General features: G+C 31.2%; 8 protein-coding genes, 1 long non-coding RNA gene, 1 other non-coding gene and 1 pseudogene across 15 annotated transcripts; 10 read left to right on the top strand and 1 right to left on the bottom strand.

The window, feature by feature from the left end:
* Window positions 1–3,832: 3,832 nt before the first annotated feature.
* Window positions 3,833–8,443, top strand: LOC114408722 (polyadenylate-binding protein 8-like). 3 transcript variants are annotated; one of them, XM_028371872.1, is made up of 9 exons: window positions 3,833–4,337; window positions 4,786–4,904; window positions 5,004–5,660; window positions 5,776–5,853; window positions 5,942–6,031; window positions 7,129–7,263; window positions 7,457–7,606; window positions 7,717–7,884; window positions 7,991–8,423. In XM_028371872.1, exons 1-9 carry the CDS (start codon window positions 4,106–4,108, stop codon window positions 8,231–8,233), a joined length of 1,872 nt encoding a protein of 623 aa, XP_028227673.1. In that variant the 5' UTR covers window positions 3,833–4,105; the 3' UTR covers window positions 8,234–8,423. The 3 variants fall into 3 exon arrangements, with proteins under 3 accessions (XP_028227673.1, XP_028227672.1, XP_028227671.1); XM_028371871.1 differs by having other exon boundaries at window positions 7,454–7,606; XM_028371870.1 differs by having other exon boundaries at window positions 4,106–4,337; window positions 7,436–7,606; window positions 7,991–8,443.
* Window positions 8,444–9,819: 1,376 nt separating this feature from the next.
* On the top strand, window positions 9,820–9,891 carry TRNAE-UUC. Its single transcript has one exon. It is a non-coding gene; the product is annotated as a tRNA-Glu (tRNA).
* Window positions 9,892–13,340: 3,449 nt separating this feature from the next.
* LOC114408721 (sulfite exporter TauE/SafE family protein 3-like) lies at window positions 13,341–17,907 on the bottom strand. Its single transcript, XM_028371869.1, has 12 exons — window positions 17,534–17,907; window positions 17,259–17,418; window positions 16,486–16,686; window positions 16,054–16,118; window positions 15,918–15,957; window positions 15,043–15,104; window positions 14,866–14,952; window positions 14,665–14,715; window positions 14,284–14,508; window positions 14,088–14,181; window positions 13,829–13,969; window positions 13,341–13,728 (listed from the first exon to the last, which is right to left on the bottom strand). The coding sequence occupies exons 1-12, from the start codon at window positions 17,753–17,755 to the stop codon at window positions 13,652–13,654; spliced, it is 1,425 nt and encodes a 474-aa protein (XP_028227670.1). The 5' UTR covers window positions 17,756–17,907; the 3' UTR covers window positions 13,341–13,651.
* Window positions 17,908–20,113: 2,206 nt separating this feature from the next.
* Window positions 20,114–22,299, top strand: LOC114408720 (annotated as a pseudogene).
* A 5,850-nt stretch (window positions 22,300–28,149) lies between these two features.
* On the top strand, window positions 28,150–29,861 carry LOC114408719 (uncharacterized acetyltransferase At3g50280-like). Its single transcript, XM_028371868.1, has one exon. It carries the CDS (start codon window positions 28,242–28,244, stop codon window positions 29,622–29,624), a length of 1,383 nt encoding a protein of 460 aa, XP_028227669.1. The 5' UTR covers window positions 28,150–28,241; the 3' UTR covers window positions 29,625–29,861.
* Window positions 29,862–33,286: 3,425 nt separating this feature from the next.
* On the top strand, window positions 33,287–35,128 carry LOC114408717 (uncharacterized acetyltransferase At3g50280-like). The gene has a single exon (XM_028371865.1). It carries the CDS (start codon window positions 33,404–33,406, stop codon window positions 34,862–34,864), a length of 1,461 nt encoding a protein of 486 aa, XP_028227666.1. The 5' UTR covers window positions 33,287–33,403; the 3' UTR covers window positions 34,865–35,128.
* Window positions 35,129–35,272: 144 nt separating this feature from the next.
* On the top strand, window positions 35,273–36,891 carry LOC114408718 (uncharacterized acetyltransferase At3g50280-like). Its single transcript, XM_028371867.1, has one exon. The coding sequence runs from the start codon at window positions 35,407–35,409 to the stop codon at window positions 36,814–36,816; it is 1,410 nt and encodes a 469-aa protein (XP_028227668.1). The 5' UTR covers window positions 35,273–35,406; the 3' UTR covers window positions 36,817–36,891.
* A 1,771-nt stretch (window positions 36,892–38,662) lies between these two features.
* On the top strand, window positions 38,663–40,845 carry LOC114408716. The gene is made up of 3 exons (XR_003665928.1): window positions 38,663–38,778; window positions 39,127–39,220; window positions 39,412–40,845. It is a non-coding gene; the product is annotated as an uncharacterized LOC114408716 (long non-coding RNA).
* Window positions 40,846–41,885: 1,040 nt separating this feature from the next.
* Window positions 41,886–43,908, top strand: LOC114408715 (uncharacterized acetyltransferase At3g50280-like). Its single transcript, XM_028371864.1, has one exon. It carries the CDS (start codon window positions 41,966–41,968, stop codon window positions 43,364–43,366), a length of 1,401 nt encoding a protein of 466 aa, XP_028227665.1. The 5' UTR covers window positions 41,886–41,965; the 3' UTR covers window positions 43,367–43,908.
* A 5,867-nt stretch (window positions 43,909–49,775) lies between these two features.
* LOC114408713 (uncharacterized acetyltransferase At3g50280-like) lies at window positions 49,776–51,419 on the top strand. The gene has a single exon (XM_028371863.1). It carries the CDS (start codon window positions 49,825–49,827, stop codon window positions 51,256–51,258), a length of 1,434 nt encoding a protein of 477 aa, XP_028227664.1. The 5' UTR covers window positions 49,776–49,824; the 3' UTR covers window positions 51,259–51,419.
* A 9,780-nt stretch (window positions 51,420–61,199) lies between these two features.
* On the top strand, window positions 61,200–70,041 carry LOC114408712 (probable E3 ubiquitin-protein ligase RHG1A). Of its 4 annotated transcripts, XM_028371860.1 has the most exons (9): window positions 61,200–61,315; window positions 61,680–61,817; window positions 62,157–62,303; window positions 62,573–64,365; window positions 66,241–66,291; window positions 68,132–68,212; window positions 69,027–69,128; window positions 69,264–69,404; window positions 69,488–70,041. In XM_028371860.1, the coding sequence occupies exons 4-9, from the start codon at window positions 62,668–62,670 to the stop codon at window positions 69,617–69,619; spliced, it is 2,205 nt and encodes a 734-aa protein (XP_028227661.1). In that variant the 5' UTR covers window positions 61,200–61,315; window positions 61,680–61,817; window positions 62,157–62,303; window positions 62,573–62,667; the 3' UTR covers window positions 69,620–70,041. The 4 variants fall into 4 exon arrangements, with proteins under 4 accessions (XP_028227661.1, XP_028227660.1, XP_028227662.1 ...); XM_028371859.1 differs by lacking the exon at window positions 61,200–61,315 and having other exon boundaries at window positions 61,528–61,817; XM_028371861.1 differs by lacking the exon at window positions 61,200–61,315 and having other exon boundaries at window positions 61,528–61,817; window positions 62,157–62,390.
* Window positions 70,042–71,598: the final 1,557 nt, after the last annotated feature.

Here is a 71,598-nt window from a genome sequence, read left to right as displayed (position 1 = left end):
ATTCGCGTCAACACACCCATGAACACAAATCAAACTCACTTCGAACCCAAATGAAATCAAACCACAAATAACGCAATCGAATAACCCAACCCCAAACAGAATGAAAAAGTCAAAGAGTTAAATAAAATTACCTTTCTATTCGAACTACCACTTACTTTGAGTTTCGACCGCCAACACCTTGAAGTACTCCAATAATGAACGATGTGCCCTCTCCTAGTGTCTCTCACAGTGTCTTTCTATGAATAATTACTGAAATTTCGAATGGGGTAACAAACCACTGAACAAATAGTAGGTTCATAGACAAAACCACATCATTGAAGACTATAAGCCACTAAAAATGACACCAACCTTGTCTTTTGTGACACCCTTTACCCCAACATGCATATAAATGAGAAAAACGTATAAAACACAAAATCTAATTAAGTCAATTTTATTCAATAAAATCGTAAGTAAATCAACATGGATAAAAAGTCCACATTCGCTTCACTGTTACCAAATAAAACTTTTCAGAAACATTTTCGGCTCAAAATAAGATCGTTCAAGTTTACGAAAGAACTCAAGTTTAGCAGCAGAATAAAATAAAATAAAATACATGTTTAGAACATCATGCAATTAAAATAGAAACTTATGCCTCAATGTCATATCTTATCAGAGTATTGTGCCCAACATCCTTTAGCACGAGGTTCGTTAAAATAATCTACCTAGCTATTTATTCTCACAAACACAAGATTAATTTGTTCCCACAAAGACAAGATTCGAGATCATCACAAGATCCAAATACAAACAACACATGGGAGTAAGTAGTTATGCTTGGATATAATCTTATAAAATTTGTAACAAACATAAAAATGTAATATTCCTATGTTAATATATAGGATGTATTAATTACAATGATAAAACTTTTTAACGACTCATTAAACCATAAATTATAAATGGTGAAAAATACCAATTTGAAATAGACACCAAATAATTAAATATCAGAAACAAATATCATAATTACAATGCTGAAGACCTTATCTTTCAAAGCTCAACGATCCATTAAAAAACAAAGTTAATTTTTCTTTTTATATAATATAAAAATATAAAATATCACGGATTAAATACATTTTTGGTTATTCCTAAAAAAATACAATTTTTATTTTACTATTTAAATAAGAGAAATTTTATTTTCCTAATTTACAAAATCGACAATTTTAGTTCAATATTCAATTTTGTCTATTATTATTTTTTTGGCTTAATTACACTTTTTAATTATCCTCAATTTTTTTTAATTTTTGATGAATTTTACTCATAGTATATTAATTTGAAGTATTTTATGCTCAATTTTTAAGAAACTTGTGTTATCCTTGGATATTTATCCATTAATAAGCATGGAAATTAGGAGTAAAATTTATAAAAAAATAAAAGTTAAGAATAAAATTGGTCAAAAAATAAAAATATTAAGCACAAAATTTGTCAAAAAATAAAAAAGTTGGGGTACAAAGATGTAATTAAGCCTTATTTCTTATATTTTAAATAATTAAATTATTTATTGATAATATTTTAAATGAATACTTTAGATTTAAAATTTAATTGGACCAAAATGAAAAATAAAATATAGACAAAATCGAAAATTGAATCAAAATTTCTAAAATATGAAAACTAAATATTTCTATTTTAAAATAAATGGACTAAAATTATGGATTAAACAAAATAAGGAGATGAAAATTATATTTAAGTCAAATATTATTTTAATTATTTTAAAATTTTATAATATGAAATGAAATGGAAAACTCTATTTTATTGTTTGCATATTGTATTTAATTTAAGAAAATTACATCCAGAAACCTAATAAATTCCTTTATTATATTCATGAATTTTATTTTTTAAATAAGATATGACATGTAAAAAATAAAATATATCGTATGCATATTTTTTTTTTTGCATTTATAATAACCAGTAAATGACCGAACTAATTTAAATACTCATATAGTGAGTTAATTAAAATTTAAGTTAAGTTTTTTTTGTCGTCTAAAAATTAAATAAATTTGTTTTTAGTCCTTTTGAATTTTTTTCCTTAATTTTAGTCCCTCAAATATTTAAAATAGCCGAATGTAATCCTTCATCATCCCGACTCCTTGTTTCATAAGGAGCAGATGCTCATCTCCATCTTGTTCAAAGCATCTTTCTTTTGAATTTTCACAAATATTCTGAACATCATTGACTACCCTCTTTCTATTGGGTTTTCTTTTCTTCTTATTCACTACAGATTTTATTTCAAGATCAAACCCTTTGTTACCCTCAACTTATGCACATTAATTCAGTGGTATCAAAATCCGTTGTGATATAATTTCAGAACAATTGTCCTTCATGCAACCATTCGAGACAAAAGTAGATTATACAGGATCAGAAATGAACAAAAGTAAAATACAATTTTGTTTTCTTTTTTCTTCTTAACATTCAACTTTAATTTTATGGTATCTGAAAATCAAAATGAAAAGGGAAACCCAAGTAAATGACGCACCATAGTGTCGGGAAAAAAACTATCAAATTTTTATTAAAATTATGATTTTTATTTAAAATTTATATAAATAAAAAATTACTTCATTATATCAAAATTAATTATTATAAAATTTATTATCTAAATTTATATGTGTATTAAATATATATTAAAATTTTTAGTGTTATATATAATAATATTAATTATTTTATAATATAATTGACTTATTAACTTAATTGGTTAGAGTGTTTAATTAATAACATAACACTAAAGTTAGAAATTCGAGTCTTTCATATATCAATAATTTTAAATTAATTGGTAATAAAAATTTCCTTTAAATTTTAAAGTTCAAATAAAAGATATATGTGTTACTATATATTTGATTTAGTTCACCAATCTTTTGTGATTTGGTTTCCTTCGATTTGATAATCCTAACTTTTAACATATTATTATAATTTAAAATTTATCAACTAAACTTTATGTTATATTGTTTTAAAAATAAATTTATTTATTTTATTAAATTTTGTTTAACACATTTGGGTTGAAAATTATAAAATAATATTATCAATTTTTTTAAATATAATAGTAATTTGTGCATTATTTAATATTTAACACTATTAATATATCATTTTTTAAAATATGAAAATAAAATATGTATCTTGATTATAAAATAAAAAAATTAATAAATGATTTAATACTAATTACTAATAACCACGAAAAAAATAATATAATTACACCATGTGTTTTGTTGGATTTGATTTGTTTTTTATAACAAGTTTGAAAATCGAATCAAATCTTAAAAATATGTGATTTTTAAAAATTTTGGTTTTGGCCGTGAGTTTAAGCAGTTTTTGGTTTTTTTAATCATTTAATGGTTTAAAAACCATTTGGTTTGATCTTGAATAACCATAAAAATGTAATTAAGTTAGCATCAAGATTGGAATTTGGTATTTTTAATATTTGAAGGGCTAAAAAAAAGGTTTTTTTTTTCAAATGACTAAAAATAAATTTGATCAAAAATACATATTTAATCCTAAAACTTATTTTCATAACTAATAATTTTTTTTCTATACACAAAAATATTATAAAAAAGTAAAAATATTTTTTAAAGTGCGCATTAAAACTCAATCTCTATTAATTATCCTAGCAATTAATATAATTTATCAAATAAAAAATAATAAAAATGAAATGTTCCTGGTTTCAGATTTTTTTTACCAAAAAAAAAACTAGATTTCGTGTCTTTATTATATAATAATATTAATAATAAATATACAAAGATGGGATAAATAATAAATATTCTTTTCTAAAATAAAAAAATCTGCCAATTTAAGTTCAGGATTCTACTATATAGGTCATACCCTTCAGGAGAGTCCAGTGCGGTGCTACTATCCTTCTTTTTCGTTACTGCACCGATCGCCTCTCTCTCCGGCGTAATTTACCCTAAAAGAAAAGGAAAAAAAAATTATTACGAACCCAAAAAGTTTTCAGTTTCTACAATATCTTTCTCCGAACAGAAATTCCTTATTAAATACTTAGTTAGGGTTTAACACTTCTGATACTTAATCTACGTCAAGTTGTGCTTCAACCTATTACCGCATTCAATTTACCAGAAAAAAAAAAAAAGAAATGGCTCAAGTTCTTGAGAACCCCACCATTGACGCGGCGGCTTCCGGCGCGAACCCCTCGCTGACGACCATCTCGTTGTACGTCGGGGATCTTCACCACGACGTCAACGATCCGCAGCTGTATGATCTCTTCAACCAGGTTGCCCAAGTCGTTTCCGTTCGAATTTGCAGGGACGTGGCCACCCAACAATCCCTTGGTTACGGCTACGTCAATTTCAGCAACGCTCACGATGGTCTATTTCTTCTTCTGAATCGCATTTGTTCTTGCATTCATAGGATTAATCGCATTTGTGTTTGCATTGTGATAGGATTAATTGCATTTGTTCTTGCATTGGTAGGGTTAATCGCGTTTGTTCTTCCATTGATAGGGTTAATCGCTTTTATTCTTGCATTGTTAGGATTAATTGCATCTGTTCTTGCATTGATAGGGTTAAATGGCTTTTATGCTTGCATTGATATGATTATTACTCGCATCTATTCTTGCATTGATAGGATTAGTAGCTTTTGTTCTTGAATTGATAGGATTAATATCGCGTTTGTTCTTGCATTGATGGGATTAATCGCTTTTGTTCCTGCATTGATAGGATTAAGCACTTTTGTTCCTGCATTGATAGGATTAATCACTTATGTTCTTGCTTAGTACTATTTTAACCTTGATTACAAACTGTAACTATCATGCAGCCGCAAAAGCAATTGATGTGCTGAATTTCACTCCACTGAACGGCAAAATCATTAGGATAATGTACTCTATTCGGGACCCTAGTGCTCGGAAGAGTGGTGCAGCTAATGTTTTCATAAAGGTGACTTTTGCTGATTCTCAAACCCTTTTTCTCTATGATGAATATTAATTTTTTTTCTGGTTGCTTATTAATCTTGTTATTTCTTGATTGATGGTGCAGAATTTGGACAAGGCGATTGATCACAAGGCTTTGTACGATACATTTTCGGCTTTTGGGAATATTCTATCTTGCAAGGTTGCGACAGATGCTTCTGGCCAGTCTAAAGGCCATGGTTTTGTGCAGTTTGAGAGTGAAGAATCTGCACAAAATGCAATTGACAAGTTAAACGGCATGCTGATCAATGATAAGCAGGTCTTTGTGGGTCCTTTCCTGCGGAAGCAGGATAGAGAGAGTGCTCTCAGTGGCACAAAGTTTAATAACGTTTTCGTGAAAAACCTGTTGGATTCAATGACTGAGGCTGACTTGGAGAGAATTTTTGGAGAATATGGAGCTATTACTAGCGCTGTAGTGATGAGAGATGTAGATGGTAAATCAAAAGGTTTTGGTTTTGTCAATTTTGCAAATGTAGACGATGCTGCTAAAGCTGTGGAGGCTCTTAATGGAAAGAATTTTGATGGTAAGGAGTGGTATGTTGGAAAAGCCCAGAAAAAGTCTGAAAGGGAGCTTGAACTGAAAGGGCAACATGAACAGATTACAAAGGAGACTGTTGATAAATATCATGGTACAAACTTGTATATCAAGAACTTGGATGATAGTGTTGGTGATGAAGAACTCATGGAACTGTTCTCTGAGTTTGGTACGATAACCTCATGCAAGGTGTGTGAGTATGGTTCTTCGTTTTGTTCATATCTGCAATTGTCAAATCTACATCTTCGTAAAATGTGTTTCTTTTTATCTTCGTAAAATGTGTTTCCTTTTGCCTAACATGCAGGTTATGCGAGATCCAAATGGAATTAGTAGAGGATCTGGATTTGTTTCATTTTCAATTGCTGAGGGAGCAACTCGGGCTGTAAGTATGAAAAAAATGTTAGGGACTATCCTTAAATAACTGATGAGGAACTTTATTGCTCATATACAAAATCTGTTGATACTTGTAGCTTGGTGAGATGAATGGTAAAATGGTTGCTGGCAAACCTCTCTATGTTGCCCTTGCACAGAGAAAAGAAGATAGAAGAGCAAGGTTACAGGTAATATACAGTGCAACAACAGATCACCAGTTAACTATATGCTTTATAATTACATTATGGTCATCTTTAGGAATAAAAATTCCTGCATTAAGTCCATTGCTACTTGTAGTTATTTTGTGTATTTTCATGCCTGACTCTGCTTTTAGTTAAAATTTTACATAAACTTCTTTTTTGTAGCAATCTTTTCAGTAGCAGAAATCATCCATTGTTTTTAGACTAGCAAAAGATGCTTTTGTCGCATAAGATTTCATTCCTATGGATCACAAATATGAATTGCACTATGTCAATAGTACAAACATGATATATAGAATACATAAGACAATTTCAAAATGATAGAGGAATTGGCTAGGATTTGCTTCCAGAAATGTGGAACGGTTACTGTTTATACATAGATGCATCAATATTTGCAACTACAGGAAGAATTTGGACAAGTAGGTTGAGTTCATAAATTCCAATAATACTTGTGGTGCATACATTGAATTGGAAGCTATGGTATTGTTTCATTGAGAAAAATCACACCAAATGGAAAGATTAGAGGTGAAGTGAAACACAGAGGAGGTCAAGCTGTCTTGTCCTATTAGATGATATGTTGGAAGGAAAAAAAGTTAAAAACAAGTTTCTCTCAGAATCAGGAGAAAGATATAGTTTTTTTTTTTATTTGAAGCAAAGAGAATGATATAGTTTTCTGGTCTAATGATTTCAGATTTTGTAGGTTGTGAATTGTTGAAATTATCGGGATTTACATAGGGGAGGAAAAGAAATATAAAAAAAAGACCGAGTGATATTCTCTTATATTGGTGTTGAAGTGAAGACAAAGCACTACAGTTTTGTACTAATAGACTGTTAATCCTAATTAAATAAGGAAATAAACGAATTATTTTAAGATATGGAAACCACTCCTGAGACATTACCTCAGATACATTGTAAACATTCTATGATACAATCTTGATATTTTGAGATATTTTCTATTTGTACTGATATGAATGGTTAACATAACTGAGAAGGGTCTTAACTTATTCTTGTATTTATACATGCAGCTGTTAATTTTCTGACCTAGCATAATTGCTTTATTTTTTTGGGCATATTATTTCATGCAGGCACAATTTTCACAATCGAGGCCTGCTGCAATAACCCCTAATGTTTCACCTCGAATGCCTCTATACCCTCTAGGGGCTCCTGCGATAGGACAACAATTTTTGTATGGGCAAGCAGCTCCAGCCACGATACCTCAAGTAATTAAAGATTCAGTTGGTTTTAAGTTTTTACTCATGCATAATGTGGCCTACAGCCTACCTACCTTTTAAGTTTTAATGTTTCAGTTGGTTGTGTTGTATTCTGTATTTCTGTTCCTCCTGCATTACTTCTGTGTTGCAATATTCGATGAACATTTGATCTTCATAACAGGCTGCATTTGGTTACCAGCAGCATTTTGTTCCTGGAATGAGGCCAGGTGGTGCTCCAAACTTCTATGTTCCACTGGTTCAGCAGGGTCAACAGGGACAGCGCCCAGGAGGACACCGAGGATCAGGTCCTATGCAACAGCTCCAGCAGCCATTGCCATTGATGCACCAACAGGTCTTATTCTGCACACCTTTGGCGATTTCTGTTCTGTTTTCCTTTTTTAACCCCTTGTATTTGATATTCTCTATGCCTGATGTTGGTATACTTATTGTTGCGGTTTTCAGATGCTTCCAAGGGGACATGTCTATCGATATCCTTCTGGCTCCAATATGCAAAATATTCAACTGGCAGGAGTACCTGGAGGAATGGTCACTTATGGCATTGGTCAACAAATGCCCACGCAGGCCCTGGCCTCGGCCCTTGCCAATGCTACTCCTGAACAGCAGAGGACTGTAAGACCTGTTTCTGGCTTTAATTTCAACACATTTGGGTTTAGCACTCATTGATTCATGCGCACTAGAAAATTGACATACGACTCTATTTTGAATGGTTTTGTAGATGCTTGGTGAAGCTTTATACCCGTTAGTAGATAAGCTGGAGCATGAAGCAGCAGCAAAGGTTACTGGTATGCTCTTAGAGATGGATCAGCCTGAGGTATTACATCTGATTGAGTCACCGGATGCTCTCAAGGCTAAAGTTGTTGAGGCCATGGATGTGTTGAAGAAAGTTACACAGCAGCAATCAAACAGCCCAGCCGATCAACTGGCTTCACTCTCTCTGAATGATAATGTCGAGTCTTAAGATTATGTATGCCAGTTTACAGGAATACACATGTTCTTAAAACAGTCACAGTTGTGTTTCTGGTTTTTTTGTAGGATTAGCAAACACTCCTTGGAGTAACTTATTGATTTGCATTTTGATTTGGTTTCTCTTCACTACTGCTTAGTTTGACATGGCCGTCCTATTTTGGCCCCAGTTTTCTTTAAAAAAATAATGGCTTCCAGCTTTTAACCGTGTTTCGTGCTAACTTTAATTTCCCATGGTTCGTTTGTTTATATGCTATGCTTAACAAAAAAAGAGAGGGGAGGAACAAGGCAAGATTAAAGCCAAAATTTGTTCAGGTAGATCCCTCTTTTTTATTTGAAATTCTTTCTTTAATTTTAAGCAATTCACTCCTTTTGGGAGCTTTTCTGGAATCCTAATGATATTCAAGTTTGCAACCTAAAACAATAACAAAATCAATTGAAAATCTTTTTATGAAAATATGTGAACAAATGAAGTTATTTTCTACACTAATGTGATTCAAATGAAGTAATCTTTTTATAAATCATTTACTAAGTTATACCACATGTATACGAATTGCCTTAATCCATATAGAAGTTCGTTCAAATTGATCTAGTAGACTATTTAAGAAAATAAACTAGTTTCAAAATTGTTCAATTCATCAAACGTTCACATAAATATCATCAAGTCATCATATAAATTGGTTGTAACATCTAACAAAAATTAAGTCCTTCATGTATCGTCAAACTAATAAGTAATAAAAAAATCCCCTTACTGCAGAAGAAAAAGTTGCATCTATCAGATTATTACATATGAATATATCTATTGAAAATCAATATCTAATTTGTTACCTATTTAATTTTATATATTCATCCCATCATAATTCATGATAAGTTTATTGATATTTGTGATATTATCCTAGAAGTTATATTAAAAGTGATTTATGATTGAATGGCAACGTAAAATAACTGTTTTATAAATTATTAGAAAAAATAAAACAAAAAACATTTATTCAATTTAAACAAATTTTAATTAATTAACTCTTAATTAAGATTGGATACCGGAAAATATCATGAATGACATTAATAAACTTTTGATTGTAATATTTATTAGTTACGTATAATAATATATAATATAATGCCTAGATATAGTTTTGGTTCTTAATACTTAAATGGATAAAAGTTTGACCGACTTTTATTATAGAATGTTGAACGTATTAACAAGTTTGTAGATTTTTATTAATAATTTTTTTAATAAAATTTAATTTAAAATATGAAAAGAAAGTATAACTTTTTTAATGAAATATTATTTGAGTGAAAATAGTAAAAATTGATCAAATTCATACTGTAATTTAAATTTGATATTAAATTAAAATCAAATTAAATCACATAATTTTTATTTGATTAAAAGGCCTTTTTAATAATAAAAATCGAATCAAATCAGACTGCCGAAACGGTCTCAGTCTCTCTATTCTTTCTTTGTTTTCTCATCATGATTTTTTTCTCCGTCGTTTTGCTTTTTCTTTTTATTGCATTCAAATAGGGGTGGTTTGGTCGTCATAACTATTTAGTAGATAACTAAAGAAGGTGGTTACGTTTCAATAATCCATTGTCGTCCAGCGGTTAGGATATCTGGCTTTCACCCAGGAGACCCGGGTTCGATTCCCGGCAATGGAACACATTAATTTAAGTATGGTTTTTTAATTAATTTTTGTTAATGGATTTATAATTTATTCGCGAAAGTGCAACTATAATCCAATACGCCCAATAATAAAAGATAGTGCACACCAAACTTGCAAATTAACATAGGTCCACCTATGACTTTAAATGCCCATTACTGTCATGCATGCTAATCGTCCATGAAAAGTCTGAATAATTCTATTTGTACTCCCTTCTATTTTTCTTCCTTTAAGGAATGTAAAAGAAGAATTTTTGTTTTTTTTTTTTTTGTTTTTAGGAAATCAAAAAATATTTTCTTGAATAAATGAAGTATGGAGAGAAAATAAATAAATAGAGAAATAAAAGATTTGAATGATATATATAGGGCCAAAGGATCGTGCTTGATTTCTATAGACAGAATTATAGCCAATTATTGAAATTCAGTATTAATGTCCATTAAATGTTTATATTACTCCATCTGTATTTATATGTAAATAAAAAGAACTATTTTTATACTGTTTAAGAAAGTTAATTAAAATAATTTAATTTTATTAATATAAAACTATTTCTAAAATATCTTTGATTGAAATTTGATATCATCAATAAAATAGAATTTTTGAAAATAAAGTTACAATTAAATATAGAATGTTTTAAAAATAATATTATTAAGTATGAGTAAAATTAGTTAGATTTATTTATATTTTCAAGATACAAAATAATACCTTTTGCATATGAGAGTTAATATTTCGGGACATCTAGTATTTTGGTAACCAAAATATGTCATGGGCATTTATGGCAGCTGAAAACAAGCGAGGATCTAAACCGAATACTATTCTGTTACTCCTATGTGACTATGTACATTTTCGGTTTCCTTGGTTAGTGGATATTTATATCCAAGTGTGGGGTATAAAACTATAAATAGCACTTAACTGTAGGAAAGTTTGGATTTATGTTTCTTTGTAATTCTGTTCTGTATTCCGTTTCTGGGACCTCTGGTACTCATTTAGTACATATATCTTTTGCTTTTCACAATATTTTTTGAGATAAACTTAAATTTAAAAGAAAAATACAATAAACTATCATTAAGAAACAAAGATTGAATTTAGATAATTTGTATTGCATGAGTTCAATAAGTTTAGATCCGTCAAGATTTAATTCGGTTGATGGAACAAAATACATAAATTATTATAAATTTCTTAATAATAATTTCAACTCCCCTATATAAAAAAATATAAGTTTAGATTTCATTTATGGCTATTGTACTAAAAAAAAAGATTAAGTGACAGTATAAAAGGTCCTGTAAAAAAAAAAGTGACAGCATTAAAGGCAATGATAATATCATAGTTATATGACATCAATAAATCCTGTTAGACGAAACTGGAAAGAATAAAAAGGGTTATTGTTAATACAAAATTTTACTAACACATTATGCTTCCTTCATTTAGAAACTAAAACACGACAATAAATAATGAAAAAAATATTAGTATATCGGTTTGCTCATATGTATGTCAATTTAACAAATAATTTGTTGCAATTATATTCTATCATAAAATCTTATAAATTAATACATGTGTTAAAAATGATACAAATAAAATAAAAGTGTAGACAAGAAAGACATTAAAGAAATGTGTCTTATTTCATTTACATAGAGAATATTTATATATATAAATAAAAGATAACACTGATAACCTATATTCTTATAATTATTTATAATATTCTCTCAAAATTTTATGTTTATCAAAGAAAATTAATCACATTATAGCTTTGTCAGGAGTGATCAAATCAAATCAAACAAAGCATTATGTGAAAGAAGAAAACCAAGCTGCGGATAAACTTGCTAGCTATGGTTTGTTTGTCCATGCTTGACCCGTTTAAAGATTTTGATATTGTCCCCGATTTCTATCATATTTCCTCGCGATTTCTAATGTTAGCTTCTAGGGGCTCTTCCCCTCACATTAAAAAAAAAAAAATCTAACTAATGATGGATATCCATGAAATAATTGTATTCATAACACTCCTCATTTAAATGTTACTGACTTTTGTTATTATACTAACAAAAATATGTTTCCTCTACAATTTTTTGGAAAGTCCTTATTTTTGGAAAGTCCTTATCTAACCGGCCGGTAGAGTTTTAAATTAAAAGATAAGGTATATATATGTTGAAAATTGGATTTTTATTATAAAATTTAGGTGACTTAAATATAAAGTAGAATATTTATTTTATAAGATGAAGATTATTTGATTGGATGCATTGAAAGTTATTTTTTTTTCAATTTTTAAGAAAGTTTATTTATTATAATTGGTGGTAATCTTCACTATAAATAGAGAAGAAAATTAGTGAAAAAATAACACATGAGAGAATGTGTGAGAAGAGAGATTGTGAACAAAGTTACTTTTTTAAGATAAAAGTGTTTGTGTATGAGAATGTTATCATTTCTTATAACTATTGAGTGGGGTACTCGGGTTTGGAGAGTGATACACTATTGGTGAGTTACAATTTTGGAATCATTTTTGTGATAGTGAAATAACTTTGAGACGGTTTTGTGAACGTATGCAAGAGGTATCGAATCACGCTAAATTTCTTGTATTTGTTATTATTTTTTTTACAGTATAATCTTTGTTGTGTTCTCACGATCCTTTGTGGGTATAAATAATTTTATTTGTAGTAGCATTGATTATCCCATACAACATACTTTGAGAGTAGGTAATATTGCAGATTTTATGGCTAGAACAGAGCTAAATCTCAGGTTCCTTTTCCGCTGCTGCATAATTGTCCAACTTAGAGCTCGTGTTAATTGCTAGCAGATGTAATTGGTATCCATTCTGTTAGATTGTAGTTTTCTTTCTCAGTTTTTGTAGTTTCTTTCATATGCATAAAAAGCATACTAACAAAAATCTTATGGGACAAGATCTCAGTGAAAGGAGAAAAGTATATCATTCTTTAATTCATTATAAAATAAAAAAATAGACTATACATTAATAATTTAATATAATTTTACATTGTCATTTTACTATAAAACTACCTTCATTATGTCTGATAATTAAGTTTGTTGATTTTTATTATATTTATCTCAAATATTATATCAATGATAATGTCTAATTGATTGAAAGTTTAAAATTACTTTACATTGTGCGTGCATAACAACTATACTCTTATAAAATATTGTATCCATAATAATCTTATTCTCCAAAAATCTTGTTGGATTTCTAGACAAAAATTATAGTGACCAAATGACAAACACACATGAACCTGATCAAAGAAAATTACCAACATCATTGCATAAATGTTGCTTAGATTTCAAGGTACATCATTCAGATTTGTCTGAAATATTTAAGTAATCATTAACATATAATCAACTGAGTTATATCGAAACCGAAGTGAAAGCTGAACACATAGCATCAAAACTGAGATGGCAAAGAATATGGTGCAGCTATAAAGTGAAGTACTGATACTTCTACAATGAATATATCAGAGGGAAAAGATATTATTTATTTACTTGAACAAAAAGTGACAAGAGTACTACACACTTTTTTTTAACACAATCTCTATTACTAGTTGAAATTTGTTAAAAAACTGCAAAATTATGAGTGGACTCATTAAATAAGAAGTAAAATCCACTTAATTTATAGTTTTTAATAAATTTTAACTAATAATAAAAAATGTGTTCAACAAAGTATCATTGTGTTACTAGAATTTCTCAAAGGAACAAAGGGGACCACATCACCGGTCTGGGAAATGTTATCTATAGAAAACTTCCACTTCTGTATGTACCTAAGATTAATGGCAGATATTTGCAAATCCCATATACTCATTATTTTCCATCTTCTCAACCATGTTCTCAATTCCCACTCCACCTGTGATACCCAAAAAGAGAAAATAAGTATGTTTGAATAAACCAATCAACAAAAAAAGAATATATTGATGGAAACTTCCAACTAAAATCATGGAGAGTACCTAAACTGATCGCGCTCAAAAAAATGGTGAATGCTAGTACAAAGATGATGATGGATGCTCGACCGAAGATAGCAATTATCTTTCTCACCACATGCTGGCCAGTTAATGCAGCTATGGTTGCAACCAAAATAAAGTAAGAAGCTGCATATCCAGAGTACATTGGCTTTAATTAGTATAAGTTTCTCTTATCTTTCAAGAAACCTGCTGCACACTCACTACACAGGAGTGATTTTAATTAGTTTTATTTATTGTGTCATACCATAGGGTACTGGGAAGCGTTCTAGAAGGTAATATTGCACCACTGACATGGAGGAAGAGAAAACCATAGCAAAAGTTGATGTAGCACTAGCAACCTGCCACAGAGAACACATGCATCAAGGCTATTTTTTTCTCATGTTTGATTATTTTAGAAAACCTAAAGGCTAGTAAATGCTCAAGAATGGATGAGTCTGTACCTGAGGAGGAATTCCCAACTCTAGAAAGAGTGGTCCCAAAATGAAGCCACCACCTAGACCTAGCAATCCACTAACTATACCAGCTATTATTCCACAGGAACAGTAAAGGCAGATCTTGTGAAGCTTCATCCAATCTGTATTTTCCTTTCCCTTTGATGCAATCACTCTAGTTCCATTGCACAAGCATATGGCTTCATAAAGCGTAACCGAGATTGCAATAGGCACCTTAAAGTGACAAATAGGGAAACCAAATTTCGTTTAGATCATTTGAGGAAATGATGTTATGCAAGTCGCAGCAAAGATGTGCACTTCAGTTCAAAACTAATACATTGACTAGATAACACTTGTGTGTGTGTGTTGATATGTACTTAGAATCTTTACCTGCAAGGAATTAAGAACCCAGTACAGTATGGAGCAAGTTTTAGTGTATGTCTGCATTGAAACAATTAAGAGGTGCGTATTTGTTAGATCTAGGGGCAGCGTATTTCCTTTGCTTCAGATTGTGTACACAAATTTCAAAACCCACAACTTCATGCCTGTGACTGAAGCAGAAAAACTAACCAAATATAATAACTTAACTACCTTAATAATCTGAACAATGAGAAAAGCCACCCAGACATACGCTAGGACTAATAATTCTTTCCAATAGATGTTCTTTAGTAAAGGGACCTGCACACCAGAATTTACCACAACATGTAAGGCTAAAAAAACTTCAATGAAGTTGCTATAAGGAATGCCTTGAATGGCCATTGGAATTACCTCCTCATCTCGTGGATCAGCTGAACCAGCTGGTAGAGACTTATAGTCTTCTTCAGAAACATCTGCATTAAGGGGTAAGTGCAATAGTGTTTTAACAGTAATATTAGAGATTTTCTACTAGATCTTTCAAATGTTCATTAAGACAAAGGTTTGATATTATCTAAAAGTAGCTAGCTCTTATTTGTGTTAATGAATATCAAGTTGACATAAGTGTTCAACCATTTGTTCTACCGGATGATTGTTTGAATAAGTTCTTTTTTCTATTTAACTTCTAATTACTAGTGCACTTGAACATATTCATCAACATGAAACTAAAATTCCTCAATTTGTTGGCATAGTATATATATGAAGTTCTAAATATCATTTTTCTCTTCTCTTTTATAATTCTTTATAGCAGTCATAGCATTTCTTTTCCCATTATTCAGGGTCTACACAACTAAATGCCTGGTGAAGAAAATGCTTTTCTTTTCTCGCCCTTATATTTCCTTAAGTTGTACAGAATCAAAAAACTAAGTTGTAAAGAAACTAAAATGTAGTTCTACATATGATGGCAAAAAAGTTGTGACAATGAATGGGGGAAGTCAATGCTCTCAGTAATTATGCATTAACTCTATCCATTTAAATCCTGCCAGGGTAAAACAAAAAAGAAAATAAACCAAATTTCACACTTATTACAAATTTGAAACTCTGATTCATGCCTAAAGTAGGAGAAAGTGAATATGTTCATAAATTCTTATCTGATAAATCTTATTATTCCTCTATATTTTCAGCAGTATACTTATTTTGTTTCTTGTAGTTTTCAGATTTTGCATTAATCTTTTATGTATTAGCTGAATGTTTCTCTATATTTTATAGGAAGGTTTGCAGGGACTTACAACCAGGAGAAGAATCTGATTCCAACATCTTAGCTGCTTCCTGAAATTTCAGTAGCATAATCCTCTTGATATTCAAGTAGAAAACAATATACAGATTCAACTTTAGATTTTTAAAAATGCACAAAGGTAAGTTTACCTTTTTCATAATTGTTTCCTTTTTCCATGTATCTATGCCTTTGAATAAAGCTTTTGTGGATGTAGCTACAACCGATTAGTTTCATTAAAAGTTAAACAAATTATAATAAGGTATCAGAATAGAACGGCAAATAAATCATGTCATATGTGCTATGTAGCATAAACTGGTCACTAAATATTAAAAAAAAACAGCAAAGTGTAATATGTTGGCTACAGAAGATAGAATAATAATATTTCCTTCTCTAGAAAATTTAATTTAAGATCAATGAAAATATCAAAATCTTAAATGAAGAAAACATATCCTTTCTTCGAAAAACAGACACAAAAGAGAGCACTTTCAGAAGAAAGACTCACCCACACAGACTATGAGACTGCCCCAGGAAAATTTAATTAATTTAAAAGGTTGAGCTTATGCTAAGTAAATAATGATTACCAATAAATAAGATGATAAGCAAAACCGTCACCATCCAATCAGCAAACATGACATTAAATGCAACACCAATGCTTATTCCTAGCATTAGCATAGGCTGGAAGAGCAAAGCCAGATCATAATCTATAACTGGCAAGTCTAGTGTTGGGTGTCTAAACCTCAGGTTGTAGTATACAGTTGATACCGCTGCTCCCATAATCATACCTACAATTATGAAATAACAGTTAAATGTGGAAAGAAAATATAAAAATCACTTACTTTCCCTATTTTTTTTTTCACCTTGTTATCTTTCTTTCTCATCACATCCTTTGTCACATCTGTCTTTTTTTTTCTTTCTCTTCCTTTTATTTATTTTTTTATCTCTCTTCTTTTCCATCCCGTTTTGGTGTTAATGTTTATAACTACTCATAGGGGAAATTAAAAAATTCAAATGAATTTTCCTTAAACCAACCTAATTTATCCCCGTACATATTAAAGAAAACTGAGTTCAGATGTAATGAGAAACTCTCTTTTTTATGGTCAGGACTAGGACTCAGGTGTAATAGGCTAATAGCATTTAAAATTTAACATGTGACACTCTATGCACGTTAATTCTGCATGCAAGCCAGTAAGTAAAGATTTTCATTCTATCTGGAAGTCAAAAAAGATGATAAAGTACAAATATACGTGCACCCTTGGTTTTGTAGATCAACAAGAAATGGTTTAAGACCCCTTATGAATGTCTATGTTTTACTTGCATATCATGAAAGAATAACATAACAGAACAATATACTAACACTTAGAAAGGGCTGTGGAAGACTTGGCATCAAAACCAATGACCAAAGTGAGCATAGGGATGAAAATTCCTCCACCTCCAACCCCGCCTACACTACCCAACGCAGCTCCAAAAAATCCAACAATCGACCCTACTACAATTCTCCAACCAAACTTCATTTCCTGTATTTCAGAGCGACATGCCATTATCATGAAACAAATAAATAATAAGTGACTAAAAAATAACCAAAGTAACACAAAGTGACTCATGACATGCAAACGTGTTTGATAAACTCACAGGCCAAACACGGTCATTGGTAGGCTCTCCATCGTTCCAAAAGAAATCAATTATACTATTCATAACTCCTTGCCTTTCTTTGACAACAAAACTCTCAGGTTTTTGGTCTTTCAAAACTCTTTCTGCTAAACAGACATTGTAGGCCATAATAAGGCTCCACGAGGCCAGCCATATTACTGTTGTGGCTCCTCTTGAAGTCTTCTTTCTCACTTCGGTAGCCATATGTGATGTAAAAGGAGTACAGGACCAATGCTATATATGCTAACTCTCTCTCTGTTTTTTCTTTCTCTGCCGATTATTTTTGTATGCTGGTTAGTTCTACAAGTATGGTTGAGGGAGGAAACTATGAAAGTTAAGGACTAAGGAGGCATTCTTTAGTACCATCATCCTCTCTTATATAACAAAGCCACACTTTCTCTCTCCCTCTTTCAACCCACTGAACGTCACTATTTATTTCCTATATTTCCTATATGAAATCCTTACCTAATGATAAATTTATTGATTTTTATAATAATTATTTAAAAAATTATATATTTTTTATTAGTTAACAAACTTTTTATACCAACATTACATAAAAATTAAATTCAAAGTTTTTATAAACTTTTTAATAATTATTTTAAGATCATATTTAGCATTATTATTGTGTAAAAATCTTTACACATGTATTAAAAATTAAACCCTTTATTTATTTCAAATTCTACGCTTTTGGTTCATTAGAACTTTGAAGACCCCAGATCTTTGACTGTGAACAGGGGAAAGTGACATTGAAATTTGAACATATAACCTTATTTTATTTGTTTAAATTCATGCTATTACCCCAAATTGACGGCTTACACATATATTAGTCACACACTAATTAATTTTTTTTTACCATTAGCTTTTCTTTATAGAATTGTAGTTTCTACGTGTCTATACCAAAATTTTGAAAAACATTGAAGTTAAGCTTTTGGATTGGGGTAGATTATCTCTCATCAACCCAACATCATGCTCTGTTATCACTGCTCTGCTCCTGCTCCTGCTCCAATATTACACTGTTTTCTTTTCATCTCAAGCAAATTCATGAAAAAAAGATATGAAAATGCTATTAAAGGCAATTTCAAAAATGGTGAATTGCCACGCAATGGCAATGATAAGCAAAATGAGTCTCCCATTTCCAGAGTAAGGACAACTTACAAACACCCAATAGTAGAACTAGAGCGAAGAACAAGCCAAGGCGCTCTAGGAAGCTTCATGAAAGAAGGTAGCATTAAACAATTTTAAGCAAACTTAATGTTCAAGCATTAACTCAATCGTAGAGATGACTGTGCGTCCTTGCTAATCCAATATCACAGCAAAACTATGAAGCTTCATGGTAATTTCATTTGTTTAACTTGCGTTACAAAGCACCAACATAAGCAAATGTACAGTAGGACCCATCGTGCTTTCTCTTTCCTCTGATTGGGTGGGTGAGGAGGATCATTAAAATGGCCTTTTCTTTCTACAGATAAATCCTGCAAACAAGTTGCAAGATGAAATAACCAAAGCCAAGCTCCTTCCAGTAGCACTTTCTTTCAAAATTATTATATATGTTGAGTCCCCACTATCTCCGCAGAACATGCAAACCACTCCACCCCTTCCCATCAAATTTCCATTTTAAGTACGAGAAGGTGATAAATTGATCCAGATAAAAAATTTAAATTTAATATTTGAATGCCTACTAATAATTTAATGATAATTGATTCCTTAAATTTTACAACTTATCATTAGTCTTTAAAAAATATAGATTAATCGAGTATTATTTATTGCCAAATGGAATTACATCAATATATATAAAATAAAATAGTATAAATATCACCCCGTATACCATTTGCCTATAGAAATAGAATGTCAAATACAACAATATAACCAAACTTTTTTTTAGGGTAACAATGGCCAAACTTATTTTTTTAAAAAGCATGTTCATGCATCCGCATCGAGTGGATTAAATTTTTTTATAGAAATTAAAATGAGTTAAAAGAAACATGTGTAAAAATTAAAATAAATAATTTTTATATAAGTGTAGAGATTAAATTGTAAAAATTGAGTAGGTATAGAAAAATGAGTAATTAACCTAAAAAAAATACACAAACAAGATTAATTTTGTTCATTTTCTCCTGTCCGTTCCGTATGTTAACTATATATTCTGGTTTCTCAATCTTTATTTTTGTACGATGCTTGTCAAATAAGGGTGGCTTTAATATGGACAAACTTTGTCTGTAAATATGCATGGTCCATATGTTAAACTTTTTTTTTTGACAGGTCCATATGTCTAACTTGTTATCGTGGGTTATCTGATTATATTAATTTTGAAATTTTGTTATAAGTAAATATATTATTTCGAATCCCAAATTTTTGTAAATATCTTATTTTTATCCCGCATACTTTTTATGAGTATTTTACACGTCAGTTCTTGACCCATACTTTTTGCCTTTTTGTCCTTCATCATCAATATCATCCATGCATGTACCCCATCTCTCTCGAGAGTGCAGACCAAAAGCAAGTTGTTAATTACATGAAATCCATCTCTTGCATGTTTAAAATTATCAGTAGCTGGTAAGATAACAATGAAAGCCAATACTTGCTGAGAATTTGGTTCATTTTCTTCCATGTGACTTCTTGGTATCACTGGTGGAGGAACTGGTTCTACTGTTGTTTCCTATCTGTGTGAGTATCTTGATCACCGTCTATACCCATCTCTGAGTTTTGGTGCGTTTCAATGTGTTTTGCTCTTCTTTAAAATCATCCCCTTAATTTATAAATTATTATGAGAATATTGTAAATAAAACCTTTTTAGTGTTTAAAAATAATTAAATTCAATTGAAATTTAATTCCCTTTTACAATTGTTTCCACTTTCCACGTTGCTGCACCAGGATTTTTATAAGAAAAGACAGCTTATATCAAGAAAAAAGAAAAACTAAAAACAAAACCCAAGGCACTGGCACTGGCACTGGCAGAATAATAGGAAGAGGAGGCGTTTTTTGCGGGATTCACCACGTCTTGAATATTTTTTTCCTATTCTATTGTCAAATCTCAAAATCATCACACTTTTTTCCTCACCCTTTCTCTTCTTTTCTGCGTCAAAGATCTGATTCTGAATTCTGTTCCTGATTATTTGAACGATGAGTACCCAAGCCGTTCGCCTCGTTTCAGAATGCTTCGTCAAGCCACATCGTCCAATCCAAGACGAGTCAAATCAAATTTGTTATTTAACACCTTGGGATATTAAACTGTCGTCTTATCACTATATCCAGAAGGGTTTACTCTTCAAAAGCCTCCAACACTTGTTGATCACCATCATCATTTCATAGAGAATCTTGTGAAGAAGCTCAAACACTCTCTTTCTCTCACCCTCTTTCATATCTATTTGGCTTGTCACCTTGTAACCCAAAAAACCCAAGACCCTCTTTCATATAAAACAGTGATGGAGCCATATTCATCTATGCAACTCTAGATATGACCATATCTGACATCCTCTCTCCCGTTGACGTCCCACTCGTTGTTCAGTCATTGTTTGACCACCACAAAGCAGTCAACCATGATGGTCACACCATGCTCCTGTTGTCCATCCAAGTCACTGAACTAGTTGATGGTGTTTTCTTAGGTTGTTCCATGAATCACGCTGTCGGTGATGTCACTTCTTATTGGAATTTCTTCAATACATGGTCTCAGATCTTTCAGTATCATGGCCATGAAACTGATATTCCAATTTTACACCAACCCATTCATCATCGTTGGTTTCCAGAGGGTTGTGGTCCATTAATCAATCTTCCTTTCAAACATCATGACGAGTTTATCAACAGATATGAAGCACGTACCCCTTGCTGAGAGAGAGAGACTTCCACTTTTTCAGCAGAGTCTATTGCCAAACTGAAAGCAGAGGCCAACATGGAGTCCAAAACCACACAAATCTCTTCGTTCCAATCCCTATCAGCACTTATCCATAACTCGCGCGCGCCGGGCGTCACATGATCGGAGAACAAGTTGCAACTTGGTCATAGACAACCGATCAAGAATGGAACCGCCTTTGCCGCAAGAGTACTTTGGAAACTCAGTTCATGCAGTGAGTGGTGAAGCCACGGCAAGGGAGCTGCTTGAGAATGATCTAGGATGGGCAGCATGGAAGCTGCCCCTTGCTGTGCAAACTATAACCACAGAGTGGTGCAACACATGCTCAAAGAGTGGTTACAGTGTCCTTTCATCTTTCAAGTTGGTTAGTTCATTGACCCGTACGTTGTGTTGATGGGTAGTTTCCCTGGTTTAACATGAATGGGAGTGAGTTTGGAATGGGGAAAGCGGTGGCTGTTAGAAGTGGTTATGCCAACAAATTTGATGGGAAAGTGAAATATCATACCCAGGCCGTGGAAGCATTGATTTGTAAGTGTGTCTTTCACCGGATACAATGAGCACATTGGAATTAGATGAGAGTTCATGAATGCAGTTTGCTAATAATTCGCTCCGTAAGTGACAGTGTTAAACACCAACTGAAGCAACATATTGAAAGTTGAAGTGAAATAAGGTAGGCTCCAATTAACTCTAATTATTTGCCAGTATATTTTTTTAATGACTTTTGAAGGAAATTAAAAAAGGGTTTACGGGAAGAATCGGCACCTATTGATGATGGTAAGATTGATGAACTCAACCGCGGGGAAGTCAGCCTTCCAAATTATTACTCTGATTGATGGCTTGTTATTTTGTTTGCTAGAGTAAAAACTGCTCTTCCTAGCTATATGGTATACTGTTACTACAACATGAAATGTTCGGTTAATTATCACTTCGTGCTCTTAATCTTCTGATGAATGTAAAGGGTAACTACAAACTATTAAGATATGATGCAAAATTCTGAGTTACTTGATAAAAACATCCTATAAAAGAATAAACTATACTAAAAAATACCTGTACTATATAGTTAACTTGAAATTGCTGGAAGTGCTTAATAGTTTTAAAAAACAGAAACTGAGATTATACGGAGGTGAATGCTTGTATGTATTTAGGAAAGACGGACTCTTACAACACTAGACACTATATAGAATTATAGATTCAGATATTTTGATATAGTAAGTGTTAAAATATAATACACTGACATCGATCCCTCACTCTCAAAAAAAATTAAAAATTATATAACAGATAACAAAAAGATTTTTATGCCTTTTGCTAATGGTGTAAAATAGTTTTATACCATTATTTAATTATAAATTATTATTGAAATTATTTTAAAATAATTATTTTAAAAATTAATAAATTTATTATATATAATAAGTTGTGACTTATGATTAAATGATTATATAAAACTTTTTACACTAGTATATAATTTTTTTTTTGGAAGGAAAATGATTCTTGGATACTTAATAGGTATCTATACCTTCACTTAAGTCATTGATTTGATTAATGATATAATATGATAAAAAAAATATAAATATTAATGAGCTATTTATTATTTGTGGGAATCCTAATATCATTACCTTTTAAGAAATACAGGTAGAGAGAAGATTAGTAATAAGTCAACTTGAAAATGCTAGGAAGTATTGTATAGTAAAAAAGCATAAACTAACATTATGCCATTAGTGACTCGATTCATATTTTACAAAGAGGTGAGTTCAAATTTTTTAGCACCATCTATTAGAAAATATCTTTTATAAAAATGAAATGATTAAATCTGAACCACCTAATTTATATAAAAGGTTAAGATTTAATATCAAAAATCACGTGATATTAAATCTTGATCATCCACGTTTAATTATATCATTTAAATTTAATCATCTCACTTGATTATAAGATATTTTTCTCTCTCATATATATATATATATATATATATATATATATATATATATATATATTGATGGATTTACAAGTGCATCAATTCGTCTCAAGTAATAAAGTTAAAATGAACGTCAGAGTATCGAATCCACATGGGTACTTAGATAGATGAATATTTTATTAAAAGAGGTTAAATAAAATTGATTTAAAAAGGTAATGAGAAAATAGTAATTTAAATTGGCAAAAAATTAAATCAAACAAAAGGAGAAATTAAACAAGAATTTAAATTAATTAATTAAAAACAGAAAGGAAAAGAAAATTCAATTATTATAGAATAGTTAAATTTAGAACATGAGAATGTTGAGAATTAAGTCTAAGAAAGTTACTCCTGATATAATGTTAATGATTTTTCTCTATTTATAATCACTCTAGTTTACACCACTTGCATTTACTATTATACTTTAACTTTGGTACCCGCATGAAAGAGCTTTATTTATCTATTTTTTCTCCCAAATCTCTTTTTGTAGAGCTAAAATAATAAATTGTATTAAGAATACAGATCTATAACAAACTAAACAAATATCAACTTATCTCTAGTGATGACTTTATTTAAATACCCTTTCTCATTACTATTAGAAAAATAACTCTCCTAACATTATTCCTAAAACTTATAATGCAAATAAGTGATTAAACCACAAACAATAATATTAAACACAAGAAAGATAATGCAAATGTAATATTCATAAATAGATAGGAAGATAAATTACATTAAAAATAATTGACTGTCAAGTTTTTAACAAAGGAGGTTTATCTTTTCATAATATAGGTGGTTTTACAATTACAAGAAAAAAATATTTAGTGAAAGAGAATAAGATAAGAAAAAGGGATAAAAAGAAGAAATGAATCTTTATGATTATTTCTTCTTCTAGCATTTGTCTTCCATAAGAAATTATATTTTTTTAAAATTTTTGTGTTTTTTTCTTTTTCTCTATTTTTTTTATAGGTGCATATTGAACTTTAATCCCTTTAATAAGTTACATATTTGAATGTTCACTCATTTCCTTGAAGTGAGGTAAATATAATATCTCTATTATTTTTTGAATCTAAAGACTTTTTCTACTGTGGATTAGAATATTGGAATATCATCATCCCTAAGTTTTTATGTAACAAAAAATACAATTATATTTTTTCCGTATGATCAAAAGATTACAATTGATTGTAACACAAAAGACTCATTAAAAAAATTCTAATACATTACATTTTAAAAGACATAGGTATGTTTTTTTATCCTTTAAAATGTGACATTTTTAAAATTAATTTCTATTTTTTAATTTTTTTAAGTTAGAAAATCATGTATTTTTATTCTCGATTATATGTATAAGTTAAAATAATAAAAATCAATTAAAACCAAAATAAAAAAACTCACTGGATAAAAAACATATTTAAATTTAAGTAAAATATAATATCAGTCAAAAGTTGTGACTCAAATTATGTTTCATTTATTTATTTCTCTAGTTAAGAAAGATTATATGTTTTATAAAAAATAAAATAAAAAGATTATATGTCTATAAGATAGAAAAAAGTTTAAGTGCTTGTATAGATTGTATAGTTAATAAAGTACATCCTAAATTATAGTTCAGTCAAAAACTTATTATTTATTACTTTTATTCAAATCATGATTTAGAGATTTCCTACTGAAATCTAAACTTGTTAGAAGTAGAAAGAGAGGGAGGGTCACTACTTACTAAAGTGAGATTTTTTATTTTACCGATATGTGTTTTTTTTAAAGGAAGAGAATAAGAAAAACAGAAATTTTCAGAGAAACTCGTGTATGTGAAATTTTTGGTAGTCTATTGAGGCGGTGCAGGACTGACTCTCCAATTGGTGTGCTTTGTGGATTTGGTGGATTATAAGCATTAATTTGTGTATTATTAACGTTTTGTTACAATATATAGCAGTGACATTATGACATAATAGTTAAATTAAATAGAAGAACAGTGTATCTTAAAAAAAAGAAAAGAAAAAAAGATAGAAGAACAGTGATTGTACCCCACCGATATATTCCATGTAATATGATGGAGAAATGCCATAATAAATTTATAACTTTGATGGTCCTTTACTTTGTGATGACAAATCGGAGAATGTTTTTTCTTTATTAAACAAATCGGACAATGTTGACATACGTACCTAATGTATCATTTAATATTTATTACTTTTATTGACATCTTGGGGAGAAGAGTATACCACTCAGTTTTGAGTTTGAATGGTTAAAAAATAAATATTAAAAATTCATAAAAACTTTCAAGAAGTTAATAATATTTAATGTATTCAAAATTCTTGAACAAATAATTTATCTCCCGTTGTATAACAAATTTAAATATTTTTTAAAAAAGGATAAGTTTTTAAACTATTTTTCCCACTTAAACGTGTGTATTTTCATTTTATGAGATTTTTTTAAGTTCTTTTTTTTTTTTGCTGATTTTTTTTTAAGTTCTTACGCAAAAGATATCATTACTAAATTTTTAATAAATAAATGATAGAAAATATTATATTTTCTTTAATTTATCTTCATCAAAACGAAGACCCCTTTTAATTATTTAATTAGCGAAACCCAAACTATAAAGAGGGAAGATGCTAAAAGACGATCGAACACTCGACGAATTTGCTATTTTCAATTAATTTTTTTCTCATTTTAAATGTTTTAATAATTTAATTAAAATGAATTTATTATATAATTATTCAATCATAGATTAATATATATGGCAGAATTATTATTTTTTTATAATTATTTTAAAAACCATATTTAGAATAGTTTTTAATGTGTACGAAAACTTTTATTTTAATGAATACAAGTCTATAGTTTTGTTATCTAAATGTAAAAAAATTATAATACATAAAATATTATACATATATTTTGTTTTTTCAAATGTGTATTTTAAAAATACATTTCAAGATTAAAACGATACCTTTACTCTACTCCAACTTAATGTTAACGCCACATTTTCCAAGAATTTACTAGTAAATCTCAAAATAATAAACTAAACTCAATAAGAAACATTAGTTCTTCCAAAAAAAAAAACAATATTAGTAGTATTACGTAATCTGGATAACTTTTTTTAGGGTGTAATTTGGATAACTTTTTTTTTATGCATATGATTGCAAAAGAGTATTTTGGTCGGCCACTAAAATTTTAAAATTCTTTTAAAAAATCTGTTGACATTCATAAATAGGCGATATATCTCCTCTTAACAATGATTTTTTTTTTATACTTTTATGAGGCCTATAATTGTAACTTTTAATATTATTTAACATAAAGCTGATCAAAACAACCTTATTAAAAAATAACTCCTTAAAAGCTTGCCTTTAAATGTGAAAGCAAAATATTCTAAATTATATTCATTTTTTGGTGTTATTCTAATGGGCAGAGTTCTGTAGCAATGCAAATCTCCAAAACGCATTTGCTTTCTTCTCCTGAAATTATATTTTAAATATGACCTTTAAAATAATAATTATAAAAATATATCATAATTTATGATAACAAATCGGACAATGTTAACATACGTACGTAACGCATCATTTAATATTTGTTACTTCTATTAGCATCTTACCAAGAAGATTAGATCAATCAGTTTTTGAGTTTGAATGGATAAAATACAAATATTCCTAGTCAATATATCATTTTTTATATGTGACAGAAATTTCATAAAAAATGTCAAGAAGTTAATAACACTGAATGTATTCAAAATTCTTGAACAAATAACTAATCTACCGTTGTGTAACAGATTTAACTATTTTTTTAAGAGATAATTTTTAAAACTATTTTTTCTCGCTTAAACATGTGTATTTTCATTTTATGACGTCTGTTTTTTTTTTTTAAGTTCTCTTTTTGCTGAATTTTTTTGAAGTTCTTACAACGAAAGATATCATTACTCAATTCTTAATAAATACTGTAACTAAAACAATTAGTAATAGAAAATATTATATTCTCTTTAATTTATCTTCATTAAAACGAAGACCGCTTTTAATTATTTAATTAGCGAAACCCAAACTATAAAGAAGGAAGATGCTAAAAGACGGGTGTGCGTTTGAACACTCGACGAATTTGCTATTTTCAATTGATTTTTTTTCTCATTTAAAAATGTTTTAATAATTTAATTAAAATGAATTTATTGTATAATTATTCAATCATACATTAATATATATGGCTGAATTATCAATTTTTAATAATTATTTTAAAATCATATTTAGAATAGTTTTTAATGTGTATAAAACTTAAACTTTATTTTAATGGATACAAGTTTATAGTTTTGTTATCTAAATGTAAAAAAAAAAATTATAATACATATGATATTATATATATCTATATATAAATTATAGTTTTTCATATGTGTATTTTAAAAATACATTTCAAGATTAAAAAGATACCTTTACTCTGTTCCACCTTAATGATAATCAACGTCACATTTTCCAAGAGTTTACTAGTAAATAATAAACTAAACTCAATGAGAAACATTAGTAGTTCTTCCAAAAAAAAAAAAACATTAGTAGTATCATATAATCTTGGATAATTTTTATGAGGCCTATAATTGTAACTTTTAATAATATTTTAACATAAAAGCACCCTCGATCAATAAAAATATAACTCCTTAAAAAGCACGACTTTAAATGTGAAAGCAAAAGATTCTAAATTATATTCTAATGGGCAGAGTTTTGTAGCAAACTCAAAAACGCATTTGCTTTCTCCTCCCCCGGTCATTCTCTAAGACATTTCCGGTTTCCGCTATTTTGATGAGTAGAAGTTTCCAAGTAAATCTCAAAAAGGCGTTTGCTTTTTTCTATTTTCCGCCTCCTTAAGACTTTGCATATGTACATCCATACTATTTATATACAGATAGTAACGATTTCTTGGAAATTGTGTGTGCACCCATTTGCCTCATGACTACTACCCCTGTTGTTCAACGCATTTCAGAATGCTTCGTCAAACCACATGGTTTAACCCAAGTGTCAAACCAAATATGTCATTTAACACAATGGGATATTGTTATGTTGTCTATGCACTATATCCAGAAGGGTCTACTCTTCAAGAAACCCACACCTCTTGTTGATCAACATGATTTCATAGAGAATCTCTTGGAGAAGCTCAAACACTCTCTTTCTCTCACTCTCTCCCATTTCTATCCTTTGGCTGGCCGATTTGTCACCCACAAAACACAAGACCCTCCTTCTTATGCTGTTTCTGTTGATTCCAAAAACAGTGATGGAGCCAGATTCATCTATGCAACTCTGGATATGACCATATCTGACATCCTCTCTCCCGTTGACGTCCCACTCGTTGTTCAGTCATTGTTTGACCACCACAAAGCAGTCAACCATGATGGTCACTCCATGCCCCTGTTGTCCATCCAAGTCACTGAACTAGTTGATGGTGTTTTCTTAGGTTGTTCCATGAACCACGCTGTCGGTGATGGCACCTCTTATTGGAATTTCTTCAATACATGGTCTCAGATCTTTCAATCTCAAGCTAAAGGGCACGAAACTGATGTTCCCATTTCACACCAACCTATTCTCAGCCGCTGGTTTCCGAATGATTGTGCTCCACCAATAAATCTTCCTTTCAAACATCATGACGAGTTTATCAGCAGATTTGAAGCACCCTTGATGAGGGAGAGAGTCTTCCACTTCTCAGCAGAGTCTATTGCAAAACTGAAAGCAAAGGCCAACATGGAATCCGATACCACAAAAATCTCTTCATTCCAGTCACTATCAGCACTTGTTTGGAGATCCATAACTCGTGCATGCTCCCTACCATATGAGCAAAGAACAAGTTGCAGGTTAACCGCAAACAATCGAACAAGAATGGAACCACCTCTGCCTCAGGAATACTTTGGAAACTCAGTGAGTAGGGTGAGTGCAGAAACAACAGTAGGGGAATTACTTGAGAACAATCTAGGATGGGCTGCATGGAAGTTGCACCTGGCTGTTACAAACCATAACGACAGAGTAGTTCTGCAATCACTCAAAGAGTGGTTACAGTCTCCTTTAATCTATCAACTTGGTCAGCCCATGGACCCGTACGTTGTGTTGATAAGTAGCTCGCCCAGGTTCAACATGTATGGGAACGAGTTTGGAATGGGGAAAGCTGTAGCAGTTAGAAGTGGTTATGCCAACAAATTTGATGGGAAAGTGACATCATACCCAGGTCGTGAAGGAGGGGGAAGCATCGATTTGGAAGTGGGCCTTTTACCTCATATAATGAGCGCTCTGGAATCTGATGAGGAGTTTATGAATGTTGTCTCGGTTTCCAATCCCTTATGCTAGTTTGCTATTGTTCCCACTGTTTAGTAAAAAAAAAAAAATCGTCTATTTTAATATTGTGAGTGTTAGAGAATTTAGAATTAATGGAGTTGTATGGTACAAATATCCAACCATTTGATTCTGTAAAATTAAAGTAATGAAAATGATAGAATAAGGAGTTTGATGTATGGTATATCTTCAAGCATTCTTCAACATGGTGTATCTCTAAGCTTTTATGCTTAAAATAATTCAACAAGTGCACAACACATATCATGATAGCATAGCCCTAAAATCTTATTGGGGGACTTGGGTCGGATTGGTCCAATTGGGACTTGATATTTTAACTGAATTAGTTTTACTATTGGATCAATCATATAATTAACTTAGAATGACCTGATTAGTTAGATCACTGAATCTCGGTTGGATCAGTCCGACCCGTTCGATTTTAAAAAAAATAGATCATCTTTACGACGTCATTTTGATGTCTTATTATTATTATTCATTACTATTTTAAATTTTAGAGTATAGATAAATTTTTCTTACTAAATTACTGTTAATTTTATATTTATGTATAATATATACATATATAATTTTAAATTTTAATATATATCAGATCAAATCGAGTCAATTACTGACTCATCAGTTGGACTACTGACTCACTACTTCGATCAAGTCCATGACCAGATCAAATTTCACAATGCATGATAGTCATTGCTATTTACATGAACAATTAATGACAAAGACAAAAAAAAACATTTAAAATTATTTTATAAGGACTAAAACAAATAGTTTCTAGTGTAAAGATTAAAAAATAAAATTTATACAAGGATAGAAATCAAATAAGTAATTAAGTCATATTAATTCTAACATAATTTCAATACTTAGAGTGAGAATATATGCTCAAAGGAAATGTTTGCATGGGATATTTATAGAAAAATAGGGATGTCCACATAAGTGGAAGGATGATAAGACTTTGTGTATATCCTAATTGTTTTTTGGAAAATATTTGATAGATATCTCGTATGTTATCTTACCGTTAGAAAAAAATATAACTATAATAGAATTTATAATATGATAAAAAGAGAGATAAAAAAAATAAAAAGTAATAATAAAATATTTAAAATGAAAAATAATTCATGTATCATTATTATTTTTTTAAAAACAAAAATCTGCTAATTGGTTGTGTTAGAAAGCAAATAATAACTTGCTGCCTTAAAAAAAGAAAAGGCAAATAACTTGCCACATAGAATATGCTATTAGGAATATGTAATCTCTATGATTTGTCATGTAGGTTGGTGATCGATGTGTATTTCATGGGTGTATCTTAGTTGCCAGGGTACCAAAGTGCGGAATTTCTACCTGCCCTTTGTGGACTAGGTTGAAGCTTTGGACTTTTGTTGGACCGAATATAAATCCAAAACAAAGATATTATCTCTTAATATTTCTTTGTATCATCTAGAGTATCATATTTTAATTCACTCTTTCAAATGTAGGAGTGCTGCACAAACTCTATGTTTATCTTGGAATCTCCAAAAATTGAGTGTGACAATGATTTTGTGAGTGCTTCTGCATTTGGGTTTTTAGAATTTAGTCTTAAATAAAATGCGATCAATTTTTATATGAGAAATGTTAATTATACTTTCTTTAACATATTTTTTTTATATATTTTGAACATATTTTTTTTATATTTTTGTTATTGGTTAATGTTATTGAAAATTAAAGGTTAAATAAGTGAGAACTACTAACATTTATAGTTTTTAATAAATTTTAACAAATAATAAACAACATATTTTAAAAAAGTGTTATTAGTCTTTCTTCTAATATACTGTTACTAACATTGAACACTATATTACATGCCAATAGCACTATATTGTAATTACATAGACATTGGTACAATACTCAACATTTTAATCGGTTTGTTTTACAAAGTTTAATTTTGATACATTGTGAATATAAAAGTTTTTATAGGGTTAACCAATTAAAAATTATTTTATTTATATCTTTTACATAATTATTAAAAAAATTAATGATGAATCGTGACTGAATAATAACAGGGAAAAAATTATATTACCAATAAATTTAATTTTTATTTTGTATTTTTAACATATAATTAAATTTCAAAAAATTCTAGTGATATTCTTTTTGGTCCTCTCTTGTCGTCACTTTTTTAAATTTAGTATGATTATTTTTACAAACAACAATGCTATTTCATAGGAGTCTTGCTTGCACAAATCGGTTATATGAGATTATTTTCTTTTCAAAATAAATATTAATTAAGATAATCTTAAAATAAAAAACAAAAATTCGTACTAATCAGTATTTCCCTTTTACAAATTATAGATTTATCAACTTATAATTAATGGGCTCGTTTGGTCTAAATGGGGGGTGATTATATGATTGCAATTTTAAAACCTAGAGGTTCATTTGGGGTGATTATTTATTTTTTAAAATTTTTTTTTATATTTAAAATCAATTTTAAATTTTTTATTTCTCAATTATTCAACTTTAATAATTTGTTTTAAAATCAAACTACACAAAACTGAAAACTCAATTTTTTCGTCGCTCATTTGATTATTACGGTAGTTAAATAGTGATAATGACCACATGGGATGACAATAATAGTAATAACCAGTGGTGCTAATGTTCTATGACGGCATGACTGTAGCTAATTAACGATAGTGTTTATATGTAACATGGCCATTTCAAGAAAAATAAATAAAAGAATTGAATTTTTTTTCTAACATGTAAAAACAAAATGTCCTTTTTCTGAAAAAAAGTTAAAAAACTTAACGATTAAATTAAAAATTTATTTAACTCTAATTTACTCAAATATATTTTATTTTAAAATTTATCTTTAAAAATCAATTCATATATATTATTTGATTGTGAAAAAAAGTCATTGACGATCCGTCATCCTTTACTTGTCTTATAAGTTATATAAAGATATGAGAAGCTACATGGCAGACACATTTGACCAAAAAGATATTAAATCAATTTGTCATTTTCTTTTCTTTATACGACTAAAAAGACACGCTTTTGACCTTAAATTATCTATTAATATTCAAACACCTTTGTCAAGGATAGAAACAAATTATGTCACTGCTACAAAAAAATAAAAATAATAATTCACTCGTTCATGTTATTTATTTTTTTATCAAAAAGCTCACGTTAAATTTAAGCTAGATAGAATTATTTTATTAAATAAAACGGGTTAATGATTTTCGAAATCTATTTAATTGAGATTAGCAAGTTTTAAATTAATGAATACGGCTTGTAAAAATTTGGTCTTACTATATTATTTTTATTATAATATTTTAAAAAAAAATATCCCAGTGACAGCATGGTACGCGTCACTAGAGTAATGGATTTTTTTTTCCAATAATAATATATCCGCACCTTTAATTTTTTAAACTGACCCTATTATTATCTTTGGCATGATAAAGGGAGCACCATCTTTATTTTATTGTTAGAAACTACAGTATATTTCATCAGAGTTAATCCTTATATGAATAAAGTAAAACTACTTGTATTTAAGTAGAGTAAGATCACTAATTATTTCAAACATTTAAGCGTAACTGAATGAACTGTTTGATTCAGGCATCCTGTAGTATAATTAAATGAATTATTATTATTTTTTAACTCCCCCCTCCTTCTCTAAGACCTTTAGATTCCGATGGGCCAAAGTTTCCTAGCAAATCTCAAAAACGCGTTTGCCTTATTTTTCCCCCATCGACTTTTCAATCTAAGACCTTTCAGTTACTTATGAACAGAAGTTTCCTAGCAAATAGAAAAGTGCAGGAACGATGACATGCTTCAGTGTTCACAAAATAAATACTACACCTCTGCAGCACAAATCTAATTTGTGTGTGACCAGCATCTGCATTATGAGTACCCCTGTCGTTCGACGCATTTCCGAATGCTTCATCAAGCCACATCGTCCAATCGAAGAGTCTAACCAAATATGTTATTTAGCACCTTGGGATATTATTCTATTGTCTTATCACTATATCCAGAAGGGTCTACTCTTCAAGAAGCCTCCAACACTTGTCGATCAACAGAATTTCATAGAAAATCTGTTGGAGAAGCTCAAACACTCTCTTTCGTTCACCCTCTCCCATTTCTATCCTTTGGCTGGTCGCCTTGTCACCCACACAACCCAAGACCCTCCCTCGTATGCTTTTTTCGTTGATTGCAAAAACAGTGATGGAGCTAGATTCATCTATGCATCTTTGGACATGACCATATCTGACATACTCACCCCTGTTGACGTCCCACCCATTCTTCATTCATTCTTTGACCATCACAAAGCAGTCAACCATGATGGCCACACCATGCCCTTATTGTCCATCCAAGTCACTGAACTAGTGGATGCTGTTTTCATTGGTTGTTCCATGAACCACACTCTTGGTGATGGCACTTCCTACTGGAATTTCTTCAACACATGGTCTCAGATCTTTCAATCTCAAGCTCAAGGCCATGAATACAATGTTCCCATTTCACACCAACCCATTCTCAACCGTTGGTTTCCCAGTGATTGTGATCCGTCTGTTAATCTTCCTTTCAAACATCATGACGAGTTCATTTGCAACTTTGAAGCACCTTTTCTGAGGGAGAGAGTCTTCCACTTTTCTGCAGAGTCCATAGCAAAACTGAAAGCAAAAGCCAACTCAGAGTCCAATACCACAAAAATCTCTTCATTCCAGTCATTATCAGCACTTGTCTGGAGATCCATAACTCTCGCGCGCTCCGTGCCGTACGAGCAAAAAACAAGTTGCAAGATGGCTATAAACAATAGATCAAGAATGGAACCGCCTATGCCAGAAGAATACTTTGGAAACTTAGTTCAAGTAGTGAGTGCAGAAACGACAACAAGGGAATTGCTTGAGAATGATCTAGGATGGGCTGCATGGTTGTTACACGTGGCTGTCACAAACCATAATGACAAAGTGGTGCTGCAATCGCTCCAAGGATGGTTACAGTCTCCTTTTATCCCTCAAATTGGTCGATTGTTTGATCCGTACAGTGTGTTAATGGGAAGCTCGCCCAGGTTCAACAAGTATGGTTGTGAATTTGGAATGGGGAAAGCGGTGGCGATTAGAAGTGGGTATGCTAACAAGTTTGATGGGAAAGTGACATCATACCCAGGTCGTGAAGGAGGTGGAAGCATCGATTTGGAAGTGTGCCTTTTGCCACATATAATGAGAGCTCTGGAATCAGACAAGGAGTTTATGAATGCAGTTTCGGTGTCCAATCCCCTGTTCTAGCTTGCTGATATGCCCAATATTTGACCGTTGAACATGTCAAATACCATATTTTGTGTAGTATACAATGAGTTGTAGGTTGAACTAGTAATGAAATAAAGTAGAGAAATAAGTGGAAAGTGGGGGAAAATAGAAATGAAACAGAAAAGGAATAGAAAAATAGTATATTATTTGGATGAATAGAAAAAAATGAAGAAAAATTTCTTTACTTATTTAGATAAGTGAGGAAAAAAATATATAAAAAACTAGATATATCACTTGAGTTAATTAGTTAGTTAGAGGTTAATTAGTGTGTTAGTTAATTTGTTGCATACTAAATAACTTATGAATATAGAATTTTGGCTAAATAAAGACGAGCGTGGCACACAGATTCACCGAAAAGGCAACTAACCGGCTGCGGACTATGACAGCAATTTGCATTATTTATTTATATAAAGAAAGAGTAATGAACCATGTCTTGGTTCAGAATTCACAAAGGAAATTAATACTAGATCTCTAAGCAGTCTGCAACACAAATCTAACTTGTGTGTGGCCTGCACTTCAGAATGAGTGCCCCTGCCGTTCGACGCATTTCAGAATGTTTTGTTAAGCCCCAGCTCCCCAACCAAGTTTCAAACCAGATCTGCAATTTAACACATTGGGATATTGCTATGTTGTCTACCAACTATATCCAGAAGGGTCTACTCTTCAAGAAGCCTGCAACAACTCTTGTTGATCAACACCATTTCATGGAGAATCTGTTGGAGAAGCTCAAACACTCTCTTTCTCTCACCCTCTTCCATTTCTATCCTTTGGCTGGTCGCCTTGTCACCCACCAAACCCATGACCCTCCCTCTTATTCTGTTTCCGTTGATTGCAAAAACAGTGATGGAGCTAGATTCATTTATGCAACTTCGGACATCACTATATCTGACATACTCGCCCCCATTGACGTCCCACCCATTCTTCACTCCTTCTTTGACCATCACAAAGCAGTCAACCATGATGGCCACACCATGTCCCTTTTGTCCATCCAAGTCACTGAACTTGTGGATGCTGTTTTCATAGGTTGTTCCATGAACCACGTTGTTGGCGATGGCACTTCTTATTGGAATTTCTTCAATACATGGTCTCAGATCTTTCAATCTCAATCTCATGCTCTAGGCCATGAATATGATGTTCCCATTCACAATCGCTGGTTTCCAAAAGATTGCGCTCCACCAATCAATCTTCCTTTCATACATCATGATGAGATTATAAGCAGATATGAAGCACCCAAGCTGAGAGAGAGAATCTTCCACTTTTCAGCAGAGTCTATTGCAAAACTGAAAGCAAAGGCAAACTCGGAGTCCAATACCACCAAAATCTCTTCGTTCCAATCATTATCAGCGCTTGTTTGGAGATCCGTAACACGTGCACGCTCCCCACCGAACGACCAGAGAACAACTTGCAGGTTGGCAGCAAACAATCGATCAAGAATGGAACCGCCTCTGCCTCAGGAATACTTTGGAAACTCAGTTCATGTAGTGAGTGCAGAAACGACGACAGGGGAATTGCTTGAGAATGGTATAGGATGGGCTGCATGGAAGTTGCACATGGCTGTTGCAAACTATAACAATGGAGTGGTGCTGCAATCTCTGAAGGTGTGGTTAGAGTCTCCTTTCGTAATTCAAATGGGTCGTTTCTTTGACCCCTACTGTGTGATGATGGGTAGCTCGCCCAGGTTCAACGTGTATGGAAATGAATTTGGAATGGGAAAAGCGGTGGCGGCAAGAAGTGGTTATGCCAACAAGTTTGAGGGGAAAGTGACATCATACCCAGGCCGTGAAGGAGGTGGAAGCATTGATTTGGAAGTGTGCCTTTCACCAGAAAATATGACCGCGCTGGAATCAGATGAAGAGTTCATGAATGCTGTTTCTAAGTCCAATCCTTTGTACGAGTTGACTAATGTGGCTTGTCCTGGACCGTCTTTCTAAGGAGAAATATCACTTAGTAACGTGTATTAATAAATAAAATACTTTTTCTAGTTTCCTTTGTCTTGAGCTTTTGTATTCAGATTCTCGTTTTCTTTTCTCTTCCTTTTTTGGTGGTGGAAGATTAAAATTCCCATTAATGTCCAATTCTTTTGGTGGCAAGCTTGTCATTTGGCGATTATATTGTGCATAGAGTTATTCTTCCCGTCGACAACATGTGGCATCATCAATTTACAATTTCAGGGGACCCAATGATGCTTCTTCATTAGATCCAACCATCCACATGAAGATATGCAATCAGAATAAGCTGGTGTTCGATAATGTTACCAGTCAAGCATAAGTTCTCATTAAATAGGTATGGTCCCAAGTAGAGTTTATCAAGGAAACCTATGGATCTCAAAGTATCACTCAAACTTCTTCTATTCCTCGCGAGGTGTGTTGAAAGAAGTCGTTTCAAGGGATCAGATTCTCTGGATAATCTGGTCTTGTTGGAAAAAGTTCCTTCTTGTTTGAATTTATATCTCTAAGTAACCTAGTTGGGAGTATCCTTAGGCACTAGTGTTTTCTTGTTTTCTTTCTTAATTATCGTTTGTAAAACAAAGTTATAATTAAAATATGTAGTATTAAAAAATACAAGTTAATGTTAGTTTGATTTTTTAAAAATATTATATTATTTATTTAGTAATAATGATTATGTGGGCAATTTTGGTCTTCTACCATTTAAGGTATACATAATATAATAATCATATATATGTTAAACAAACACATTAGTCTAATCGGATAAATTAAGGTTCTAGTGTTGTTGCTAGAATATAGGGGTGGTAGTTCATACCCCCCACTATTTTTCGTTTTGGGGTGGGAAAGAGAGAAATTACAAACTACAATCCGCTAGAAAAAAACGTGAAAGAAACATTCCCTAAAGAAATAACAATGAAATCTGGAACAACATTAAAGATTCTAGAACCTCACACTTGATACTATGCTTCACCAAAGCATCTAAAACATGATTAGCTTCTCTAAAGAAATATGGTAAAGATGCGCGCTGCCACCATTGTGTTTCAAACGTTATACTTTGCATAACAAGATGAAAGTAAGCGTGGACATCCAATTTACTATGAGATTAACAGTTATAGAAGAATCGGATTCAATCATCATATTTTTATAACCTCTCCCACTCCCACAAGCAATGTAAAGACAAGGAAGATAGCCCAGAATTTAGCCTAGTTGATGGAACACTCCCTAACTTAAATGACAAAGCTGCCAAAAAATCTCCCATGTGATATCTTAACACTGCTCCGCATCACAATTTACTTTTCCCCACCCTCCATGGTCGCAATCTCCAATAAATGGGACTAGCCGTAAACTAATTTATTTAGTTTCAAATTATCTATTATATAGATATCTATTTTATTTTTAGTATTGAATCCAATTTTTTTTAGAGGTAAATGAAAATTAACTTGATATTTTATCAATCTATTTTCTACTTTTTTTTAGAATTTGTAAGGTAGAAAAATGGAAATTTAAAAATATTAGAAAAAAAGAAAAAGAAATATGAAAAAATTAGAAAATTATAATAAATATATATAATGAAACGTGTTGTTCACATCTAATCTATTAAACATAAATGGAAGTAGTAGGCATATGAAAAGTCTAAACTGAACATCTTATTTTCCCGACACTTGATATAAACAGGGGTAAAATAGAAAATTTGAAAAATAAATCACACACTCACTCGAAGAACAGAAGAATTATACAACTTCCTTTGTTTTTGACAAAGCCTCCCTTCCTCTCAAACACAAATTGACACCTTCTGATTTTCTTGACATAGGAATCTTCAACGTCTGAAGAAACACCTGAAGTTTCAGTCCTCACTTCAGCAGCAGTACAAGACAAAACATTTTCCAACATTTCACATTCGACAACATCTGCAACAAACGGTTTCGCTAGCCGTTGCCGTAACTAGAGGTAAGCAATTAATTTGAGTTTGTGGTTTGATGTTTTTGTCGATACTACATGGACTACGGAGTATATCTTAATTAATTTGAAATGTTGTCGTTGCCATTTTTCTTTTATTTTTCCTATTCCAGTGGTCAATTTCTTCTTGATATAATGAGGGGGAAAAGACCTAGGAGAAACCAATTCATTTCACTTTGAAGAAAAAACTTTGGAGAAAACATGGTTCTAAAAAATCTTACAAGCTTGCAAAACAAAAGTTTTGGATGGAGCTTTATATCTTTTAGCTTTTTTTAATTTTTATTTTTTTAAACTGTGTCGTGGTGAGTTTACGGTAATGTTGTGGCTTTAATTTTGTAGGTCTAGCTATGATCTCTCCATGTTCACGGTTATCCTTTTCCTTTTGGTTTAGGTACTCGCATTCTGCAAGCACATGTCATCGTGGCTTATACATGTGATATTCTTTTTTCTTTAAAATTTAACATGAATTACTTATTCTATTGTGATTAATTTCATAGCTTACATGATCGACATCTCGGGTACAGAAAAATTCGTGTTATTCCCCAGTTTGGTTTCTTTTACCATATTAATAAAGAAAGAGAGAATTTTGATACAAAATCTGAAACATTATTGTTCTTAAATCAGGTATGTTGGATTAGGAGAAAAAGATGATGGCAAGTGTTTTACTACTTTGTTAAGTCAAAAAATGATCCTCTTATGCTTTGGCTAACCAATGGTCATGGCTACTCTTCATTTTCAGGTCTTACCTTTCAAATAGGTAATTTTTTAGATACATACTTTCTATGTTAATTCCTATAATAACAATAACTAGATTTGGATTGTATTTCTATTACACTTCTATTTGACCAACTGATTCCAACATGTGTGAACTCCTATATAGATTGTATTACTCAATCTAAATTTGAATTACCCTATGATACCTTACTGTATTACTCAAAAAGTTGTTTTGAAAAATAATTTTATCAAAAAGCTCTTAACTGTAGCCTCATAAGAAAAATACTCCCTCTCGAACTAAATTTGGTGGACTAAAATATAATTATAAACAAATTTAATGTTGTTATTTCAAAAATACCCTTAAATTCAAATCCGATTAAGGGTAGTTTAAGAAATGTGGTTCTTTATTTTGTATGAAATCAAGAAAATTAAATGAGCTTAAGTAGCATTCTTAATTAGTGTAAAATTAGGCATTTTTGCTTATATTTTGAATCTAGAGGGAGTATTACCTCTGTACATTTTTACCTGTCCACTTTCGAAGATAGAACACAAATTAATTTGAGAAATGCAATTTATATCCTGATATGACTTCCAAGTCCACTATCATTTCTCTCTCATTTGTGAAGTGTAAAATATTTAAGAATTAGAATAATGGCATAATTGAAAAGATAGTAATTGGTAATTAATATTTTGTTGAACTTTAAAACCGAAAGATAAGATAGGAACTATTTTATGCAAGTTATAAAATAGGAACTATTTTATAAAATTTATTTCATGTAAATTTTCTCCTCAGTAGTACATGTCAGAAAGACTTAGCCTTCATTTTATTTTCCTTATCCATCTTTTCTTTACTTAGCTTTGGAGTATTTTTGGTGTGCTGAGAGGTTAACTTAGTCTGTCTTTGTCCATTTATTTTTTACATGTGTTTATTGTAACAATTTGTAGTTTTGACCGTCTTAAAGTGACAAAAGAGAGGCAAGAATGAAAAGTCAATTGATGTGCTTTAAAAAGTTATACCATTTTCAGTTGAAATATGAAGTTTGATGTTACACATGAAAGGTGTGCCTTAGTTTCTTTCAAGATAAAGCATAGGTAGGAAGTCTACATGTTACTTGGAGAGAAACTTTGGTAAGTACATCTAACTCTAAACTTATGGAAGGTATTCATGTTTTCTTAATTCTTTTATATTTTTTCTATTATTTATGCTCTACTAACATTAGCATGTTCTCTGCTTATATATTATTTCTCTAATTTCTTATTCTAATTTGTGCTTCCTAATATAATATAAAATTTCATGATATGTGTTGGATTAAAGATGAACTTACTCTTGTTGCAGCCCTATGGAAGAAGCTTGAAGACTCACCATTTCCTTCATTGAAATCCCAATATAATATGAATCTTTTGGCATTCATGGAAAAAGATATGGACCCTATCTTCTACTTCAAGGAAGCAACGATCAACGAGTATACAAATATAACTCTTTTTTATTATGATAATCTGTAATACACTATTGTTCATGTATAATCAAAAGAATCGTATAATGCTGTTAAAAATAAAATCTGACTTCCTGTCATTAAATTAAAAATTAAATTTGTATCCTATAGCTGAAACATAGAGATCTTTAGCTAGTTATCATTCAAAAGAAACCCACCCCGCTAACGGCCACCCAATGCAAAATTTTGGACGGTGGAAGCTTTGTTTTTAAAAATAAAAAAGATTCCAAAGCTCATCCAAAACAAACCAGATTGCACCCTTTCAACATCCGTCACTTTGTCAATTTCTCCCGTCTTGACACGCTATATCAGTGCCACATGTCATGCATTAACATCTTAAGTAAGCCCATATGTCATGCATCAACATCTTAAGTAAGCCGTTACATCATCATGAAAGTGTAAATCAATTGTTACTTTGTTAGTATTAAGCTAATAAAATCTGTTAAGTTATTAATAAAAAATAATCGACAAATTTAATTATAAATGATAAATAAATTGAGAAACTCAATTCACATAATTAAAAATCACACGATTAGAATACTTAAAAAAAACTGGATTTATTAAGTCTGTCACTACTCGAGTAAAAAGGAGATAAAAGATGTAATATATATATATATATATATATATATATATATATATATATATATATATATATATATATATATATATATATATATATATATATATATATATATATATATATATATATATATATATATATAATAGATATATAATTTATCATAAAAAATTTCAAGTTTATTAAGAGATTGCCTCAGACGTCACGTCCAACTCCAAGTGGAGAAAATTTAAGTGAATTTGGTTGGTCGGTTGGTCCCCATTACCTAACAATTAACGATGAACTTGTCTCTACGCCTACATTCATATATATTCACACAAACATCCCCTAGACCAGAGTCCAGACATCTCTAAGCTAGCTGCAACACAACTCTGAAATTTTTGTGAGTATTTGGATGATGAATTCTCGTGTCGTTCGAAGCGTTTCAGAATGTTTTATCAAACCGTTGGGCCAAGCTAAAGAGTCAAACCTAATATGTCATTTAACACCATGGGATATTGCTATGATGTCTTTGCACTACATCCAGAAAGGTCTACTCTTCAAGAAGCCTGCAACACTTGTTGATCCACAAGATTTCATGGAGAATCTGTTAGAGAAGCTGAAACACTCTCTTTCTCTCACCCTCTTCCATTTCTATCCTTTGGCAGGCCAACTTGTCACCCAAAAAACCCAAGACCCTCCCTCTTATACTATTTTTGTCGATTGCAACAACACTAGTGGAGCCAGATTCATCTATGCAACTTTGGATATCACTATATCTGACATACTCTCCCCAGTTGATGTCCCACCCATTGTTCACTCATTCTTTGACCATCACAAAGCAGTCAACCATGATGGCCACACCATGCCACTGTTGTCCATCCAAGTCACTGAACTATTGGATGGTGTTTTCATAGGCTGTTCCATGAACCATACCATAGGTGATGGCACTTCTTATTGGAATTTCTTTAACACATGGTCTGAGATCTTTTTTCAAACTCAAGCTCAAGGGCTTGAATATGATGCTACTGTTCCCATTTCACGCCACCCTATTCATAATAGGTGGTTTCCAGATGGTTGTGGTCCATTAATCAATCTTCCCTTCAAACATGAGGACGAGTTTATTGACAGATTTGAATCACCAAAGCTGAGAGTGAGAATCTTCCACTTTTCAGCAGAGTCTATTGCAAAGCTGAAAGCAAGGGCTAACTCTGAGTCCAAATCCAAAACCAGCGAAATCTCTTCGTTCCAATCCTTATCAGCGCATGTTTGGAGATCCGTAACACGAGCACGGAAGCTGCCAAATGATGAGATAACAAGTTGCAAATTGGCCATAAGCAATCGATCAAGATTGGAACCGCCTCTTCCACATGAGTACTTTGGAAACGCAGTTGATGTGGTGAGCACTGCAGGGTTCACGGCAGGGGAATTGCTTGAGAAGGATCTAGGATGGGCAGCATGGAAGGTGCACGTGGCTGTTGCGAACCAAAACGACAAAGCGGTGAGACAAAAGCTCAAAGAGTGGTTGAAGCTTCCTGTGGTGTACCAACTTGGTGTGCACTTTGATCCTTGTACTGTGACCATGTCGAGTTCCCCGAGGTTCAACATGTATGGGAATGAATTTGGGATGGGGAAAGCGATTGCAGTTCTGAGTGGATATGCCAACAAAAATGATGGGAACGTGACAGCATACCAAGGATATGAAGGAGAGGGAAGCATAGATTTGGAAATTTGCCTTTCGCCTGATGCAGTGAGCGCGCTGGAATCAGATGAGGAGTTTATGGAAGCTGCTTCTGTGGCCAATTTCCTACACTAGATAGTGAAAGCTTTTTGAGAGGCTATGAGATTCATTAATTCACAAAGCGCTCTCTGCCACCGTTTCACTCACTCTGCTCTCTTCGACTCTTCTAAAGTGGATTATGGGAAAATCACATTTACTGGTTAGATGAGAGATCTGACAATAGAATTAGTTAGCACGCTGTACATTTTAAGCTTTGTGTGTAAGAGAGACTGGCCCAGCGTGTGTAGGAACATCATATGGTTAAGATCTCTTAGTCTTATGTTGAAATTATGCATCAATCGAGGAGAAAGATTTTAAATGTTGAGTACTGCCAGAAAGAATTGGGAGAAATGTAGAGGAAGGATCACTTGGAGCCATTTGGGAGAAATATTCAGCAGATCTTCAATTCGGTTCGGGCAAGCAGATTTTTCTTCCGTGACTAATGAACGGCACTTGGCTCCCGAGTAATAAAGTTAAAGCATCCGTACTTTGGTTCGTAAAAAGTGAAAATTTCTAATTTGAATGTTTGATTTTAAAACATAAGTTAAATTAGATTATTCATCTTCTCATCTGAATTACATCCGGTGTTAAAAAGTTATATTTTATAGCCGCTTAAAACTAAGTAAACGGCTACCAAAGACACGTTTAACAGTAGACGCAAATTCAATAAAAAAAATTAAATCAAATCAAACTTAAAAATAAATTTAATAACAAAAAAACTAATTTAACTTAAAATATACAGCATAGCACAACTTAAATACTGATAAACAGGATAAAATTCTCATTTGTTACTCGACTAGTCATGGATAACTTTTTATTCCTAGATCAAAACACCCATTTTTCTTCTCTTTTCTCTTTCTCCCATCTCATTATCTCGCTTATGCACTTTTTCTATTTTTTTAATAACTGGCACTTTTTTCATCAAATCAGTTTTTTTTATTGCCTCTTTTTTATTTACTGATATTTACGGCCTCCGGTAAGTATAATATAATACACATATTTTTTATGTTCACCTAATACAATAATATTATATATTAATATATATTAGTATATATATGTAATAAAATATTATATATAGTATATATTATTATGTTTTTATATATATAATTTTTATAAGATATATTAAAATATATAATAATAATAATAATAATATGCATTATATATTATAAAATATTTATATATTCATAATATATTTTAGTTTACAATAATAATAATATTATCAATCACATTAAGATAATTATAATAAAAATTTATTTTGATGAATTTTACATTTTTTTTCTTGTGTTGTCCATTGTCCACTAAAACAATATACAAGACCAAAAAATTATCCAATAACTCAAGGGTTTGTGATGTGTTGTTCTTCTTGTGTTGTATCTCGATATGCATCAATCAGACCCAAAGATTCATATTGTCATTATTAATTTCATCATGTAATTTTACACTGGCCTAGTGCATGCTTCTTCATGGCTTCATCTTATAATTCCACTACTATTAAGATATTTGTTTTTGAATGACCTAGAATTTGACACATGAAACATCTTTTTGGTTGGCCAAGTTTCCTCATATCCATTTTAGTGCATATATGGGATGTCTTTTTTTGTTTCTTAGCTTTTCCAGGTCAAGGCACATTGGTGGATAGTGACAGTGTGGTCAATAATTTTTCAAACAATCCATTGCAAACATTTGAGACACTAGTTTTCAACTTGTATACGTACAGGATGTATGTTGATCCTATAATTATAATGAGCATGCTTACAAGTAATGACACAAAATTGTTTAAAGTGGTATCTAAAGTATTTTAAGAATAAAAAATAAAACAAATATAATTTTTAAGGATTAAAAATAAAAAATACTAAAATGTAACGACTAAAAAGGTATTTAAATCAAATTTATATCTATTTTTATATTTTTTGTTTAATTTTTTCTTTCATTCTCTCTTCTTTGTTTTGTATATCATCAAAGGAAAACTAATCGGCCTCTAATTCCGTTGCAATCCTTTGCTAATATCTCTCTGGCTAATTGGATGACCTCGTGTAGGCACTTATAATATAATTAGCGACATTATACATCCCTCGAAAATCCCTTGCAATTATTCCTTTGCAAATCTCACAAATATATTTGTTGCAAATCCCTTGATATTTGCTCGTCAATCTTTGCACATCATCCCCCGCACTTCCCACAAAAATCCCTCTCGCAAATTGTTTCTGGTCATTTCCTTGCCTACTGTCTCGTAAATCCCTCGCTAGCGCTATTCCTTCACAATTTTTTATTATTATTTATGTTTTTAAAATTAGATCCATTTTATTAAACATATATCAATTAAATAGTACAAATTAAACCTGCACATTCAAAATTTAAAAATTAATTAACTTGTATAAAATAAAATGTAATCAAAAGTAACATTCAATTAAATAGTACAAATCAATATCTTGTATCAAAATAACTTATATCGAATAAAAATGTAACAAAAACTAAATTTAAATTAGTTTAAACACTATAGTGTCAACACATAAATCAAATAACTCTATTGTTGAATCTTACAAAAAGATGAATAAAAAACATGGCTTAATAAAATTAAAGTACAATATAGTAACATCAACAACATTTATGTTCTCAATCCTTCTTAATGTATGTGTCAGTGTCTGTAAGGCAAGCGATATCTCTATCTAAAAGAACTACATCTACAATTGCATCTGGACATTGCAAGATCTGGACAACTTTGACAAAGAAACTAATTATTTTGTTGAAATGTTTTTTGGTTGTTTTCTCTCTATAACTCCAAACAATGAATAGAGCCTGCAATTGTAAACAAAGTAGAATTTCTAAGAAAAATAGAAGTTGAAAATAAGAATTTGTTGCACACACCCTTCTAATTATTATAAGGAGAATTTGAGGGAAATTGATAAGCAAAAACATTTTTTGGAACATATTAAGGAGAATTATTCTAACATGTTTTTTATACTTGAGAAAGATTTTTTGGGAAGAACCCTGAATCAATTCATTGAAAAAATTATAACCAAATTAATGATTTATCCAACTTGATTTTGGAAGCCTTTCGTCTTGCTTCTGTTTTTATTACGGGAAGAAAGTTCTTTGTACACATGACACATTAGGGAGGACTTAAACCTAAGTGAGTCATAGACGTACGTTTTTGTCAGTTATTGTTAAATGTTAATAGCAATTAAATCATCAGCCAAGTAGCCAATAATTTGAATATACTAGAAGCTGCATTGTTTTTCTACGTATGGCTTCCACTGCTTTTCCATAGGTGCCCAACAAGAGAATTATTGGCTAGCAAATTGGTGCAATCCTTTGCAAACTGAAACGAAAAAGCTGAAACCGAGCACAATAGTTGTACAATTTGTCCAATCGGAACTTCATCTAGAGAATGCTACTTTATTTCAAATGAACTTTAATTGAAGTCCTCACACGTACTGAAAGCATGCAGTTTTTTTATGAAGGAATGTAATACCATTTTCTCGACCTTTTAATCCATGTTGTTGAGAATGTGCGTGTGAGTAGAGGAATGAATTACAAACTCTGAGAAGAATAGAAGGTAAGAGAAAGCGCTTGAAGTAGAGGTAAATGGAAATAGCCAAATCCCAAGTCAATGATGATGATGTAGCACAACATATAAGTTAATTATTATAAGGTATATTAATCGAAACAAATCGAAGGGTGCAACCTATAATGACTGTAGAGACTGCGTCTTTGGCGTGGACTGCATCAAGTCGCCACCATTTTCAACTTGTACCTGCTCCATGACCACCATTTTCAAATTGACAGAAAATCAAAGTGCCTATAAATTCAGAAAATTTAATCATGTAAGGAGGGTAGTTCATTGAAAGATTTTTTAGAGTGAAAGACAGAAAATTGTGAGAAAATCAGGTAATGATAATTAACCTGAGAGCTTGAAGATAAAAAAAAAAAAAAAAAAAAAAAAAAAAAAAAAAAACTGCTTCAAATCAGAAAAAGGAAACTTCGGCAGCTTTCACACGCAGGTATATCAATCTTGCATATTCATTTTATTTTATTTCATTGAAAAGCAACACCTGAAAACAAAAACAAAAGGTTAAGCCTACTATATATACCCTCACGCTCCTACTTAGAACATATTTCAGAAAGATTATAATTTTCAATTTCAGCTGATTTTTATGATACAAAAGAGAGGCTTCTCCTCTCTTCTCTTTTTTCTTTGCCCATCATTGGAGTAATGAGTAAGTAAACATTGCCTTTGATAATTATAGCTTCTTTTCATCTAGTACGTATTATTAATTATTAACTTTTGTTACTATATGTATTATAATTTTGGCAGTATAGCATCAACGTATTATCCCCCTGCAAAGTCATATTTTGAATCATTTTTCATGTTTTTATTTAATACATTTAATTTTTTATTTTATAGAATTCAAAAGATACTAATAATATAAAAGTTTTTATTATATGTTTTATTGTTATATTCAGTCAGAGACGGTAATAACCATAAAAATATTGATAAAGTTATAGTGAAGTAAAATCAAGTATTAAAAAGTTTTTTTTTTAAAAAAAAATTGTCAATCAGAGAGAACTCTGATTAACTATGTAACATTTTTTTAATATTTAGAATTTTTAGCCACAAGTTATAATAACTTGGCATATAAATATTCAAAACTTTTACTTAATTGTCTTTAATCATTCTTAAAATAACTACTATGATAAATTATTTTGTCTAAAATTCTTTTAGAGATTTATTCATAATAATAAAAATAAAAATCATAACACAATTTTAAATAAAAGTATTCTATAATTATTAAAATCAAGTATTTATAATCTAAAAACTGACAAACTTACAGTGAATTTTTTTAAAAAGAAAACGAGATTAATTAAGTATGGCATTGATCTTTGTAACAGTAAGCCAAATACACACTTATGGATCCTTGCAACACATCTTCTTCAATCTTCTTCAATGCCTATCTAGGTCCCATCATCTTCTATAAATTCATTTGGGACTTTCTATGTGTGTTTGATTTTATGTTTGAGAATTGATTTTAAATTTATAATTAATTTTAGATAAATATTTATATGTTTGATTTCATGTCAAAAAAGAATTTAAAATTTATTTTAAATTTGGAATTGATTCTGACTTGACTCTAAATAAAATTAATTTTAAATAATTTTTGTGTAAAATTTAAAATTTTATACTTTAACTTTATTTTATAAACACGCACTTAGTTATAGGTGTCATATATGCATGGATTTGCGACAAGCAAAGGCTCCAAACTAATGTCAAGTTATGGAGCAAAAATTATGCACAAGGAAAACGAGTGCATATATGACACCTATAACTAAATCTTCCGTCATAACAGCTTTAATGATGGGGGTCCATTATGCACAGAAGCACATGCTAATGTGCAGCAAAAATTAAAGCTCGCATGTCCATCATGGAAAACGAGCTCAAGGAGTTGCTGAGCGTTATGACGGAAGATTTAAATTTGACGTCAATACGTAAAAATACTTGCAGATTTAAACGACATGCAGTTACGTTTAAACGTTCCATTTCGCTGCTGCCGTTAACCGCGCAGAGCGGTAAGCTGTTAGTGAATGCTAAGCTATCCACGTGTCAAGCTTTGATTGGCTGGAAGGAACCAAAGTGACGAATAGGCCAGCTGTCACCAAACATAGTGCACGTTCCATCCAAATATAATTAAATATCTAACAGGACCTACCAGCCATAACACTAGTATTTATCCAAATATATAGCTATAAAGGAAAAGAGAGAGAAGCATGGATACAAATGCTAATACTCATTGATAAGAAAAAAAAAGATCAAAATAAATAAGTATTAATAAATTCTATGATTTGTAAAAGTGTTCACGTATCATTATCATTACTCTAAAAACAAAAGATAAAATCTTATTTAAAGAATAAGAGTACAAATTATCTTATTTTACTGAAAAAATATCATGCTATAGTTGTATTTACAATATATGATTTTTTTAAAAACAAAATAATTTGTATAATATTAAATTTCACTTCAAATTGTACAATATATGTGCATACATATTAAAAACTTCCTTTTACTTAATTTTAGTTTTTAAATTTTTTTGAAATTTAATTTTTAGCTCTTAAATAAATTTGAATTCATTATTTTTATTTATTTATTAAGATTTTAAGAAACTGAATTTTTTTAAAATCTAAGAATTAAAATTCTTAGTGAAAAGAAAAACTGATAAACCTTAACCGATTAAACTTCTTTTGTTTGTTGAAGGACTAAAATCAAGTTTTTAAAAAATTGAGGAAGTTTCACTCGTCAAAATAAAGTTTGCAAAAAAAATAGTTACTAAAAACTTAATTAATCATTTTTATAATATTCTTTATTTTATTTTATTTTCCATTTCATTATTTTGTTTACACTTTTCCTCTTTGTCTTTTTATTAATTATAAAAAAATATAAAGAAAAGCATTGTAAAAACGAGATTCCGCAAACAGTTATTTTTACAAGTATATATACAACCATGGCAATAGCATATTGGTCATTGACTTCATCAACTCTTTGCAGGACGATGAGTACTCCTCCAGTTGTTGAGCGCGTTTCAGAATGCTTCATCAAGCCGCAGCACTCCAACCATGAATCAAACCAAATCTGCTACTTAACACCTTGGGATATTGCTATGTTGTCTGCTCACTATATCCAAAAGGGCCTTCTCTTCAAGAAGCCCTCATCACCACTTGTTAGTCACAATAATTTCATAGAGAACCTGTTGGAGAAGCTCAAGCACTCTCTTTCTCTCACCCTCTTCCATTTCTATCCTTTGGCTGGTCGCCTTGTCACCCACCAAACCCATGACCCTCCCTTCTATGCTGTTTTCGTTGATTGCAACAACAGTGATGGAGCCAGATTCATCCATGCAACTTTAGATATGACCATATCTGATATCCTCTCTCCCGTTGACGTTCCACCCATTGTTCAATCATTGTTTGACCACCACAAAGCTGTCAACCATGACGGTCACACAATGCCGTTGTTGTCCGTCCAAGTCACTGAATTTGTGGATGGTGTTTTCATAGGTTGTTCCATGAACCACACTCTTGGTGATGGCACTTCTTATTGGAATTTCTTCAACACATGGTCTCAGATCTTTCAAGTTCAAGGCCATGAACATGATGTTCCCATTTCGCACCCACCCATTCACAATCGCTGGTTTCCAGAGGGTTGCGGTCCATTAATCAACCTTCCCTTCAAACATCACGACGATTTTATAAACAGATATGAAACACCGTTGCTGAGAGAGAGAATCTTCCACTTCTCAGCAGAGTCTATTGCAAAACTGAAAGCAAAGGCTAACTCGGAGTGCAACACAACCAAAATCTCATCGTTCCAATCATTATCGGCACTTGTTTGGAGATGCATAACTCGTGCGCGGCGCTTGCCGTATGATCAAAGAACAAGTTGCAAGTTGTCCGCAAACAACAGAACAAGAATGGAACCACCACTGCCTCAGGAGTACTTTGGAAACTCAATTTATACACTGAATGCAGGAACCGCCACCTCAGGGAAATTGCTTGAGAATGGTATAGGTTGGGCAGCATGGAAGTTGCACAAATCGGTTGTAAACCATAACGACAGAGCGGTGTTGGAAACGCTCAAAGAGTGGTTAGAGAGTCCTCTGATATATGATCTTGGTCGTTATTTTGACCCGTACTGTGTGATGATGGGTAGCTCGCCCAGGTTCAACATGTATGGGAATGAGTTTGGAATGGGAAAGGCAGTTGCACTTAGAAGTGGGTATGCCAACAAATTTGATGGAAAAGTAACATCATACCCAGGCCATGAAGGAGGAGGAAGCGTAGATTTGGAAGTGTGTCTTTCGCCAGCTGTAATGAGTGCACTGGAATCGGACGAGGAGTTCATGAATATTGCTCTAGTTTCTGTTTACAATCCTCTCTAGTCATTATTCACTGTTACTTCCATCGCCCCCATAATAATCATTTGTCCTAGAATAATCCGTTATCTTTAATTAGTATTATTTTAAAATACATCATGTTAATGTGTTTTATGTATTGTGAATTCATATATCATATAATAACAACACGTGATTTATTTTGTCAGTATGATAATCAAATAAGTTTAATTTTTCATTTTTTATAATTTAAGTAAAAAAATCTTTTTTGTAAGTTTGATATTTTTATTTTTAAATTTTATTTTAATTTAATGTTAAAAACACACTTTAATCTAATTAATTCTTAATCTTCTTAATTTTAAATCTAGTTTTTCTAGTATTCTATCAAACTTTTCCATCGTCGTCACCTATATGAGAATTTACTCCACGAGGCCAACATTCATAAGAGAGCTCTTATAACCTCCATCTTTTTGGTGCCGCACTTTAAACCAAACGTTTTTTCATACACTACACTAACCATTTGTGTTCTTCATCACTTGCATATTCTTCATTGCTAACACATCAGTTTGAATCTATGTGTTCGATCTACTGCTTCAATTGAAAACATTAAAAATAGTTTTCTATTGTTTTAAAATCTCTCACACTTGGTTAAATATTCCATGTTTTTATTTTTTTCCTTCCATAACTAATGAATCCCTATAATCTCCCAATCATAATCACATATTAGCAAACTGCACTAAATTGTTGATTTAGTCGCTCAACTTGGTTAAATGAGAATATATATTCTGCTTGTTGGCCTTGTGGAGCCAATACTCAAATAGGTGATGCCGGTGGAAAAAATTGATAGAATGTAAAGAAGATTAGGTTTAGAACAAGGAAAATTAGGGATTAAAATGTCTTTTTAAAAAATATTAAATTAAAAATAAAATAAAAATATCAAAATTTGCAAAAAGATTCATTAGTTTTAATTGTAAAAATTAAACTTAATCATATGATGTGTCAAAATAAATCATGTGACATTATATGATTAAACAATACATAACACACACCTATATGATTATAAAATAAAGATCTTTAATATAACATTAATTTATTTTTTTCAATTATGTCTCTTATAATATTAATAATATAAAAAAATAAAAAAAATTAATTTTATGAAACTATTATTCTTTTTTATTTATTTATTAATTTTTCATTTATTATTAATGATAAAGAATAATTATAATGGACCGAAGGAGTAATATTTTAACTTATAAGTGATATAAGTCATTTTCATTGTTGAAATCTTTAATTTGTCCCATGCTAGTGTCTTGATAAAAACTTGACACGTTAGCTAAATATTTATTAAAGCATTTAATTATTTAAGTTTTTTCTTTTTTATAGGCAAAGAGAATTAGTATTTTAAGATAATAAAACTGATTGTGTCACGAGAGATGCCCCAACCAGAACAATACAGAATATACCGTTTATGCCATATAACAAAAGCTGGACAGTAGTTCCACATAGTTACTGCATACATTATCAAGTAAAACTAAAAACAGCATAAACCAACTGATAAAAAAACCACAGACACCCTACGCACACACGCAGACCAGCAATTACTACATAAATCTGCAAAGCAAAGGACCATAAAGCTGGGCTATCTAGTATTTATCCATAGTGAGTAGGACAAACCTTTGAATTTAACTTTCTGACTCATCCTTGCCTTCAACCGTATGCTTTCCAGCAAGTCTTCAAAAGCATTTATTTAAGTACTGTAACTTTTATGTAAATGTTGTAGTAATAATAATTTAAATAAAACTTTTTTAATCGATAGAGTCTAACTTAATTAATTGATTGAGCATGATATATGAATTGTGTTTTAAAGAAAATGATGTAATATTTGTATCTCTGGTGGAGCGGTAGTATAAATGATGTTTTAAGAATAATTTTTTAACGGAATTATAACAGAAAATTCATGAAAAAAATGAAGTGTCATGTATTTAAATCTACTGGGGGAAGGAAGAGTAATTTTTAACTTTAGAGGGAAGAACGGTAAAATATTCATATCTCTCGTAAGAGGAGAATGAAGTGTCATGTATTTAAATCTACTTGGGGAAGGAAGTAAAGAATGAGAATCCAAATAAGACTTTGATACTAACCAATTATTCTCTGTGAATCCTCCTCGCAACAACTATCGTATTGCGGCACGGAAAACTCATCAATAATCTAGCACAAACAGCTCTTTGTACACATTTTTTAGATGTCTTTGTATTATTTTTAGACTTTTCCATGGTGTCTATCTTCTCTAACCTTTCTTCATTTCACTATCATCTTACTTTATTATTTTCAAATTTTTTGTCCCTTTTTTTTATTGTAAAAGCATGTACACAAAATATGCTAGCTATTACCTCATTGGAATTCTTTTTAAGTCATGACGTAATTATCATTTCTTTGAACATAAATGCTACTCAATCACGCAAGACGTACACCAAATATTAATGAATTGAATTGATGTATATATATCAAATATTGTAACACTGATTCTATCCAATTTGAAAAAGATATTCGTTCCTAAAAAATTATCGATCATATAATAAATGGAACGATTAATTATATCGGTGGACAACGTCCAACACCACTAGATCAGAAGTTATCTGATAGTATATGGTGCTTTTCGTGTTCAAACAATGATATAACCGGCCATATATGGCTAGAAACTCATTTGGGTTACGGCTATTTGAGAGAGGAAAACAATAAGAAGAGAAGTGATGAAAAGGAGAGGGGAAGAAAAGGAGGTGGGTAGTGTGTGATGTGTAATTAGGAATGAGGTTGTCAATGTGTTAAGTGCACGGCACTGTTGAGTACCGAGTGGCATATATATATTTTGCTAAATCATCGTTGTATATATAGTGGAATACCATTATGATAAGAACTGAAAGCATAACTTTTTAAAAAATTAGAAGAAAACAAAAAGCTCAAATAAAAATACTTGCAACAATTAAAATAAAAAATGATATATTCAGGAAATAAAAATATATTTAAACTAAATTTATAGTGCATGTAATGATTAAGTTATATTCTAAGTAATACATCAATACATCATCATTTAACAAAGTATCAACGAATTAAAAACTATTTAACGCACATTTTAAGAAAAAGTTAGACTAGAATTAATAAAAAAATTACATTATTAATAAAAATCTAATATATTTATTAGAATTATTAAAAGCATATTCAAAACTTAAAATGTTAAGAGAAATTTTTATATATAAGAATTCAATTTGTAAAATATTTTTATATAGACATTCAATAAAAATTTACCTCATTTTTACATCATATTATTGGATATATGTATAAAAATGTTTTATACTAATGATCTATATATAGATTAAATTCTATCTTCAATACATTATCATATTTTTAAAGATTAATTTTTTAATGAGAATACTTTGGATTGTCAGTATTAATTACAATCGTTGGGTTTCACCGAAAAAAATTACAATCGTTGGGAAAAATTAAATTAATATTTGAGTATATTGTCAATTATACTAATTTCACATCATTATCGGACTTAAATTTTACTAATTTAGGGTGTTCAGTGATCAATTAATTTCACATCATTATGGGACTTAAATTTTACTAATTTAGTGGGTTCATCGATTGTTCAGTGATCAATTAATTGCTAAAAAATATTATTTGATAAATTTTTATAAAGTTGTAAGAAAATATTTTTAAAAAAAATAAGTTAAGTGAAACACACAATTAGATGAGTGAATAGATCAATAATTGGCCGGTCCAAATGATTACTATCGAGTTGGGTTCTTCTTTAAATAATTTTTTTTAATTTTAATCTTATATATGAAAAAAAAAACATATAAAGAAACTTCATATCAGCAAATAGGTTTAGTGACTGAAACTATCAGAATCTAAATTAAATAACTCTTGGATATTTCAGATTTTTTTAAAAAAATAATTAGAGTGGATATCACTATATTGTTTCCCTCGACATCACCGATCTGAGTAGTTGCATACGTCGTTGTTTAACTCGTCTGTCAATCTGTGTCGCGGAACAATATCTACGTAGGGAAAATGCCTTGTTTGGATAAGTTTAGGGGTTTTTCCGAGAGTTTTTCTATAAAAAAAAACTCTTAAAAGTCCAAAAGTGAGCTTTTAAAAAAACTTTTGGCTTGTATCCAAATAGGACTTAAGGATAATAGAAGCTCACATAATCATGTTTTGTAAATCTCAGAATATTAAATGTCTGACTATTTTTAAATTTGGGAAGCATGTAAACACCTTGTACTTCTACCTTTTTTAAAACCCATAATTATCATTTATATCTAATTATATCATTATTTTAATGAGCCCTTAGCTTCCGTTAAACTTGCTGTTAATAATTAAAAGAATAAATCTGCATAATCTATGATCATGAGATTGGAAAAACTTACCGTTAGCAACTTAGCATACTTTATATTTATACCTGTGTGGACTGACTGATGATACATGCAAATTATGAATACTTGCTTATATGGCCATAATTAACTCGGCTTATTGCTATTTTCACTTCTTTTTATGCTAAGTATATTTTCTTTCTTTTTTAAATCTAATTACTTAAATAATATTCTTTTTAGATCTTCTTTTCTCTTTCATCACAGTCCCTTGTCTCTTTCACTCCCTCCATCTCCCTGGATCTTTTGCTCCGATCTCCCTTTATTCATCTCTTACCTGATCTTTTGCCCTAATGTTAGGTTTTCTTATCCTCCAAACTTCAATATATTATTTTTATGTTTTCAACTTGTTTTATGTTTGTTCACTCACATGATACGGTTAATGTCTCTCATTTTATATATACAGCAACGTATGGGGTTAGATCTTAAATTTATTCAAATTGTTGCAACAAAACACCTCTTAGAGTCTCGCAAATAGTATTTTAATGTTTTTTAACATTCTAAAAAACATTTTCTAAAACATAGATAATATTTTTAAAACTACGTTCATAGTTTAATTTTTTAACCGTCTGAAAAATACTTTCTAGAACATAGAAAAAGTGTTCTAGAAAATATATTTTGAAAAAATAAAATTGTAATGGAGAATATGTTTCAAAATGTCAAAAACAATATTATTTTGAAAAATACATTCCACAGTAATGGTTATGTATCAACGTATGAATACAAGGGATACATAGGATAACAAAAGAAAAGAAAAGAAAAAGGGGAGTGGATATAACAATGGGCTTGGTTCAATGCTGCATATACGGAAAATTTTGGCCTGATTTCCATGTGCTTCTCTGAAGAGCGAGCTGGAATTTGTTTAAAGGCATCCCCCTACGATCCTCTTTAATTTACAAGCTCCATCAATGAATGTGATTGCGGGTATGAATCAAGGCACTGCATTGCAGTATTGGGATTCCATATTTGCTGAATACTGCACATACATTTCAACATAAAGAATTGCTGAAGGCAGAAATATCATTTTGGCTTAAAGTTAACAAGCAGACAGCCAAATTTTTTTTCTTTCTCAAATCAAGCGATAATATCATTTTTCCAAGTAAATAGAAAAATGCAATTCAGGAGGAGACGATACAGTTGGACTTTGTCATATCAGAATATTCAGTGGAGTATAAACTCATTATACTGGTTAGAATTAGTATCGCCTAATTACTGGAATAAATTTTAGATCATTGATATTAATTATGAAAATAAGATTTATGTTATTTTAATTTATATAAATATATATATATATATATATATATATATATATATATATATATATATAAATTCTAGTTATTTGGACTTATAACATGATTTAGTCTATGCTGAATTGAGACTTTACTTGGTGTCTAAATGAGAGATCCCTATATTATTTGGTAAACCTTAGCCACACATAGAGGAGCTGTTTTTCACTCCGTTGTTCATGATTCTATTTGATGTAACAAGCATGTATTCCATATGCTCTTCAGGTACATGCTTTGTTATTAAAAAGCATTAGAAACCTCTTCTTCCAGTTCACAATATATCAATGTTGTTTTCCATCATAAATGGACTTTGTTTTCACTGATATCAATGTAAAATGTAAATATAATCAGCAATATATATATATATATATATATATATATATATATAGAAATTTATTATTTTCATTTCATAAAATAGAAATAATTTAACATTATTTGCTTTTATATAATATAATTATAATTATATTGTTACAATATAAAATATACAAATGAAATTATTTTTATGATAGTATAAAATATATCAATATTTGAATATATTATTATAATATTATTTTTTTATACGTAAAAGTTTAAACGAAAGAAAGACATGTCCCTTTGCACGGTCAGAGAACCATCCATCTTAGAGAATTAATATTTACAATAAAATTTAAATATTGTCGAACTTAAATCACAATGCAGTGGAAGATTTGATTAGTGTGTTAACCCTTGTTTATAGTGTAATTTTAGTTTACTAATTTATTTATATGGTATATAATAATAATAATAATAATAATAATAATAATAATAATAATAATATACAATACATTAATATACAATGTGATAATTTTGAGAAAAATTATTGTTTGGTCAACAAACTCAATTATAGTAGATATAAAATAGATGTGTTAAGTTGTTGTTTTTTTAAAGTAAGTAATTAACTTTCTTAATCAAGAATAATTTAACGAAAAAATTCATTAATATTACAAAAACATATATAAATCAATAAAGTTAATTTCCCAAATTTTGCTCTCTCTTTACTTGCTCAACGTCATTTTATTTATTTATTTCTATCTATAAATGTATATCAAATAATTACTAAATGCAATCTTAATTTTTTTTCCTTTAAAATAAATTCATTTAATCTTCAAAATTATAAAAGTCAATTAGTTAACTTATTGAACTTATAAAATATTCTTTATTTTAATTTTAAGATAACAATAAAAAAAATATATATTATAGAACTAGATGTTAATGTAATGATTTTATAAAATTTAAAAATTAGAATGAGTAAGTGTGTTCTGATTTTATTTTTGATAAATACTTATTTTTATCGTTCAACAATTGAGCGCTAACAGTTAGATTCTTGGAAGATGGACAATTAAAATTTTGTCTCCAACTTTACGAAAAGTGTGAAAAATTAGTCCTATGATCAGTTTTTTAGTTTTTTCTCCATTACTCAAACAACTATGCCCATGTGGCATTCTCGGGATATGACATCTAGCCGTTCTGATATATCATCTACATGACTATCTCATGTCAAAAAGTTAACTTTTTGATTTCGTCTTTAAATTTAATAACTTGTTATCATTTAATATCTGAATTTAATTATTTAGTGACATTTTGATCCCTATACTTAATTACTTATTATCATTTTGGTCCTTGAAAACACTTTTAAATTTTAGTTAAATGTCACACTACATATAAATTGTTAACATAGTGATAATAAATGACATTTGTTTATAGTGATACCAATTATTTATGGTTATGAAAATTAAATAAAAAATAATTTTTAAGTATAGAAATAAGAAATATTATATTTTATATTTGAAATCATTATTATCAACTTAAAATTCTAACAAATAATATTATAATAGTGACAAACAACAATATAATTGAATTGAAAATAAATAAACATATGAAAATTAAATTAGTTTTCATTCATAAGAATCAAATTAAAAATATGTACCGTGTAAATATATAGATACTAACAAATAATTTATTTTAAAATTCAATATACTTATTTAATTAAGGAGGAAAATTTAAAAATAAAGAGATACAAAATGAATCCTTTTATTAGACCAAAATTTAAGACGAAATTAAATATTTTTATTTTTCACCTTATTTTATTGTATTTTATTTTTTTTGTATGATCCCACATGACTAATATAATAAATTAACTATATTTTATATTCAATTTTATAGGTTGTATATATTATATTCTCTTAAATGATAGGCGACAACCATCTTGTCCATTGATAATACAATGGGTGAAATATATTTTATGCTTAATTTTGTAGATAGTTTATTTTTAACTTATAATGGATCATATTTTTTTATATGGGATCGTTGGACAACAATGTAAAAATTACAAAATAATATATGAAAAAATGATTCTAACACTTTTATTTTTCTTGTCCTCATACGCAATCATTATAATGAGTCAAGTTTTTTTTAGGGATGATAAAACGGGTCAAGACGAGATGGAGAACCCAACCTAACAACCCGATGTGACTCACCCCGCCTAATCCGTTGGCCCTACGGGCCAACGACGAGATGGGACGGCTTGGCTCGCCGGCCTGCCATACATATATTTTTTAAAGAAAAAATGTAAATATTAATAGATGTTTAGGGTTTGAGTTGTCACTTTGTATTTTTTTTTTACTGTGCGGTGTTGTTCAAAAATAAAAATACATATTGTTATTGTTATTATTTTTATATTATTTTATAAATTCAATTTCTCTAATAATTATAGGAAAATTTATATTAAAATCAAATTTAAAATAAACAATTGATATACTCTACTTTTTTAATTAAATTTATCTCTCTTTAAAAAAACTAAATTTATTCATTTGGATTAATTTTATGAAATGATTTTTTTTCATTTTTGGAGGGCTGACCCACCAACTCACCCCTAAGCGGGCGAGCCAGAATATTTAGCCCACCATTATAAGGCGAGCGAGCTCGTTCGACTTGCTTTTGGTGGGCTAGTGGTAGAGTTGACCCACTTTGTCATCCCTAATTTTTTAAGTGTCTTTTCGTTATTAACATTCTATACATATTAATACATTTAAGACAATAACTTAATTTTATCTAATTTGAAACCTTAAATAATATTGTTAATAATATCCTAAATTTAACACTTACTATCATGGTGTAATCCCTCATAAATTAATTTCATATTCATAGTATAATTTAAACTATGACAGAATTGCAGAAAGAATAGAAATGAGAGAATATGATAATGTCTATGTTAATAATTTCATATAACATTAAATATAATTGAAAATTTAGAAGTGTTTTCAAGAACTAAAATGATAGTCCATGCTAAGTCCAGAGACTAAAATATTGGTTAAATTCGGAGATTAAGATGACAACAAATTATTAAGTTCAAAGACTAAATTAAAAGTCAACTCTTTGACACGTGACAATTGTTAGTTGTCACGTCATCACAAAAGTGTAATGTAAGTACAACCGTTTGAGTTAACGGGAAAAACTAACAGTAAGATTAATTTATCGCATTTTTGTAAATTCATGGACAACTTTTTTTTCCATCGTTTAGAGACCTAACTATCAGCATCTAACAAATTCAAAGAGCAAAATATGTATTTACCCTTTTATTCTTCTTTCATTTCACACCCACCGTACTATCCTAACACAGGAAACAAGAGCGAAAGAAATGAGCGAGTCATTGGTAGGGATGGGTAAGCGGGTTATCTCGTCTTGCGTTAAGGCCCACCTGCGTAAGTCTACATTGACAACGGACCAAATCAACCTGTTTTGCACTTTTGCACGAATTTAATATACATTGGTCCGCCCCTACCTCGCAAGTCAAACGGGCTGATCCGTTGACCTAGTTTTTCTTTTGGAAAAACTATAATTTCAAAATAAATATATTTCTTTTTCTTAAATAAATAATCAATTACATTCAATTATATATATATATATTAAAAAGTTTTAATAAATCTTTAACAAATACTCAATTATAAAAATTTTAAAACGACCAAATAAATTTTCAACATAAATATAAAAAAAAATTGGATTGAACTTTTAAAATTAGTTGGGTTTAGATTGAACTTAATTGATGATTATGGGTTTACATAGCGGACCACGTGGTCCAAACATGCCTAACCCGTAAATTATGTGGGATGGACTCAATTTTTTTTAAAAAAAATTGGTCCACGATCACCGTGGACCCGGCGGACCGATTTATGGATTTATTCCGTTTATCCACCCTAATGGCATGGTGTAGATGTGAACACAAAAGAGACAAGGGACTGCATTCACCAGAAACCCCAACACCAATAATTTATTAACATCATTATATTATATGCTTTGTTTGGGGTCAGAGCCAGACCCATATGGATTGAGTAAGTAAGGTCAGAAAAAGGCCAGACCTCACCTCCCCGTTTGGTAAGCGGCCAAACAGGGCATCCCTTCCACCCACTTTCTCATTACAGAATTACCTTTTAGTAAATCAATTATTAATTACCATTGTTACTAATAACATTTACTATTCTTACATATCAAATTAGCAATGTAGCAGTAATTTCACTTCATTTCCTCTCCTTCCTTCAAGGCTAGTACCTTTCCATTAATTTAATATCTATTGGATTGTTTTGTAAATTAAAGATTGCTGTCCTCCTCATTACATTGCATTTTATTTTGTTGTTGTTGTTGTTGTTTATTTTTTCTTCAGTTTTCTATCTGATTTTGATATCTCCACCATCCTACGTCTTCCCTTCTCTTCTCACCTTGCTCTTGCCTTTATCCCCAGGAGGAAAGAAAGGGAACAATAAATCGAATAAAAAGCACCCCATATCCAAGATAGGAGCTTTCTTTCTCTGTTTATTCTGAGTCACGCATACCGTGATTCTCCTATTAGATCGGCCTTTTTCCATTTCCATTTCATTCGGTGAGTTTCTTCCATTTAACCTACATCTTTTTATGGTCTGATCAGTGGGTGATATGCTGCGGTTCAGAAATTTATCAAGTTTGAATTTTCCATGGTTTTGTTTTTTATTTATTTATTTTGGACGGGATTTCTTAGGAGGGTTGATTTTTCATTGGTTCATTTCTTCTTGAATCTCTTTAATTCAGCTTGGTCTTGTGTCAATTGAACCCATTTTGGTGTTTTCAATATCGGAGCTGATCTTGTCAAAATTTTAATTTCTTTGTTTTTTACCAGATTTTATTCATTAACTTGTGTGAAAACGTGCTGACTTTGTTGTTGAGGTTTTGCCTATTTATCTAGGGGGTCGCAAATTTCTGGGACTAATCAATTGACAATGCTGCATTAGTGGGATTGGTACTGCCGGGTTCTTTAGCTGATGAAAGAGGATTGAGCGGTGGTGCTTGTGGCTTGGGTGTTGCTTACCTGTTCTATACGCTAATTCAGAAGGTTAGAGCATACGATTAAGAAGCATACTTAACCTGATCTTTAGTTACACATTCACCTTATTAATTGTGATGACCTTCCTGTGTTAAGGTATGTTTATTTTGCAATTTTGTTGCTTAATTGTTGAGTTTGTCATATGCTCTGATACTTTTGTTGATATGAGGTTTTGCTGATGTTATATGGATTACATCTTACGTGAACAATTTCTTGCATATTTTGTTTGCATAATTGTCAAGTTCGCCTAACGAACATTTTCTTGTTTTGTTGAACAGCTCTGTCAAATTTAGTGCCTGACTTACTGCTTTATTGAGGGATTCATTTCATATATTTAATTATATTGAGTTGGGAAAATCAATAGATTTCTCCAATGCAAGGGCAGAGAGGTACAGTTGTTTCAATGCCTGAAACCTTAGAATTTGATTGTGGATCTGCATCTGGCAATTCTACTGCGGATCCGCAAATTTGCTGGAATAATGTGAATCCTGCAGAGAATCAAATTCCTGATTATATACTTTCTCCTTGTGATATGAACTCATCCTATGAGAATTCTATTATTAATCATGAATGGCAAAATTTGAGTGGATGGAGCTTAGGGGAGCCAAGTTCTAGTAATACACCGAATGAGATCAACAATAATGAGCAAAAAAGAGAACTTGGATGGTCATCAACCATTACTGCTGGTGCATTGGCTGGTCCAAGACTAGAAGAAAGGCGCCTTGAACCAACCAATGCTCTTTCACTAGACAATGTCAATACAGGTCCTATCTACATGTGTAGCCCCAATTCTCATTTGATGTCCCAGAATCTCAACTTAAATGCAGGTTTAGCGGACAGTGGCAGTGATGATAGTCAACATCTGGAGCTCCCTAACTTAAACAAGTCTAGTGGGTCAGCAATCGAGTGTATACCACCTAATGTTGGATCTGGTTCTTTTCTGCTTCCTTCTGGAAATAATGCCTTCCTGGTAGAAGATACTGATGGTAGGCCTAGTTGTTCTCTTGATACTCGGCGGGTCTCTTGTAAACGAAAGGCTGTTGAAGGAAATAATGGACAATCGTCAGATGCTGGGAGTTCTAGCTACAGTCAGCATACGGATGGTAGTGCTTGGCACACCATTCCTACTCAGGATAATGCTGGAAGCAGTTCGAGAAGATCTATTCCCTCAGAAGAGGTAAACGCAAGACTTGGCCTGGGTATCGGGGATGAAGCATCTGAAAATGTTTCTGATTCAAACACTGCAGGATGCTCAGAAAGCTTTCACAGGAATTTCCGTTTGAGGTTAAATCCTTCAAACCCAGCAAATTCTGTTCCTCCCACCGCATTCTCAACTGGGAGCATGATTAGGCATTCTGGTGTTTCTCCATCCTCTCAAGTATCACAAAGGCTTCATTCTGTTGATAATTCTATGAACTCGAGGTCAGCACCACCGATAGATAATGTGGTTCCTCAAAGCCAGCCACATGTAATCCATGTCCCTGCTTTGCCCAGGAATAGACAATCATTTAGATGGAGTGGTGGTTCTAGCTCCAGAAACATCCATTCATCAAACTCAATTATATGCCCAGCCAGGGATCAGGAGGATGCAAGCTCAAGAAGAATGTCCAGAAATATGTTAGAACATCCAGTCTTTCAACCTGCAACTGATTTAAGCAATTTAGTTCAAAATCCAACAGTTAGAGCTTCAAGTTCAAGTAGTGTAAATTTAAGTATTCCAGGAAATGTTGCTTCATCACAGACTGGATCAAATCCAGCTACCAATCCCTCATCTGCCCCAACTTGGGTTTCTCCTCCTAATCCTCCACAGCATCCACAGAGGTTATCTGAATATGTCCGTCGGTCCTTGTTTTCTCCCAGTTCTGATGCTACTGGAAGTCCAAGCAATAATTTTTCTTCCTTGCGCTCTGGTTTTTCTACATCTGAACCAAGGGCGTTATCATCTGGGAGTGGGGCAAACCCGAGATCATCTTCATGGTTGGAGAGGCAAGGAGGTAGTGAATTTGGAATTCCTTATTCACTACGTACTTTGGCTGTTGCAAGTGAAGGAAGTAGTAGACTTGTATCTGAGGTTTGTATTCGGTTGTCTCTTCTCTTGCATTTTAATAATCATATTATTTACTGCTGGGAAAGATTGTTGCTTCAATGATTGTATTAAGTGTTTGGAGGCATATATAATGTTCGGCACCATTTTCTTTGAAATTTAAATTTTGTTCCAGAAATTGTTTAAGTGGAAATTTGCCTATTTAAAAATTGTAGCTTCAATTCAAACATTTTTGGCTTGCATCATATGTGATTCCAGTGACTTAAGACTAATTTAGTTCAGCCTAGATTTTATTTCTTATGAACCTTACCCAAGCTTTATTTTCTGTTTGTCCAAATGCTGTGAACAATATTTTGGCTTCAAATTTATTTAAAACAAACTCCTGGCTGAAGGAGGTATAATCTTGAATATAACTGTTAATAATGATTTCTGGCAAACAAAATTAGTCTAGGAGCATATTTGATAAACATTTACTCCTGTGTTTGGTTGCTCTTGCTCAATCATCATACTAGGTTTGATTGCATCATTTTGGCTCTACAATAGTACGATCTAGTTCCAAATGTTCAAGGGTATTGAACCTCAATAACTAGCCTATAAGTTCCATATAGATCCAAAATAGTATAAAACCAGTCAAAGACCTTTCCCCAGATATCACATAATATTAAAAATTATTCCTAACTAGTTGGCAAGTGTATCAAATTGTCACAAGTAGTAAAGTACTCGGAAGTCCGAGTGTCGAATCCACATGGAATTTGTTTGTACTTAGATTAATGCAAACCCAATTTAAAAGTAATAGATAAAGAATTTAAAATAAAGATAAGAAAGTATAGGAGATAAGATAAAGATTTAAAAGAAAAGATAAAAAATTTAAAGATCAAAATAGAAGATAGAGAAAATAAAATATTTAAATTAAGATATGATAAAGATAAAAGAAAATAGATGATAAAAGATAAGATAAACAAAAGATTAAGATAAAAATAATAAAAGATAAGATAAGAAAAATAAAAGATAAAAATAGAAGATAAAAGAAATAAAATCAGGATTTGAGAAGGTGGGGACCTAGCCTGCCTGGTTAGCCTACGATGTATGAGTTTATGATTTTTTTTATCAATTTATATGATTTTGTTCTACCCACATCTGTTCAATTACTTGTCCCTGATTCCCCAGGATGACAAACCTATTTTATTACTCAACAAATAAAATGCATGAAGTATGTCATACATTGCTTGACTTTTAGGTCTGCCAGGCCCTAACTAGGGATTTAGTCACTCATGGGCATTGAGGGCTTTACAATGGATGGAGTATAAGAACTGAGATGAGATAAGAGGGGAGAAAGAAAGGGAGTAAATGAAACCCCTATAAGAACTGAGATGAGATAAGAGGGGAGAAAGAAAGGGAGTAAATGAAACCCCTATTAGAGGGGGTTCTGTGGTGTTGTTGTTCTCTTCGGTTGACTTGATTTATAGTTGTTGTAGTGGACTTGGGCCTGATACTAAAAATCTTCCTTTTTGATATTTTTTATATCTTTTGGATTTGTTTTGCTTGTAATTGTATCTTCTTGAGACTTGATAAGAAAAATATCAAATCTTAATATTTAAGCCAAAGATAACTGCTAAATAAATATTTTTAAAGATATTTTCAATATATTTTTATCATCAAAATAATTCATATTTAGCAGTTATCAATATAATATATACAACCTATTTTATCATAATTGAACAAGTCACTCGAAAAGAAAAGATTAATTTAGTTTTGTTTTTAATCTTTATGCCGATGTCCTATTCTGCCTTCTTCTGACTATATTTGGGCTCTGTGCTATTTAAATACTCTTGAAAGTTGCAGTATTTATTTTCCTTCATGAATATCTTTTCTCTTTTAATGACATTTTTTTCCATGGTACAGCTCCGCAATGTTTTGGGCCTTATGCGTAGAGGTGGGAACGTGCGATTTGAGGTTAGTTGTTCTAAATTAATGGTGTATATTGAAAGATAGATGTTAAGTTTCCTTTACCTTTATCTAATTTTCTAATAGTGCCATAATGACTTCAAAGCTGGTTCAATCCCTATACAGATCTAATTCAAAAAATATAATTACTTGTCCTGTTGTTTAGCAGTGAGGATTGAGTTGTTATGTTGGCCCTAACAGGTCTATACAGATAGATGTTGATTTATTTGGAATACTGATTGGACTTACACTTGGATTCCTGAAGGTATATTCTGTCCATATCTGTCCAAAGGTTGCAACCAATAATGATAAAAATCTGATGCAGTATTTGAGAAAAAATGGATGGATGCAAAATTTTGCACATTTTTAATATAATGTCTTGTATTTTTCTGATCAAACAGGATTAGATTTGTGAGCAAAAGAATGAATCTTAGTGATGAACCCTAGTTCCCAATCCTGCTCCAATGCGGGTACAATACCAAGAACATGAAACCATACAAAAATAGTGAATTCCTGGATGTTTGACAGATCCAGGGATCTCCCCCTCCATTTCCTGAATTACAACTTCTGTCGCTTCCCTCTCTAAATTCCTTCCTTATTTCACAAATTATTTGTTGACTCCTTTTTTTGCGAAGTCTGTCAATTTTCTAAAAAACACCATCGTTCAACTTTTTCTCCTAATAATATTAAAAGTGTTAAACCTTTTGATCTTGTTCATACTGATGTGTGGGGTCTTGTGTCTATTTTCAATATCTTTGGTGCAAAAAGGTTTGTTTCCTTTATTGATGACTGCACTCAAGTAACATGGATTTTTCTCACGAAAGATAACTCTGGTGTTTTCCAATTGTTTTTAATTTTTCTCTGCATGATTTAAACACAATTTGGCAGCCAAGTTGAATGATCATGTTTTGATAATGGGTGTGTGTTACGTTAGTTATATTAGTAATTAATTAGTTAGGTTAGTTAGTCAAAGAAATACAAGGTTTTTATTTTTTGGTTACATACAAGGAGTTATGTTAGAAAGAAGAGGAATGGGCTTGCAACTGATTAGACCCATTAAGGGTGGGTTTTTGTTAGCTGACAAATAGCTGCCTATTAATAGGAAAAGGATTTGAGAAGAAGAGTTAGCCATTGGGGCTTTGTATAGCCTCAAGCAGTCTTCCCATTGGTTTGGTGGAAGGTTCACTCAGGTTATGGTTTCCTTGGGGTACATGCACAGTCAAGGTGTTCATACCCTTTTTATATAACATTCTCAAGAAAGCAAACTTATGGTACTTTTTTTTTTGGTCTATTTACATGATATAATTATTGTAGGTGATAATGGGTTAATGACCTTAAAAAACAAATTATAAGGGAGAAGTTAGCTACTTAGTTTGAGAAGAATGATCTTCGGAAGCTGAAGTACATTCTTGGGATAGAAGTTGCCTACTCTAAGTAAGGTATCTTTAATTCTCAAAGGAAATATGTGCTTGATCTCCTTAAATAGACTGGTAAGTTGGGTTGTAAGATGTGCTTGACCATGTGTACAGGGCCCTTAACCAGCTAAAATACTCCTAAAGAAATACACATCAGATAAATCTGGATTCTACCATATTTTGGAGGAGGAAACTCCAATACATGAAGTCTAATGTTAAAACCACGAGGAAAGATTTGCAAGCCAATCAACTATTTGGTTCCATTTCTTATAACCATGGTCACATGCACACACCAACATTTAGCCAAGAAACATCTAATTTTTCTCACCAACGCAGTACAAGGATGTGAAAAACTACATCCCTTACCTGTTCTTTTTTAAGCACTTATATTTTGAGTAATACATTCTTGAATCCTATGGTTTACATCTTGATAGGTCAGTTTTGATGAGCCTGTGGATTTGAAGGCTCAAGGCCTTGGAAGGTGTTGGGAAGAAAAAAGAAACAGGCCAAGACTGGCAAGTACTGAATGTCTTTGTTTAGGAGTGTGTAGGACAGTTATGCTGTGTTTTGTTAGGAATGGCATGAGGAAGTTATTTACATTGTGTAGTTTGTTGTTTGTGGTGTGTTTGAAAGAGGTATTTTTGTGTTGGGGGGAAACCTTGTGTTAATGTGCTTGTACTCTAAGCCTGGTCTTTAACCAGATAGTTTATCAGTAATATAATCTTATTTCTGTGTTAAAATTCTTGCCCCTAACACATCTCTGCTTTAAAGATCTAATTCATCTCACTTAAATCATCCTTGGAGCTGTTGGTACATTGTATTTTGGTCCTGTCATATTTGTGTTCACTATTGTTGCTTATGGTAGAATCTTGCAAGTAATCCAAGAGATTTTAGTTTTAGAGTGTTAGCTCATGGCTGATGTGAAGGTCTCTTAAACTGTTTATTTGGATGCCATGCCACAGTGAGGAATCGGTCTCTAGAAAAATAATAAAGGGCTCATTGCAATTAATCTCTTTTTTGTTAGCGTGTTCTGTGTTTAGACAAAGACATAAGTATGAGTGGGCATAACTCCATTTTCTTCAGCATCTATATGAAAATCTATTAAACTGCCTGTGCCAACCAACCTCGGAGTCTCAGACCCCCTTCCTCAAGTGTTTTTCTTTTTAATATATAAGCTAGCTCGTAATTTTATGTTAGCCAAATATATGAATTTTTATGTGTTCATAATCTCAATCTCAATATGGTTGGCTGCTTACTATTTGGCTTAATGGATATTTATAGCAAGCTTGTAAATGCCGGTGTAAGAACCGTGTTTTCATTTTGTGACAGGATGTTGTGATCCTTGAGCATCAATCATTTCTTTCTAGAATAGCTGATGTTCATGATCGACACAGGGATATGCGACTTGATGTTGATAACATGTCTTATGAGGTAAAATCTCATTTCTGCATCTGGATGCAAATATTAATATATCTATACAACCATAATGTCAGTTTATCCCTTGCTTATGTTTCAAGATAGTACTTCATTTTAGAGAGTTTCTCACGTGAAGTTTGACTATAACAGGAGTTGTTGGCTCTGGAAGAGCGCATTGGAAATGTGAGTACTGGATTGAGTGAGGAAACCCTATCGAAACTCTTGAAACAGAGAAAACACTCGGTTGAAAAAGGGTCTGAGACTGATGCAGAACCCTGTTGTGTTTGTCAGGTAAACCTGACTAAGCTGACTTATTTAAATCCCCCGCATGCTTGTGCACATTGGTCTCATCACTTGATCTACGTCGTATGCAGGAGGATTATGGTGATGGGAATGATATTGGAACGCTTGATTGTGGCCATGATTTCCATAGCAGCTGTATCAAACAGTGGCTAATGCAAAAGAATCTGTGTCCCATTTGTAAGACAACGGGCTTGGCAACATGATGTATGTGACTCTCTGTCCTCAGGCAAATACCATGACCATGAAGGAAAAAAAAAATTGGCACAATTTACCCAGGAAATTCTGGTGCTTGGTGCCTTGTCTTCTGTTTCTAGCCTAGTAAATTGTCGTACCTGACTGACAGAGGTTTCCCCTACCCTGCCTCCCTCCCCCGAATTTGTTTATTTATTATCTAAATCCAAAGGTCTCCCGGTTTAGGTGATGAAGGAGCGCTTCTTAACTCAAGTTGACAAGGCTTGGTTTACATTTATGAAATTTTTTAATATTGTTCGGATTGGAGTTATGCTGAACGGAAAACTAGGTACAAAAAATATGATTCAAATATAAGAATCATTGGTACTGGATTTACGCGTTTGGGGTGATTTTATTTACTTATTATTATTATTTAACTAAGCTCCCATTATTGTTATTCCTTGCTTAACTTGTGTATGATGAATATTAGAGGGTGGGGCTATCTTACTTACATAGCATAAGTTTCTCTTCACAATTTGAAAGAAGTGGAAGGGGAGATTATTGAAGTCCTTGATGAAAATTTGCTACAGCTTCAACAAAATGAAGACAGCATTGAGAAAAAAGTGAGGAGCCCACCCTAAAACCAGAAGAGAAGAGAAAAGAAATAAAACCAAAACAAGAATGGGCCCAAACACTAAACACTAGGAAACACCGACTACCCAGCCTTTCCAGTAGTTTTCTCCACCATGCTATATATATATGTATATTCAAGTAAATTTTAGGGTGGGGATGTAAATAATTCAAGTTATTTGTGAATTATTTATGCTCGACTTGTTCAAGCTCATTTGTTTAATTAAATAAACAAATTTAAGTTTGAGATTAAACACGGTTATTTAAATAAGTCGATTTGAAAGTTTGACATTAAGAGTGCATTTGATTCGCTAAAAAATGAGGAATTGGACAACACACACAAATATTTGTTCAACGTTTGATTTTAAAGAATGTTTGATTTTAAAGAATGACGACTGAGGGACAATACAAAATAAAGAATGATAGACTGGATAAATATTCAAAAACTTGTAACTTAGTACAACTTTCTGTATCGTGTCTAACAAAAGTAAAAATATAATATTATCCATATTTTTTTACTTTTCATTATCTCACACTTTTTAGTTATAACATATGATAAATTATTATTAGTTTAATTATGTATTTTGTTAATTTATTTTGATTTTTTTAATTTATAATATGATACTTATAAGATATAGTTAAAAATATATCAACATAATTAATAAATTGTAAATTTTTCTATAACAATTAGTATAAAATAATGCTTTAAAATATATCACAGTCTTAATAAATTATAAATGTTAGTAAAACATGATAATAAATTCTGTTAAATAATAAAATAATTTATAAAGTTTAAAAATCTTGCTTATATATTTTTATAGTGCAAACCAAAAAGTGCATAGTACAAAAAGTTATCCTGTAACTCAGCTAATTGTCCAGTGTTGTTCTATTTGTTTTATTTTTTTAACAAATCAAACGCACCCTAAAGATTTATGAGTAACTCATGTGTGTGTATATATATATATATATATATATATATATATATACACACACACACACACACATAGATATATAGATAGAAAGAGAAAGAGAGACTTAATTAAGTTTTTCATACTTGAAAAATAGGTTATTTTCATATTATTACTTAATATATTTTTTTCAACTAAGTACTTGAAAAAAAAAATATTTCAATTTAGTATCCGCTGTTAGTCAAAATGCATGCACACCATCATCACTCAGATCCACCTCTCTGCACGTGCAACAACAGTGAACTAGCCACTACCAACCACCGCATCGTCATGCACAGCTCCACCCTCATCACACCTCCATCCAGATCCCCCAAACACATCCTAAAACAACATCCCATGACCAAAAAGCATTATCATCGACGCTCATTTTCACGTATTCCTATTTTCTCTAATGTCAACGATGTTGTAAGTGG

The sequence above is a fragment of the Glycine soja genome, chromosome 4 (assembly GCF_004193775.1).
Source record: "Glycine soja cultivar W05 chromosome 4, ASM419377v2, whole genome shotgun sequence".
NCBI lineage: Eukaryota > Viridiplantae > Streptophyta > Magnoliopsida > Fabales > Fabaceae > Glycine > Glycine soja.
The sequence above is the reverse complement of the archived record's forward strand: the minus strand, read 5'-3'. Positions and strand labels throughout refer to the sequence as shown.

Excerpts from the sequence above, each read along its gene's own strand:
- LOC114408722 (XM_028371870.1), top strand. The coding sequence starts at position 4,106 with ATGGCTCAAGTTCTTGAGAACCCCACCATTGACGCGGCGGCTTCCGGC. Across the intron at positions 4,338-4,785 it reads TTTCAGCAACGCTCACGATG|CCGCAAAAGCAATTGATGTG; the intron begins GTCTATTTCTTC and ends ACTATCATGCAG. Across the intron at positions 5,854-5,941 it reads CTGAGGGAGCAACTCGGGCT|CTTGGTGAGATGAATGGTAA; the intron begins GTAAGTATGAAA and ends TGATACTTGTAG.
- LOC114408721 (XM_028371869.1), bottom strand. The coding sequence starts at position 17,755 with ATGGCTACCGAAGTGAGAAAGAAGACTTCAAGAGGAGCCACAACAGTA. Across the intron at positions 14,509-14,664 it reads GGGTTCTTAATTCCTTGCAG|GTGCCTATTGCAATCTCGGT; the intron begins GTAAAGATTCTA and ends TGTCACTTTAAG. Across the intron at positions 13,970-14,087 it reads ACGCTTCCCAGTACCCTATG|CTTCTTACTTTATTTTGGTT; the intron begins GTATGACACAAT and ends CTGGATATGCAG.
- LOC114408719 (XM_028371868.1), top strand. The coding sequence starts at position 28,242 with ATGACTACTACCCCTGTTGTTCAACGCATTTCAGAATGCTTCGTCAAA.
- LOC114408717 (XM_028371865.1), top strand. The coding sequence starts at position 33,404 with ATGACATGCTTCAGTGTTCACAAAATAAATACTACACCTCTGCAGCAC.
- LOC114408718 (XM_028371867.1), top strand. The coding sequence starts at position 35,407 with ATGAGTGCCCCTGCCGTTCGACGCATTTCAGAATGTTTTGTTAAGCCC.
- LOC114408715 (XM_028371864.1), top strand. The coding sequence starts at position 41,966 with ATGATGAATTCTCGTGTCGTTCGAAGCGTTTCAGAATGTTTTATCAAA.
- LOC114408713 (XM_028371863.1), top strand. The coding sequence starts at position 49,825 with ATGGCAATAGCATATTGGTCATTGACTTCATCAACTCTTTGCAGGACG.
- LOC114408712 (XM_028371860.1), top strand. The coding sequence starts at position 62,668 with ATGCAAGGGCAGAGAGGTACAGTTGTTTCAATGCCTGAAACCTTAGAA. Across the intron at positions 64,366-66,240 it reads GTAGTAGACTTGTATCTGAG|CTCCGCAATGTTTTGGGCCT; the intron begins GTTTGTATTCGG and ends TCCATGGTACAG. Across the intron at positions 69,129-69,263 it reads TTGATAACATGTCTTATGAG|GAGTTGTTGGCTCTGGAAGA; the intron begins GTAAAATCTCAT and ends TGACTATAACAG.